This window comes from Mobula hypostoma, chromosome 20 (assembly GCF_963921235.1).
Source record: "Mobula hypostoma chromosome 20, sMobHyp1.1, whole genome shotgun sequence".
Taxonomy (NCBI): domain Eukaryota; kingdom Metazoa; phylum Chordata; class Chondrichthyes; order Myliobatiformes; family Myliobatidae; genus Mobula; species Mobula hypostoma.
The window spans coordinates 32453931-32514878 of record NC_086116.1 but is presented as its reverse complement, the minus strand read 5'-3'; the positions used below and the strand labels follow the sequence as shown (position 1 = coordinate 32514878).

General features: G+C 41.9%; 1 protein-coding gene across 1 annotated transcript; it reads left to right on the top strand.

The window, feature by feature from the left end:
- Positions 1 to 1874: 1874 nt before the first annotated feature.
- mlc1 (modulator of VRAC current 1) lies at positions 1875 to 25649 on the top strand. Its single transcript, XM_063072591.1, has 12 exons — positions 1875 to 1977; positions 2063 to 2253; positions 2726 to 2815; positions 3910 to 3963; positions 4048 to 4149; positions 9442 to 9543; positions 10177 to 10248; positions 13765 to 13881; positions 14625 to 14681; positions 17110 to 17232; positions 18398 to 18565; positions 21111 to 25649. The coding sequence occupies exons 2-12, from the start codon at positions 2074 to 2076 to the stop codon at positions 21183 to 21185; spliced, it is 1140 nt and encodes a 379-aa protein (XP_062928661.1). The 5' UTR covers positions 1875 to 1977; positions 2063 to 2073; the 3' UTR covers positions 21186 to 25649.
- The last annotated feature ends 35299 nt before the right edge of the window (positions 25650 to 60948 follow it).

The window sequence follows — 60948 nt, the reverse complement described above, 5'->3', positions numbered from 1 at the left end:
CGCTGTGGGAGGGATGCGGGATAGGTGGCAGAGGCAGAGATAGAGCATCAGGGGTGGGGGGGGGGTGGTGTTGGCACAGTTGCAGACACACACCAAGCCCTGAGACACCAGGCATGGTCATTTCATTACAAACAGTTGGTTTATTGATCATTACAGAAAGTCTCTCTGGTGCTTCCTGCTCCCTCTCCCTTCCCCTTTTCCCAACCATGATTCCCCTCACCCTGCCCCCATCCCACTCTCAGTCCACAATAGAAACCCATATCAGAATCAGGTTTATCATCATTCACATATGTCAAGAAATTTTTTTTTGTGGCAGCAGTACAGTGCAATACATAAAATTACTACACTACTGTGCAAAAGTCTTAGGCACCCTAGCTATATATATATATATATATATATATATGTGCCTAAGACTTTTGCACAGAACTGTAGAGACAGGAGCAGGAGTTTATTCTTAGGAATTCCAACAGAACATTGGTGGCTTGAACGAGCAGCGCCGTGAGATGAATCATTCGTGAAACACAAAGACCCAGTGAAAAGCGCCAAAAAGCGCCAGTCCTGCCAAAGGGTCTCAGCCCAAAACATCGACTGTTTACTGTTTTCCATAGATGCTGTCTGGCCTGCTGAATTGCTCCAACATTTTGTGTGTGTTGCTAGTTGGGAATATGCTTTAAGTAATCACAGTACGGGGAAAATCCGTGTTAGTCAAAATAAATTTGACTAGGTTAAACAGAAAACACAAGGGCTTAATGATTCTATGTGAGGCAATAATTAATAAATACAGGTACACAGGCCCACGCGGCTCATGCCAATCCATTGCCTTCGTCGTATTTTCGACGGTCAGTCACTGACTCCAACATAACCTTCCTGATGCTTCCCAGTTTAATGAAGTTAACCCTCCTCGGGGAATTCTTATTCTAGGTTTCTCCTTGTTCTTCTTGAGTAATCTAAACGTTCTGAAATTCTAGTCATCATGCCACAAAATGCTTTTGCTGCTACTTGTGTATGGGAGGGAGAGGGGGACTTTAGGGTTCTAACATTTTTCTGTCGTTCATTCTCTGGGTTTTTTTTTCTCTTTTGTGGATGTCTGTGAAGAGTAAATATTTCAGGTTGTATACTGTATGCATTCTCTGTTATTAAACTGAACCATTGAACCAAATCTCCTTCAGTCTAACATCTTGACTTGCTTCAGAGCCCGGACTGATGGATTTAGCAGTTGTTCTTCCTTGGTGTTGCTAAATATATATGATTTGTTTCAAGTATTCCTGTGACTGAGGCCATTTGCAATAAGTGCTTTGAAAAGAAACACATCGGCACTTCTTTTGTCTTGGTAGAAATTCTCAAAGCACTAATTGTTGCACTGGAAGATTATTTAGCACAGGATCTCTTGCTAGGAAATGTAGTGAAAATGCTTCTCTAGCAACTTTCGTGAAAACATTGAGTATAACATTTGCGAAGTGGTTGAAAATATCTGAAGTAATCCATGCTTTTGTCTATCCTTGTGAGCATTAATCACTAAAATGTCCAACAAAGATGTGTCTTGCACGTTCATACATTTTGTAGCCAAACACTCACGGGATAATACAAATGCAATTACGTTTTTAGGCGGCCTGGGCAGATATAAAATGTAAACTCACACATACATTTTCGCTATAACAATTCCATCAATTGTCTGTTTTCATTCAATGTTAAGTAGGTGAATGTATAAAGTTGTGAATAAGTAAAGTAAGTTCAGAGGAGATCCTGTTCTGGGCTTTTCAGCTCATTTAAATTCAGGATGCACTCCACTCTCCTGGCACTAATTCACAGTTTCTGAGCTGGAGCTTTGTCTGCAACTTGAATAGATTATGCCCAAAGCCAAAGTTGATGAGCAAACTTTTCAAAAGAAGCCCACTGCACTGTAAAATCTTCTGGAGCACAAAACACTGGTGCACAACACTCAGATTGCTTTCACTTGCAGTTTTGCTCATCAAAACGGTAGTGAACTTACCTTTGAAACGACCACTTATTTTTCTTCTTATGAACTGTTCCCATGTTTATGGCTAACTTCTTTTTGTTGTAGTGAAAAGGAAAATGACCAAGGAAGATGGTTACAAAGAAGACTTCGTCTATGATAAAATGTCTACAGTGGAACGAAGAAAACAGGAAGATGGAAGTTATACCACTGATTTTCAATCCAGTGATCATCAGAGGGACAGAAAATGTCATACTTGTTTTCATCACAGGGGATGGATCTACACTCTGATAATTGGGGTAAATGTACCCACATAAATCTTTACGTAAAATTAATCTATTCTGAGTAAACACATGAGTATTAACTCAAAGCTATGGTGATATGCAAATCTGACATTACTTATAAAATTTACCGTGAACATACTGGCATGGGAAGTGGAAGTTATAAGGGACCTAGGAAGGTTGCTTTAGTTGAAATATTATTTTAAAAAAGTCTAGATTAAGCAATATTCACAATAAAAAGGTTAATAATTGGTACGTAGGAAAATAACCCTTGATAAGTGGCAAGAAGATTTTGTTTTTGAAAATATTTTGTAATGTAATTTTTGTGCTTTTTTTATTTAGGTGGTATAGGCAATATATTCTAGGATGTTTTCTATTGTATTACTTTTGGCACAATAGTAATCACCAGTGTAGTTTGGAGGTTGTGATATTATCGTTAGTGTAAAGTGCTTCTGCATCAGGTAAAAATTACATTTCAATTGTGTTACAGAGTTGCCTTCTGATGGCTACTGCCTTCTCAGTTTACCTGGGAAATGTATTTCCTGATGAAATGGACTACTTGCGTTGTGCTGCAGGTTCAGTAAGCACCGTTTCAATGTGATTACTCGTAGCTTTCTGTCTTAACTCTGCTTAGTTGAAAATACTTCACAGAGAATGAAATTGTTCTGAAAATATTCAAGCTACATGTAAATTTGAATTTTAACTTTTTGTTCATTCAAGCTGATTGCTTCATGACTATTTAAAAATAATTTACATAAGTCTTTGGTATTAATATTTATTCCATATTTTGTTATTAGTATTGGTTTATTATTGTCACATGACCAAAACCCAGTGAAATTTGAATTTTAATTTCTTGGTCATCCAAACTGATGCCTAAATGACTATATTTGAAATGGTTTATTTGTAGTAAGTGTTTGATATTAATATTTATTGGACTTTTTGGAATTGGAATTTGTTTATTAATGTCATGTGTACTGAGATACAGTAAAAAGATTGTCTTGATCAAATCATTATATAGAGCATTGAGTCAGAAAAAGGTAAAACAATAACAATGCAGAATAAAGTGTAAAAGCAACCGAGAAAGTACAGGTAAACAAGAAAATATCTTTCTACTACGTAAAATGATGACTATTAATCCTGGAATACATTAAAAAAAATCTGAATTCTTTATCTAGCTTTGGCGTCATGGTAAATTAGAAGTTAAAAATTTCCAAGCCAACTTTATTCTTTGCTGTTCCAGAATAAGTCTTCTAACTTAATAAAAAACAAACTCTTTGAGAATTTTCCCACTTCGTGCTCCTCCCATTCTATGAGTTCTCTAGGTGTGACAATCAATATCTGCTAATTTTAAAATGGAGACTGTATGGATCTGTATTAGGAGCATTCCAGACTCATTTCAATTCAACTTTTCCAGATGACAGAGGGTGCGTGAGACAGAAAGAGTGAGAGCACAAAATAAATGTTTTGGTTAATCTGCTTATCCTTACTGAAACCCAGGGCTATTCAAAAAATGGAGGTTAACAATTTGTTTTCAAATATGCTCCTAGTGAAAATAAGCATGAAATATTTCTTTCCATTCAACTTGCTTATATTTTGGGCATTTATTGTACATGTGATAGTAGCTTGATTTCCTTCTCGTAAAACTATTATTTTAATTGCTAATTTCTTTCCTAGTGTATTCCTGCAGCAATTGTCGGGTTTGCTACAGCTAAGAGAAGAGTTAATGCAGTAGGTACATTATTACAAGCTGTATTTTTGACATGTATGCTCAAAGAATAAAATTACAGAATATTAATTCATCATTTTCTTTAGTTACCACACCTCCAGCTTCTCTTTATCTCCACGTTCACTATCACAACAACGTGCATGATTTGGTATGGGTGCAAACTGCTCCTCAATCCTGCTGCATTAAATGTAAGTTATCTTCGAATTTCATAAGCTTTTATTAATGAACAATTATAATTATTATATTTATATAGGCATCATCGTCATCATTATGTGCCTTGTCGTATGACGTGAGTGTTCATGGTCTTCCAAACAATATGATTGTTCTTGACAAATTTTCTACAGAAGTGGTTTGCCATTACTTTCTTCTGGGCAGTGTCTATACAAGATGGGAGACCCCAGCCATTATCAATACTCTTCAGAGATTGTCTGTCTGGTGTCAGTGGTCAATAACCAGGACTTGTGATATGCACCAGCTGCTCATACGACCGTCCACCACCTTCTCCCATGGCTTCACATGACCCTGATTGGTGGGGGGGGGGGGAGCTAAGGGAAGTGCTACACCTTGCCCAAGGGTGACCTGCAGGCTAGCGGAGGGAAGGAGCGCCTTACACCTCCTTTGGTAGAGACTTATCTCCACCCTGCCATCTCTATTTAGGCAACATTATTAGATCAACAATTGAAAGGTATAAACCTCCAAAGATTCATAATCTTTGTTTCTGAGGTTTGGTGATATCTTCCTTTAAATATAAAAATATTATTTTATTCTCTGTCTTATGGACTCACTTTCAAGGACTCTTCATCTCATGTTCTCGATATTTATTGCTTATTTATTTATTATTATTTCTTTCTTTTTGTATTTGCACAGTTTGTTATATTTTGCACACCTGTTGAACACCCATATTGGTGCAGTCTCGCACTGATTCCATTATGGTTATCATTCTATCATGGATTAACTACAAGAAGATGAATCTCAGGGTTGTACCTGTATACACTGACATATGTGTACTTTGATAATAAATTTACTTTGAACTTTTTAATATAATTTATAATATGCAGCAGCTAACAATGGCAAAGGCACTGTTTATTCCCCTACTTAGAGTTACAAAATCATTAGTGAGCTGAATTCTTGAGTTGTTGGAGTTCATATAATGAATCAGGAACCATAGTACTGTTGGTTACGGAGTCCAGGACTTTGATGCAGCAACTATGGAGTGATGATTATATATTTCCAAGGAAACGAAATGATAATTTTGAGGAGGACTTGAAGATGATTTAGTTTCCTTGAATTTTTTGGCCTTTAGTTTAGGTCTGGGGTTCTCAACCTGAAGTTCATAGACCTCTCGGTTAAAGGTAGGGGCATAAAAGAGGTTGGGAACCCCTGGTTTAGGTAGAAATTGTTGAATCAGAACAGAATCAGGTTTAATATCACTGATATATCTCATGAAATTTGTTGTCTTTGCAGTAGCAGTACAAAACAATTCATAATAATAGAGAAAAAACTGAATTACAGTAAGTATATGTGTCTGTCAAATAGTTAAATTAAATAAATAGTGCAAAAACAGAATAAAAAAAACTAGTGAGATAGTGTCCATAGTTTCAATGTCTATTCAGAAATCTGATGACAGAGGGGAAGAAGCTGTTCCTGAATCGCTGAGTGTGTACCTTCAGGATCCTGTACCTCCTTCCTGATGGTAACAATGAGAAGAAGGCATGTCTGGGTGATGGGGGTGCTTAATGATGGATGCCCCCTCTTCCGAGGCATCGCTCCTTGAAGATGTCTTGGATACCTTGGAGGCTAGTACCCATGATGGAGCTGACTAATTTTACAAATTGTGGTTAGGAACTGCAGATCAATTTTCTGAAAGTTGTGCATGTTGTAGCTAGTTTATTAGTGAAGGATTACGAGAATGTTTACAGTGGAAGACTAATGCTAATCAACTGGTCTCCATTGTTCTGAAATTGCCGAGTTTCATATATGATGATGTTGATAAAGGGTTTCTAACCTTTTTTTATGCCATGGACCAATACCATTAAGCAAGGGGTCCGTGGACCCCCTGATGTAGATGTTCTCATTGAAGCTTTAGAGAACAGTCAGTCACGCTCCTGATTTGCGTGCTGTAGATGGCAGTGCATGGAAGATTCATTCTGCATTTGGTTGTGTTTCTGCGTACGGAGTTGGTGGAGGTTCACTATTATAAATCTGGAATATTTTATATTGAGTATCTATGGAGTCATTGGTCAAAGCATGCTAACCCAGTGCTATGCCCTTGTGGGCCATCCACAATCATTCTTATCTTGAGCAGGAAATGGATGTCCTACCTTGCTGGTTCTTCTGTTTTGCTGCATTTTCTGAAGGGTGACCAGGGTTCAGATGCCACAGTATGGAGGCCTTGCCTTGTAGTCCCTATGACATCTGGCAAGATATGCGACAGGACCTGGTGAACTGCAAAACCTATTGATTTTAATGATTTTTTTTAACAACATTCAAAACTGTTTAAAATATTTTGGTTGAAATAACTAAGATTCTGTTTTCTAAAAATTATAACTTACTTAAAATACAAATAATCAGACATTAAGTTAGAGGAAAATAAATTAAAGAAAAATAATTTACATTCCTTTTTGCCTCCTAAACCTTTGCCATCCAACCCCCATTGAAGCTAAAGTTGTGGTCTTCCTCTAGAAGGATATAGGATCCAGAAATCTCAGCAGAACTGCTGCTGGACTGGCTCAGTTAAAGGTCTTGGAGTTCACAGTGATACTATCTGCAGTCCAGTGTGATAGTGTTAATTCTCTGAAAACATGCAACTAGATTCAAAGTAGCGCATGTTCAGTCCTGATCCCCGGTGCGTCCTGAAGGAAATTCCCATGTTCTCCAAGTGATTGCTTGAGCTTGCCCCAGGTGCTGAGATTTCCTCCCACATTTCAAAGGTTAAAAGGTTCACTTATTATCAAAGTATGTGCACAGCACACAACTCTGAGATTTGTCTTCTCCAGATAGCCACGAAACAAAGAAAACCATGGAAGTCGTTCAGAGAGAAGCATCAAACCACCCTCCCCCCACACAAAAGAAGATAAATTGTGCGGAGAGCAACATCAAACCACCCCCATGCAGAAAAACACATTATGGAAACAGCAAGAACATCAAACCCCAAACGTCCCTTGCAAAATATAATAACAAATTGTGCCAAATGGTAACAAGAAAGAATGGTCAAAAACACAGAATATGTAAAAAAAATAACAAACTGGAAGAGTCCATAGTCCAATCCATAAACCACAGCATTTCAGAAACATGCTGGGTTTTTGGTTAACTGGCCTTTAGAAATTGTCCCTAACATGTAGGTAATTTGTAGAATCTGGGGGAGGTTAATGAAAATGTTGGGAGAATAAAATAGGATGGGTGTAAATGTGTAGTTAATAGTTAGCATGAACTTGATGTGTGTCCTAGCACAAGGAACAACTCCATCCCAAAACTGAAGAGTCTGTTTCTGCAAGGTATAACTCACTGATCTGTCACATCATAACTGCTATAATCTGGGAAGGAGGTATGCAATTTCATGTAACATTTAAAAGGGAACTATAAATATTTGAAGGGAAGAAAGAAATATGAGTGAAAAAGCAGGGGAGTGATGTCTACAAAAGAGCTGGCATAATTTCTATAAGAAGTGGCTACCTTCAGTAGTAGTAGTAGGCCTCTGTTGGTCAGGATTGACCATGATGTGGCATCACAGCTGTCTAGTTGTGCAAGCCAGGGCAGTACAATATGGTGAACGAGCTGTTGCCCGTGTAGCAAGCTTTCCCCCTCTCCACGCAGCTCATGAATCCAAAGGAATGGCAGAGACCGATATTGTTTGGTACCGGCAGCATCGCAGGAGTTGCCAGTCAATATTGAACTCATCGTAGGACTGCTCTGGGGATTCCAGCACCAGATTGGTTTCCCCAGGTTTACTCCTGAAGCCCTCCTCATGAGTGGGTATAGATGCAAGACAGCAGAGGTTTGAGATCAGAGTTTTTCTCCTCCTGGATGAGCTGCCAACCATGTCTGATGAGGCCCATCTGACCAAAGCGACTGGTTTTAAGGCGCCAGCAACCCACCTTTGCTCCTTCTCCTGAAATGGCTCCACTGGGCTTAGTAGTTAAGCCACATGTAAAGGCCAGGATCTGGACTTGGTTGTCGGGCTGTTAGAGGCACACACCATTGGGAGCATTCAGTAGGTAGTGGGAGCTTATCCGCACTATCAACCCCAGCTATAACAACCATAAGGAACTTTTGTGCTGTGATTATATCTAATACAGATGTTATTTTATAGATGTTACAATATTTAGATATTAAATATAATATCTTCTAGGTTTTCTTTGCACTGCATCTGATCCGGAGTAACAAATATTTCATTCTTCTTTACACTTGTGTGCAGGAAATTACATTAAACAGTCTTGAATTGTCCACAGTTTTCTAATACCTCAGAAGATAATTCTGCATTTAAGAAATGTATGATTGACTCTCATGCATTTGTAGAAGCAATATAATTTCCATCTTAACTTAGGATCATTTTGATTTAAACTGTTACTAAACTAAAATTTGAATGAGATAAAAAATATATTATTGTGATTATGAGTCAGTGTGACAAAATCTATGGCGAGTTAAGAAGCATCATTATTCTCTACTCCAGAGGATTCTGCTTTTTTCATTCAACCAGCCAAATTTTAAATGCAGCTTCTGGAAATTAGTTGGATGAGGTCCACAAAATGGTGGATGTAGTCAGCAAATGAAAGAGCCGATTGTTCGAAGTTTATTCACCAACCTTTCTCACTGACCAAAATGCAGTTTAGAGTTTCTGTTTAGAGCAATGATTGTTAAGTATGTATTTATAATGACAAACATTCTACCATCACTTTAGAAGAAACTTACCGCAGTCTTTTTCAAATAAAATCAATAAATAGAGAAGGTGAGATGCTGCTATTAAACTCGGAACAGCCAGCACTCAGAGGGAGGACTATTGCACTATTGTTGAGTGTCTGCTTGAATCATTGAGTGCGTGTCTGCAGGTCCTGTAACTCCTCCCTGATGGTAACAATGAGAGGAGGGCATCTCCTGGGTGCTGGGGGTCCTCAATGATGGATGGCCCCTTTTTGAAGCATTGCTCCTTGAAGATGTCCTGGATGTTGGGGAGGCTAGTGCCTATGTTGGAATTGACAGTTCACAACTTCCTGCAGTTTATTCCGATCCTGAGCGGTAGCCACCCACCCCCCGCTGCCACCATACCAGATGGTGATGCAGCCAGTCAGAATGTTCTCCACGGTATATCTGTCGAAATCAGCATGTGCCTTTGGTGACATACTAAATCGCCTCACTCCTAATGAAATATTCTGGGTATTATGCCATAAGATTCACACTGGATTTTAATTAAAAAAGAAAACAGTTTGTTAGTTAACTTTGCTCATCTATTGTTTGCATAATGTACCGTTTACTTCTTTTCACAGATAAACTTTAACCTGGTTTTACTTGTACTTTTGGAAATTCTGATGGCAAGTAAAGTCATCTTGTCAGCAAGGTCCAACACAAAGTGCTGTAAGAGAAAGAAAGCAAGTATTCCAATTATAATGTTTACATTTTCAGAGCAATATGGTTCTTAAATGAAGCATTGATTTTCAATTTAAGAATAACATTGAAATATGTTTATGTACCATTTTTTCCAAATGGATGCAATTAGTTAATATAAACCAAATCTAGAAGTTTATTTTACCATCCAATTCTAACAGTCAAAACAATTCTAACAGGTCATAAACATGAGGAAGTCTGCAGATGCTGGAAATCCAGAGCAACACACACAAAATGCTGGAGGAACTCAGCAGGTCAGGCAGCATCTGTGGAAATGATTAAACATTCAACGTTTTGGGCCAAGACCCTTCTTCAGGACTAAGAAGGAAGAGGGAAGATGCCAGAATAAAAGGGTAGAGGGAGGGGAAGGGGAAGGAGGATGAATCTTGAAGAAGAGACTCAGTACAAAACGTCGACTGTTTATTCATTTCCATAGATGCTGCCTGGCCTGTTGGATTCCTCCAGCATTTTGTGCATGTTGCTAAGGATTAATATGCTGCATTGTATAGAGTAAGAGTGGTGAAATTTCTGAGACTCCATTTTCTTTCTTCCTTGTTTGGGGTGTGCATTCCAATCTTATATGAGTTAATCACTAATAAAATCTACTCTATCTGCAGGTGTTGTCATACAATGAAACAACATTCTTTTGTCACATAAAGTTCCCATCTCGTACTCTGAAGTCCTATTCGGTAAGTAGATAATATTGAAAATCTATAAAGGTTGAAAGTGATGTTTTGCTAATTATTGTTTTTGTGAAAATCTAATAATTTAGTATTTTTCAGTTGGATCTTACCTGCTAGGTATTCAAATACGTTCATACTTAATTTTGTTTTTGCGCTGTATATTAGAGTTACTAATTCATCCCTCTGCTCAGGACAGTGACCGGGTAGTGTGATGTAATGTTTGTTTCTATAGGATGGGGAAAGGACAAAATGGATCATCAATCAGTTACAGATATACTGTACTGTGCAAAAGTCTCAGGGTGCATAAATATAGCTGGGGCGCCTAAGACTTTTGCACAGTACTGTACTTGTCAACGTGGAGCAGACGGTGAGATTATAAATCTGGCGGAAGAAAAGTATGCTGGGAATGGCGAGGATGGGTGCCGCGGGAGTGGTGTGGGACAGGTGTCGGGGGGGGGGGTGGTCACTCGTCTGATAAAGACACTGCCCAGAAGAAGGCAATGGCAAACCATCTCTGTAGAAAAATTTGCCAAGAACGATATGGTCATGGAAAGACCATAAATGTCCACGTCATATGACACGGCACACAGGGTAGCAGACACCAACAGAATCAACAAACTCATTCGTAAGGCCAGTGATGTTGTGGGGATGGAACTGGACTCTCTCACGGTGCTGTCTGAAAAGAGGATGCTGTCTAAGTTGCATGCCATCTTGGACAATGTCTCCCATCCACTACATAATGTACTGGTTGGGCACAGGAGTACATTCAGCCAGAGACTCATTCCACCGAGATGCAACACAGAGGTCATAGGAAGTCATTCCTGCCTGTGGCCATCAAACTTTACAACTCCTCCCTTGGAAGGTCAGACACCCTGAGCCAATAGGCTGGTCCTGGACTTATTTCCTGGCATAATTTACATATTACTATTTAACTATTTATAGTTTCATTACTATTTAATTATTTATGGTGCAACTATAACGAAAACCAATTTCCGCCGGGATCAATAAAGTATGACTATGACTATGGCTGTGACTATAACTATAATGATGCTGATGTTGGGTATTCTCCAAATTAGAAGAATTTCCTGAATCATGTGAGGGTGGAGATTTGAACATGTTGATCAAACAATTGCTGATTTAACATCTACAAAGGTATTGGGTGTCTGAGTAATTGAGGTCTTGTGGGGTTGAGATCAAGATCAGGGATGATGGAAGTTGTCCTTGCATTATACAGAGGTCTAGAAGAATTAAAAGTAATTAAACTGACAGTTTATCAGTGCATTAGAGCAATGTGCTTGCCATGGGACTAATTGTGGAATGGTTACTCAGGAGACAATGCTGTTTAATTTGACCCACAGTGGTCCAGGAGGAGTGTTACATGTCCTAACCCAGTGCCTAACTGATTTGAAAGCTGTATCTGACATGCAAGGATGACATGTGCTGGGTTGAATTTTAAATGGGATAGTGCTTGGAGATAGTTCTAATTGCATTAGTTTCCAATGTGTGAGAGAATATTTGGCCATTGCTGGGGCGGATTTGGAGGTGATTTCAAGAGGCAGAGTTGAGGTGGCAAGGCCTGGGCCCAGGAGCAAAGAAAGGCCGATGTTTGACCAACTTAAACTCCAGGCCGGATTGGAAAGGTCGGGCTTGTCCGAATCAGGGTGGTGGGTCCCACGCCAATTTAAACTCCGGCCAGATTGAAAAGTTTGGGCTTGGGCTGAATCAGGGTGGTGAGTCCCAGGCCAATTTAAACTCCGGGCCAGATTGAAAAGGTCAGGTTGCTGGGGCCAGAGGAGATGGACAGACTGGTGGTTAGCTCTCGGCTCGGTGAGGTTTACTTGTACCTGCGCTTAACTGAGGCTGTGACCTTCAACTAACGGGCTCCTGAATTCGCTGTGACCGGCTTTGTGGCCAAGGACACACTTTCATGTACTTTAGTTCTGAATTATTATTTGCTTACATTTATTGTTTGCACAATTTGGTTTTTCTTTGCACATTGGATGTTTAACAGTCTTCTTTTGTTTTAATAGGTTCTGTTGAGTGGCTGCCCATAAGGAGACAAATCTCAAGGCTGTATAGTAAACATACATTGATAATAAATGTACTTTGAACTTTGAATTTCTAGATCTTAATTTTCCATTTTCTGGAGAATTTTCTAGCAAGAACCTCATTTATTTCAATCTTTCTAGGAACTGCATTCTTGGAATTCAGCTAACATTCCTGGCAAAAGTGAGCTGCTGAGCATCCATTGGTATGGAGCCCAGAACCTCACGGGAATCCACTTTTTGAAATGTCATCCATTTCCTGAGTACAAATCAGTTATATTTGGTTATGAGTAACACTTGTGTCTCTGCAATACTTTTAAGCCTGGGCTTTTAAAAACTGGTAGAAGCTTGAAGGGGGGTGGGTGTTGAAGGAGTGAAGTTACATCACAACCATGGAAAGGAAAGATACATTTGCAATCTAATTATAATGGCTTGGGTAATATAGTTCAAAGTTCAAAGTTCAAAGTAAATTTGTTATTAAAGTACATGCATGTCACCATGTACAACCCTGAGATTCATTGTCTTGTGGGCATACTCAACAAGTCCATGGAATAACAACCATAGCAGAATCAGTGAAAGACTGCACTAACTATGGCGTTCAACCAGAGTGAAAAATACAACAAATTGCGCAAATACAAAAAGAAATGAATAATAATAATAATAATAATAAATCAATAAGTGAAAAATATCGAGCCCTTGAAAGTGAGTCCATCTTTCAAGGTCGGGGCAAGTGAAGTTGAGTGAAGTTATCCCCTTTAGTTCAAGAGAGTCTGATGGTTGAGGGGTCCCGAACCTGGTAGTGTGCAATACTTTGAAGACAGCTTGTCCTGGGTGGTGGTGGGTTGGGGGTTACTGATGATGGATGCTGCTTTCCTACCACAGTGTTTTGTGGGTGATGAGGCTTGGAGCTCTAAGGTGTTAGGACTAAAGCTGTTCGGACTAACATCATGACATAAGACCATAAGATATAGGAGCAGAATTAGGCCATTTGGCCTTTTGAGTCTGTTAGGAACATAGGTACATAGAAAACCTACAGCACAATACAGGCCCTTCGGCCCACAAGGCTGTACTGAATGTCCTTACCTTAGAGTTACCTAGGCTTACCCATAGCCCTCTATTTTTCTAAGCTCCATATACTGATCCAGGAGTCTCTTAAAGGATCCTGTCGTTTCCACTTCCACCGCCGCCGCCGGCAGCCCGTTCCACACACTCACCACTCTCTGCGTAAAAACTAACCCCTGATATCTCCTCTGTTCCACCAATTCATCATGGCTGATCCAATTTTCCTCTCAGCCCCAATCTCCTGCCTTCTTCATGCCCTGACCAATCAAGAATCTATCAACCTCTGCCTTAGATATACTTAAAGACTTGGCCTCCGTAGCTGCCTGTGGCAAAAATTCCACAGGTTTGCATAACATGACTCCCTTTTAAATGGCTGGATTAAACAGTTTATCGACTGTCAATCTTTTCTCTGCAGGTGGTGGAAGTGATTGTGGCAATTTGTGCAGTGTTTGGTGGAATTATTGCTCTAAACATGGGTGCCTTGGTTCCTGGGCCTTACCTCTCGGTGACATTCTTTTGGATTTTGGCAGCAGTAAGTCAAACTGTCGCTTAGTTGTACAGTATGTTAATTTTATGTTATCATCATCAGTAAAACACCAATGCAAAGTCTGGTATTAGGAGGAAAAATGATCTTGTGTACAAAATGTTCTCTCCAATTCGGACAGCTGTTTAGGTGGTAAAAGACTGTGAGCATATCTATTAACTAAATATTGGAAAATTGAAGAGTCCTGCTTGAAGGGTCTTGGCCCGAAACATCGACTGTACTCTTTGCCATAGATGCTGCCTGGCCTGCTGAGTTCCTCCAGCATTTTGTGTGTGACAGCGTGAACTAATACGTGATCAGCTGTGAGTGGCTCAGAGTGTATGTAAAGTGCTCTCATTGGCCGATTGAATGGTTACTCTAATGGTGACTGCTCTTGAGAAGCGGGGTCTGAGAGGTATTGGCTGGACAACTTCCACCAAGGCTGTGCTTCAAGGACCAAGAGACCCACTGGTATACCTTTGCACCGTCCAGTGGCTATGTCTGTTTGCAGGCAACACACACAAAATGCTGGAGGAACTCAGCAAACCATCTGTGTACAGGTTTTCTTAACTTTTTGTTTTCAAAGTTCAGAGTTCAAAGTAAGTTTATTATCAAAGTACATGTATGCCACCAAATACAATCTTGAGTTTCATTGTCTTGTGGGCATACTCAACAAGTCATGAGGTTTCATATTAGAACGTGTTCCAGTGTATTCTTCACTGCACCTTTGATGTGACTGTTTTATTTTCCAGTGTTTTCCTGGAGCTATTGCAAGTCATGTTGCAGCAGAGCATCCTTCCAAGTTCATGGTAAGTTGAAATATGTGATGAATTTCTGTGATACAATTGCTTTATTTTCATCAAAGATTGCCCCGGGGGACACAGTATGTTCACTTTTACAACAAGTTGTGATTTGCTTGTTGGGTTGTTTGTCCGAGCCTGACAGCTAAGTCACCAATGTTTCATCTCCTGCTTAGCCCCCCCTGATCAGGGTCATGTGAAGCCATGAGAGCAGGTGGTGGGTGGTCGTGTGGCGGGGTGGGGAGGCGAGGCAGATGCTACAGTGTGCCCTAGGATGACCTGCGGGATAGCAGTAAGAAGGAGTGCCTTACACCTTCTTTAGTAGGGATGTATCACCACTCAAGTATCATCTGTATATCAGTTCAGTTTCCATTTATTGTCATTTAGAAATGCATGCATTGAAAAATTATACAATGTTCCTCCAGAATGATATCACAAGAAAGCACAAGGCAAACCAAGACTAAAACTGATAAAACCCACATAATTATAACAACGCAAACAACAGGAATTCTGCAGATGCTGGAAATTCAAGCAACATACATCAAAGTTGCTGGTGAACGCAGCAGGCCAGGCAGCATCTCTAGGAAGAAGTACAGTCGACGTTTCGGGCCGAGACCCTTCGTCAGGACTAACTGAAGGAAGAGTTAGTAAGAGATTTAAAAGTGGGAGGGGGAGGGGGAGATCCAAAATGATAGGACAAGACAGGAGGGGGAGGGATGGAGCCAAGAGCTGGACAGGTGATTGGCAAAGGGATATGAGAGGATCATGGGACAGGAGGCCCAGGGAGAAGGAAAAGGTGGGGTGGGGGGAACCCAGAGGATGGGCAAGGGGTATAGTCAAAGGGACAGAGGGAGAAAAAGGAGAGAGAGAGAAAGAATGTGTGTATATAAATAAATAACGGATGGGGTACGAAGGGGAGGTGGGGCATTAGTGGAAGTTAGAGAAGTCAATGTTCATGCCATCAGGTTGGAGGCTACCCAGACAGAATATAAGGTGTTGTTCCTCCAACCTGAGTGTGGCTTCATCTTTCCAGTAGGGGAGGCTGTGGATAGACATATCAGAATGGGAATGGGATGTGGAATTAAAATGTGTGGCCACTGGGAGATCCTGCTTTCTCTGGCGGACAGAGCGTAGCTGTTCAGCAAAATGATCTCCCCGTCTGCGTCCGGTCTCGCCAATCTATAGAAGGCCACATCGAGAGCACCGGACGCAGTATATCACCACAGCCGACTCACAGGTGAAGAGTCGCCTCACCTGGAAGGACTGTCTGGGGCCTCACCTGGAAGGACTTTGGATCTCCCCCTCCCCCTCCCACTTTCAAATCTCTTACTAGCTCTTCCTTCAGTTAGTCCTGACAAAGGGTCTCGGCCCGAAACGTCGACTGTACCTCTTCCTAGAGATGCTGCCTGGCCTGCTGTGTTCACCAGCAACTTTGATGTGTGTTGCTTGAATTTCCAGCATCTGCAGAATTCCTCGTGTTTGCGAAAATCTACAGATGCTGGAAATCTGAGCAACACACACAAAATGCTGGAGGAACTCAGCAGGCCAGGCAGCATCATTTCCTAACACGACAAATGTAACAACTATTTTCACAGTCAGAGGTTCTGACTGTCCTTGTACATATAAATAATGAATCATGATTTCCATGTAGTTATCCACATTGTAAATAGACTATACGTTTTGTATGAGTAAGGCAAATGCAATGTGAGCATTCATTTCAAGAGGACTAGAATATAAAAGCAAGGATGTAATGTGAGGCTTTATAAGGCACTGGTGAGGCCTCACTTGGAGTATTATGAGCAGTTTTGGGCCCCTTTTTCAGAAAGGATGTGCTGACATTGGAGAGGGTGCAAAGGAGATTCATGAAAATGATTCTGGGATTGAAAGGCTTGTCATATGAGGGGCATTTGATGGCTCTGGGCCTGTACTCACTGGAATTTAGAAGAATGAGAGATGACCTCATTGAAACTATTGAACGTTGAAAGGCGTTGACAGAGTGGATGTGGAGAGTATGTTTCCTATGGTGGGGGAATCTAAGACCTGAGGACACAGTCTCAGGACAGAGGGGCATTCTGTTAGAACAGAAATGGGGAGGAATTTCTTTAGCCAGACAGTGGAGAATCTATGGAATTCATTGCTACAGGCGGCTATGGAGGGCAGGACATTGGGTATATTTAAGGCGGAGGTGATAGATTCTTGATTAGTCAGGGCATGAAGGGGTATGGGGAGAAGGCAGGAGGCTGAGGCTGACAGGAAAATGGATCAGCCATGATGCAGACTTGAATGGCCAGATGGCCTAATTCAGCTCCTAAATCCTATGGTCTTATGTAACTCACTTATCACAGTGAATTTGCATTTTGGCAATGATTGCAAACAGAAGAACATCCTACCAATGGACCCTTTTGATCATTATTGCATTTATTTTTTTTGTATTTAGATAGAAGCCTTAATTGCAATAAGCAGTGTTACAAGTCCAATGCTATTCACGGCCTCTGGCTACCTATCCTTCAGTGTTATGAAGTTGATTGACATCTTTGAGCAGAGTTCAACAAGTTTGTTTGTAAGTATGTCAACTGAGGAGGAAAGGCATCTTTTATTATTGTACCTTTAAATTAATTTTAACGCTGAAATGTTAAAGTGCTAGATATTACATAGGTAAATTCAAGGTTGAATGGTGTCCTCAAATTAGCCCCTTCAAAGTGTAAAATAAAGCTGAGAATATTTAAGGTACGTATGTAATAAGCTCCTCCTGTCTATGTAGTATAATTTATTTACATATTTTAAAAATTTTATTGAGATGCAGCACAGAGTAGGCCATTCTGGCCCTTCGAGCCAGACTGCTTAGCAACCCCTGATTTAACCTTAGCCTAATCATGGAACAGGATGTTGTCGCGTGGCCAAGTGGTCAAGGCGTCGGTCTAGTGATCTGAAGGTTGCTAGTTTGAGCCTCAGCTGAGGCAGCGTGTTGTGTCCTTGAGCAAGGCACTTAACCACACATTGCTCTGCGACAACACCGGTGCCAAGCTGTATCGGCTCCAGTGCCCTTCTCTTGGACAACATCTGTGGCATGGAGAGGGGAGACTTGCAGCATGGGCAACTGCCGGTCTTCCATACAACCTTGCCCAGGCCTGCGCCCTGGAAACCTTCCAAGGTGCAAATCTCACGAGACTAACGGATACCTAAAAAAAAATCATGGAACAAATTACAATGACTAATTAACCTACCAACCGGTATGCCTTTGGACTGTGGGAGGAAACTGGAGCACCCTGAGAAACCTACCCGGTCTTGGAGAGAAGATACAAACTCCTTACAGGCACTGGCAGGAATTGAACCTGAGTAGCTGGTATTGTAATGTATTGTCCTATACCTACCATGCCATGTTGAAGAGGAGTTTATTGTTCCATTCGTTTTTGGGATCCTAACTGAGAGATTTGTATCACATGATCACTGGTCGAATTTTGTCTTTAACCACTCTCCAGAGCTGTCATAGCAACATTGTCACTTGAATCTGCCTATTTTTTATCCAAAGAAATATTACTCTTTCTGCAGAGGTATTTCAGTTAAGCATTCCTTGGGTATGGAGGGCTATGGTCCCAGTACAGGTCAATGGTAGTAGGCAGTTTAAATAGTTCAGCAAGGACTAGATAGGCTGAATAGCCTGTTTCTGTGATGTACTTTTCCCTGACTCTATTGTAATGTAAATTTATCCATATTTCTTATTACAGCAGTCTTATGACATCCTGGTATTTGCTCTAATGCTTCTGCTGCTGGTTCAGTCCAGTCTGATGCTCGCCACAATCGTCCACTGTGTGAACTACAACATGCAGGTTAAATATTACGAGTCAATGTGGAATACGTCAGACTTCCCAAAGGAGAGCTGTAAGACAGTTGAGGCAAGTATAAAAATCCACGAATGAATGCCCAATAAATCAAAGCCAGAGGCTTCTACTTGGTAGTTTATGACAGAAATATAAATATAGTATAGAAGAACTACAGATACAGTTTGTATCTAGCACCTCATAACTGAAAAGTTGGAAGGGATTTTGTAAGATTTCTATTCATAATTCCTGATGGTTGTTGTAGCCTGGAGTGGTAGTGGGGATAAGCTCCCACTACCTATTAATGCTCCCAATGGCGTGCGTCTGAAATAGCCTCTGACAACTCCTGGCCTTCACATGTGGCTTAGCTGTTAAGCCTGATGGAACTGTTTCTACTGGCAGGAAAAGGGACAAAGACGCGTACCAGTCGCTTTAGGCAGACAGAACCCATCTGCCAAGGTTTGGAGATCACTTAGGAGAAGGAAAACTCTGATCTCAAACCTCCACTCCTTGTGGCTATACCCACTCATAGGGAGGGCTTTGGGAGTAAACCCCAAGAGGAAATCTGGAGCTGGAGACCCTAAGGCAGTTGAGTTCAATGCTGACTGGCAACTTCTGAGACGCTGCTGGTGCCAAACTGTATCAGTGTCTGCCACTCCTTTGGATTCATCAGCTGTGTGGAGAGGGACAACCTGCTGTATGGGCAACAGCTTGCTCTCCATATCAAACTGGCCCTGGCTTTTGTAACACGTAGACAGCCAGGACGCAACATCCATGGTCAATCCTCACCAATTCATGAAATATATTTTTGTTTCGAATAAGGAATTAATAAAATATTTTATTTTGCATTTACTAATATTACAAACAAAAACAATCCCTTCAAAGTTAATCCAAAAGCAAAATACTGTAAATACTGGAAATCTGAAAATAACAATAGAAATACGAGAAATAACAGAGCAAGAAGCACTTGTGGAGAGTCAATGAGTTAATGTTTTAGTATGAAAGCTTATCATAGCATGGGGCCAAGTTATGCCTGCCTCTTTGTCAGCTATGTAGAATAGTCTATGTTCGAAGTCTTCCCCAGTTATACTCCCCAACTCTTCCTCTGCTACATTGACAACTGCATTGACACTGCTTCATGTACCCATGCTGAGCTCGTCAATTTCATCAATTTCACCTCTAACCTCTACCGTGCCCTTAAGTTCATTTGGATCATCTCTGACACTCCCTTCTCCTTTCCTGATTTTTCTGTCTCCATCTCTAGGGACAAGGTGTCAACCAAAATCTTTTATAAATCTACTGATTCCTATGGTTATCTCGACTATAACTCTTCTCTCCTTACCTCTTGTAAAAATGCTATTCCCTCAGTTTCTTCACCTTTACTGCATCTGTTCCCAAGACGTGGCTTCCATTCCAGGAAATCAGAGATGTCCTCCTCCTTTAAAGAATAGGGATTACCTCCCTCTACTATTGATGCTGCCCTCACCCGCATCTCCTCCATTTCCTAAACATACATGCTCAGCCCATCTTCTCACCATCGTAGCAGTGATAGAGTCCCTCTTGTCCTTACCTACTACCTCATCAACTTCCACATCCAACACATTATCCTCCACAACCTCTGCCATCTCCAAAGGGACCCTACCACTAAACATATCCTTACCTCCCCACTCCCATTTCCGCAGGGATCGCTCCCTCCACGATTCCCTTGTCCATTCGTCCTTGACACTAATATCCCCCCAGGCACCTATCACTGTAAGCGGCCCAAGTGCTACACCTGCCTATATACCTCCTCCATTCAGGGCCACAAACAGTCCTTCCGGGTGAAGCAACAACTCACCTGCAGATCTGCTGGGGTCATCTATTGTGTCTGGTGCTCCTGATGCGGCCTCCTTCACATTGGTGAGACCCGTCATAAATTGGGGGGTTAATTTGTCAAGTACCTCTGCACCATCTGCCACAAGCAGGACTTCCCAGCGGCCAATCATTTTAAATCCAATTCCCATTCCAATGTCTCGATCCATGGCCTCCTCTCGTGCCAAGATGAGGCCACCCTCAGGATGGAGGAGCAACACCTTATATTCTGTCTGGGTACCCTCTAACCTGATGGTATGAACATCGATTTCTCCTTCCAGTGAACAAAACTTCATACCCCCATTCCTTATCCCCCACTCTGACCCTTTACTTCTTCTCAACTGCCTATTTCTCCCCCTGGGTCCCCTTCCCCATCCCTTTCTCCTATGGTTCACTCTCCTCTCCTATCAGATTCTTCCTCTCCAGTCCTTGACCTTTCTCACCCACCTGGATTCACCTATCACCTTCCTGGCAGCCTCCTTCCCCTCCATCCACCTTTTAATTCAGGCATCTCCTCATTCCCTCTCAGCCCTGAAAAAGGGCCTCGGCCGGAAATGTCGTCTGTTTACTCTGTCCTAAAGAAGTTGCCTGACCTGCTGAATTCCTCCAGCATTTTGTGTGTGTGAACTTGAAATGGAGGCTCTATTCCTTCAATTTACTGTATAGATATTGCATCCGCTGTTTTTTTTTCCAGCATTTCCATTTTTATTTTGGGCTGACTTGGTCCCTTTGTTACTCCAACTAATTAAAAATTATACTTGTCACCTAGATACCCAAATCTGCCACAAAGGACTTTGACAAAGACAAAGCGTGGAAAGCAGTTATGGTTCAGATGGTGCAGTAGGAGCAAGGTGTTTCTCGGATGAGCCTTCAAATTATAGTACAGTACCAACAATTGATGTGTGATTTTGTTTCTTTTAACCATTGATTGTTTCTGAGCATGATACCATCCCAATGTGAAAGCTTGAGGGAAACATTGTAAATAATAAAATTTTTGTTCAATTAGTTTAGAATTTCTGTACCAGACTGACATTAACACGCGGATCTGTATCCTAAAAAAATAGTTTCACTTAAGTTAACTGCAAAATTGCATTTTATATCATGTTGCTCTAATTTACACTGTGACTGATTTTAATTCAGATCACGGGTTCCCAACCTGAGGTTTACAGATCCCTCGGTTAATGGTAAAGCTTCATGTCATAAAAAAAGTTGGGAAGCCTGGACTTAAGTTGATTTTGTATTGTGTACCAGAATAATTGGAAATATATATAAGCAATGATGAATACTAATTCTGCTTTTTTTTTGCTGATAAAAGCAACAATAAAACTTAATATTTCAGTACAAATCAAACAATTTAGAATTTCCTGAGAACGTGAGTTATAGGGAAAGTTTAAATTGGTTATAACTTTATTCCCCAGGAAGTAGGAGATTGAGGGGAAATTTGATAGAGGTATATAAAATTGTGAGGGGTATAGATGGGGTAAATGCAAGCAGGCTTTTTCCACTGAGGTTGGGTGGGACTACAAATAGAGGTCATGGGTTAAGGGTGAAAGGTGAATTGTTTAAGGGGAACATGATGGGAATTTCTTCACTCGTAGGGTGATGAGAATGTAGAACGAGCTGCCAGCACAAGTGGTGGATGCAGGGTTGATTTCAACATTTTAGAGAAATTTGGATAGATACATGGATGGGAGGGGTATGGAGCGCTGTGGTCCAAGTGGAGATTGATGGGACTAGGCAGATTTATAGTTCAGCACAGACTCGATGGGCTGAAGGGCCTGTTTCTGTGCTGTAATGCTCCATGACTCTATGATGTTTAGCATTAATTGACATCTGCCCAACTTGCTACATAGTCATCTGTCTTTTTTGCAATTTTACAATCTAGTTCAGTTAAAGAATGAGTCATGGTAATTAGTTAAGAATTAACAGTCCTGAAAATTAATCACAACCTACTGAAAAGTTAACTCTTGAGGACTTGTTTGAGTTCTCAAACCAGCCAAGAATCTCTGTATCAGGTTCTATAAATATAGTCTGATTAGCTTTGCTGTGGTGGAAAATAAACTTAAGATGAGAAAAGGGAAGTGGGAGCATTGTGGGAGATTTCAATCTTATCATAGTTGGGTGAGATGCAGTCAAAAAGCTTATACCGCATTTCATGCATCACACAGCTATCTTTACTCCTTCAGTTGACTCAGCCATAATACTTAGAATAATTTTTTGTACCTTCTTGGGACAAAGGATACAATTTCACCAATGTGTAGCATTTTACTTCCAGTCTAAGCTCTTACGGAGGCTTGTGAGATTGGCAAGTGTCTTGTCACAGATTGCTCATCTAAAGACCCTTTTCACCATCCTTGGGTCTGGTGGTCTCAGCTGTTGGGTACTTTTGGTATTAATAACAAAATACTCAATAACCAATGACTTCTCTGCTGAAACCCTCAGATGTCGTAGGATGGAGCCTCTGGTAAATACTGTATCTTACTATAGCCAACTGGTTACTGTCTCTATTTTATTCAATGTACTGTTGCTGAGATCTTTGCCTTGGTGAAGCTGAGACAGTGTTACTGGGAGTATTGTCTCTTAATCCATGAAGCTCTGCTCCCTAGTGCCAACTTACAGTTATGTCTGACTTTAGCAGCAGGCAACTGAACCTTTCTTAGTCTAATATCTAGGGCCACCTCAGCTCTTGATTGACCCTACGAATGAAGTACATATTGATATGAACCTCCCACCTGCTCTGATGTTCAATGAGATCATGGGTGTTTGTTTATGTCAGCCTCACTTTTCTGCTTTTACCTCAGAATCCTTGATGCCCTTAATCAGTATTTGATCTTTGCTGTGAATAAACTCACTAACTGAGTCTCCAGGGCTCTCTTGAGTAGCGAATTGCAAAATTTCACTACCTCCAGATGAGGAAATTCCTTCTCATCTCAGCTCTGAATGCCAATTCTCTCATTAAGCCCTCAAATCTTGTAAGAATTAAGAATCCTTCAGTGAAATCATCTCACATTTTTCAAATTCAAGTTTAAATGTCATTCAACCAAAGTTCAAAGTACATTTAATATCAAAGTATGTATGCATTATACAACCTTGAGATTCGTCTTCATACAGGCAGCCAGAAAAGAAGAAACCCAAAAGAATCCATTAAAAAAAGACTGATGAACACTCAATACTGCAGTGCAGAGAAGATTCACAAGGATGTTGCCTGGATTGGGGAGCATGCTGCATGCCATATGAGAATAGGTTGAGTGAATTCGGCCTTTTCTCCTTGGAGCGACGAAGGATGACAGGTGACCTGATAGAGGTGTACAAGATAATGAGAGGCATTGATCGTGTAGATAGTCAGAGGCTTTTCTCCAGGGCTGAAATGGTTAGCACGAGAGGGCATTGCTTTAAGGTGCTTGGAAGTAGATACAGAGGAGATGTCAGGAGTAAGTTTTTTATGCAGAGAGTGGTGAGTGTGTGGAATGGGCTGCCGGTGGTGGTGGTGGAGGCAGAAATGATTGGGTCTTTTAAGAGACTCCTGGATGGATACATGGAGCTTAGAAAAATAGAGGGCTGTGGGTAAAGCCTGGGTAGTTCTAAGGTAGGGACATGTTCGGCACAGCTTTGTGGGCCGAAGGGCCTGTATTGTGCTGTAGGTTTTCTATGTTTCTAATATGCAGAGAGAGAGGAAAAAACAGCGCAAACAATAAAATATAGCAAATAGCTTTTAGAATGAAAGTGAGTCCTCAGACTCAAAGCCCGGAGCATCCACAGCGGGCCCACAGCCTCAGCCTCAGTTCAGCCAGTAGCAGAGTAGATGTCACAGAGCCTGCAGACACAGAGCCCAGAGCATCCACAGCAGGCCCACAGCCTCAGCCTCAGCCTCAGTTCAGCCAGTAGCAGAGTAGATGTCGCAGAGCCTGCAGACGCAGAGCCTGCAGACACAGAGCCCAGAGCATCCACAGCAGGCCCACAGCCTCAGCCTCAGTTCAGCCAGTAGCAGAGTAAATGTCGCAGAGCCTGCAGACACAGAGCCCAGAGCATCCACAGCAGGCCCACAGCCTCAGCCTCAGTTCAGCCAGTAGCAGAGTAAATGTCGCAGAGCCTGCAGACACAGAGCCCAGAGCATCCACAACAGGCCCACAGCCTCAGTGAAGTGCATAACAGAGTAAGCCACACATGAATACCCATGAATTCAGCCAGATGGACCAGCATTGCTCCGGCCCAGGGTCAAGGTGGGTAACAGAGTACCAATAGTCAGACACAGCACAAGGCACATATAGCATACATAAGATAACAAGCACATATAGATAGCAAGCACGCCTAAAGCGAATATAGGCACAATCTGTTTAAACATTCCTCACAAGATAAAACGCCATATCCTCGGAATCAATCTGGCCAAGCTTTATTGCATTTCCTCTGTTGCAAGTGTATCCTTCATTGCGTGTGGAGACCTGTCCTGTATGTAATATTCCCGATGCACTGGCATATTTTGTGAAATTTGTTGTTTTTTGACAGCAGTACAATGCATCCATAATAATAGAAAAAATATGTGAATTACAGTGAGTAATTTAATTATTTAATTTAACTATTATATACATATATTTAAAATAGTTAAATTAAATAAGTAGTGCAAAAATCAAAAAAAAAGGTAGTGAGGTAATGTTCATGGGTTCAATGCCAATTCAGAAATCTGACGGCAGTGTGGAAGAAGCTATTCCTGAATCACTGAGTGTGTGCCTTCGGGGTCCTGTACCTCCTCTATTATGGCAGTAAGATAGCCATTCTTCAAATTATCTTGTGGTAAGGTTAATGTATCTTGCATTTCTGATTATGTGCTGAAACTTTGAGTGATCCCACTTCTTGCAGGAAGACCTCCTTCACGATCTTCAGTTGCAGGTGATTAGACTTTAGGGATTTATTGGCTTCCAATTCCATTAATTTCTCTTTTTAGCTAATACTATTTTCTTTCCGTTCCTCATTCACTACAGACCTAATGTTCTGCACTATTTCTGGGCGGCCTCCTGTGTTGTTTTCCATCAAAACAAATTTTTATTTTTTTTACTTTCTTTTATTTCTTTATTGCCTGATGTAATTTCTCCTGTTTCGGTCTGTAAGAAATCCATTTTAACTCTTCCTAATCTTTTCCTTTGAACATATTTATAGAAGCTTTAACTGTCTTTTTAAAAATGTTTTTCACTATATAGCTTTTTAACCTCTAATTAATTTCTTGGCCTTTTTGGAAAATTTAAGGTTTCTCAATTTTCAGTCTTGTTGCTTTTTGCCGGCCACATTGCAAGACTATCTGTAATAAGCTCTTCAGGCCAATGGGTGGGTGGGGTGGGGGAGCCTGAGAACGTTAGGCTCTGAGGTTGTTAGAGCACCTGAACTGGTTAATTGTTGTTTAATAGGAGTCATTAATTGTTCAGCGCTCCTTGCGTTATTCTCGAGTGAAAGTAGTCTCCTAGTCTTTCCTGCTTAAGTTTGTTAGATTTGTTTTTGATAGACTCAGGGTTTCCATCTTACTTGTATTATTTAAGTGGATGCCTGATTGGTTCTAATCACGGGGTCCTAGTTTTGAGAATGTTACTTCTTGCAGTGTTGCTCGGCCAAACTGCCGATGTTCTTTTGGAATTGTTATGAATAAACTCTCGTCACCATGTCTACATCAGAATCTACCGTTCCTCTGCACTTGGGTTCCGATATTGCCCGCACACGTCATTGCAGAAGGGCCCTGCGATTAATGCAAGTTGGGCATCCGCTTCAATAATACAAGCAACATGGAATCCCCAAGCCTATTGTTGGATCTGGTGATTTCCGATTCATAGGTTCTTTTAGGAGTCCAAGAATGAGTTGAAAACTTGTTGCTTAACAATCATTTATTGAAAAATTAAAACAAAGAAACAGGCACAGAGCACAGATGAACAGAAACTAAAGAACAAAGAGAACTTAGACGGCGATTTTTGCAGGAACAGACACTGTTATACTGAGATGAGAACAAATCCTGAAATAAGGGAGGGTTTATTGGGAGACACACAGGTGTAGCATGCTTAACACTTAGCCAAAGGAAAATAAAAGGTGATAAACCATTACGTAACTGTTATATCATTTTACCCAGCTGTAGACCAAATCTAACACCACATACTGTGAAAGATACAGGTTAGAATACAAGTAATATGTTAGCGAAACCACAAATTTAGTCTTGCTAAAAATTAATTATTCATTTAATACCTTATTAAAAGCATAAAGAGCAATCAATTCCAACACTATCAAAATAAACTTAACACACTTAAACAAAAAGTACCAGAACACTGCTTTACAAACAATTAGTTGTTTGAGAAAAACACATGGGACTCTAAATGATTAACGACCCTCTTTAAACAACAATTAACCATATCAGGTTCTCTAAAAACCTCAGAGCTCATGCTCTCTGGCGCCCCACACTGGGTAGAAGAGCTTATTACACTATCATTCGAGCTAATTCTGCCTTTAATATCCCTTGATGCTCGCTGCTGTGCCACCATTCCTGAGAGGTCTCCTCTACCAGAATGAAACAAATGATTTGTTTAGACCAATTTAAGTACAGGTCCACAATCCCTTATCCAAAATTCTGAAATCCGAAAACTGAAGTTTTTTTCGTGGAGTGTGGAGCGTGTCGTAACAAGGCTTGTTTGGCACGCCAACAGCTGACGTCACTCTGGTGTGACGCGGCAGCACTAGCAGAGGCCGCCAGACATCAGTTGTGGCTCAGCGCCCGTGCTGGTTACACGTGCTTTTGCTGTTTGCTGATATTTTGTGTTCACTGTTTTAAAGATGCTAAGGACAGGTTAATTATTTTTGGGTGTGCCAATGCAGCAGACACACACAAGGTGAAGTTGGCAGTGATTGGAAAAAACCAACATCCGAGATGTCTGAAAGGTGTACGCAATTTACTTATGCAAACAAGAAAGCATGGGTAACCTGAGAAATGTTTTCTGACTGGTTCAATAACCACTTTGTACCAGCGGCACGAGTTCATTGCAGGCAAGCTGGACTGGAAGAAAATTGTAAAATTTTATTGTTCAACCATAAGACCATAAGACCATAAGACAAAGGAGCAGAAGTCGGCCATTCAGCCCATCGAGTCTGCTCCACCATTTTATCATGAGCTGGACAACTGCTCCGCACATCCCCCTGCTGAACTTCTTGTGAAAAGTAATTTTTGCAATTTACTTGCCCTCCAATGTGACATCTATATTACAGCCTTGTGACCAAGGAATTTTACGCTCCATGAAGAGCAAGTATAAAGACTATTTTTTGAATTGTATGCTTCCTGCAGTCAACAGAGGAGTAGGAATCCAAGACCTCCTGAAAGAGTTCAATGTTAAGGATCTCATTTACGCAGTTGCTAATGCTTGGAATGGTGTTGATAAATTAATATTGACAAATGCTTGGCACAGACTTTGGCCTGCAATGATGGGGAAATTGCTGAAATGGTGTTAAATACAGATAAGCATGAAGATAATAGTGATGATGATGACATAGTGAACACAGGTGAAAAAATCCCCATAGACGATATGGTGAAAATGTGTGATCAGTTAATTGCTGGCCTTGAACAATGTGCATTTATCAGTGAGCAAGAGATTATGGCAGTTTACTCAGTTAAAGAGAGATTGCTTAGACATAAACCTATGTTAATGAGACAGATGACACTTGAAGAAGTCTTCAAAAATGCCGTCTGTCCTAGTGATGCTTCATAACTTTAGAATCCTGTTTCTGGCCCATCAGGTACCTGTGGAGTTTTTAGCTTTGTTTGCCAGATGTAATGCAACTTAACTAGAGGTACCTGTACATATTTAGCTTAGTTTGAACCTGTATATGTCCTAGAGTATTTACATTCTACATGTATTCCAATAAATCATTCACCATGCGTTTGATTTGGTTCATTTGAAACTGTATATTTTTATGTTTTATTGAATGTTTTTGTTGGAAATAAAACATTCTGGCGTATTTATGGTCTATAATTATCCCACTACTTCATTTATCGGTATATTCATCATCTTCATCAGGTGCCATGCCCAGTTTGAGCTTTGACTGCCATGGCCCACACACTCCTGTTTCAGGTCAAGTGGATCAATTCATTGGCATTCATTTCCATTTCGCTGGCGGCTGCCTCCATCATCATTTGTCTTCTGCTTGCTTTCTTCCCTTCAATCTTTCCCATAATTAGCGTGCGTTCTAACTCCTCTTTCCTAATCACATGTCCAATGAAAGTATGTTGCGTTTTCATGATCTCATACATTATTTCTCTTTTTGTGTTTGCTTTGTTCATGACATCCTTGTTAGATATTCGTTTTGTCCATGATATTCTTTACATCCTTGTCAAAAACCACATCTCTGTTGCTACAATTCGTTTCCTCATGTTACTAGATATTGTCCAACATTCTGAGCCATATAACATAACTGGATAAATGTAACATTTCAGTACTCTGAGGTGGGTTGTCATGCCTAGTTTAGTATTGGTCAGTATACTCTTCATTCTCGTAAAGGTGTGTTTTGCTATCCCTATTCTTCTTCTGATGTCCAAGTCGCACCTGCCATCTGATGTCACCCAGCTTCCTAAGTAGCAAAAGTTCTGTACTTGTTTTATGTCTTCCCCGTTTATTCTCAGCCTGCAGATAGGATTCTCCTTCTTTTTGGATATCACCACACATTCTGTCTTTTTGCAATTGATAAATAGACCCACTTTTGCACTTGCTTCAACAATTATATCAATTAAGTTTTGTAGTTCTTCCTCCGTACTTGCAATTAACACAGTGTCATCTGCATATCTGAAATTATTGATGTTTTCACCGCCAACTTTGATTCCCAAAATGTCTCTTATTTTTTGTAATATTGTTTCACTGTACACATTCAATAAATCAGGGCAGAAAGCATACCCTTGTCTAATGCCTCTCTTTATTTTCGTAAACTGACTCACTTCCCCATCTATTCTTACAGTGGCAGTTTGTTCCCAGTACAGATTTCTGATTAGGCAGAGGTCTTTCAAATCTAGATCTAGAGTTTCCTGTAATATTTCAAATAACTTATTGTGCTTCACTTTATCAAGTGCTTTTGTGTAGTCGATAAAACAAACAAATAAATCTTTTTGCACCTGAATAGCTCGTTTTGATAGTATCCTTAACATCAATATTGCGTTTCTTGTACCTTTGTCTTTCACAAAACCACATTGTTCTTTGCCTACTTCAGCTTGTATCTTACTTTTAGCTCTTGTCATCAAAATTCTTAGAAGTATCTTGGTGATAAGACTCACTAAACTTATGGTCCTATATAATTCACATTCTATTGCTCCAGCTTTCTTAGGAAGAGTGATAAATACTGATTTTTTCATCTCTTCTGGTATTATTCCAGTCTAATAAATGTCATTGATTAAATCAGTAAGATTTTCAATTCCATAATCTTCAAGGGTGATAATTTGTTCTATTACTAATTCATCAGGACCTGCTGCCTTTCCTTTCTTCATCTTATTTATTGCATTACGAACTTTAGATTTTAAAATACTTGGACCTTCAATGTTTTTCTTAATTTCTGTTTTTTCGCCTCGATTGTCTTCAAACAATTCCTGAATATACTCAGTCCATCTGTTCATAATCTCATCTTTTTCCATGATAATGGTACTGTCCTTTGCTTTCAATCATATCAGTATATTACTCTATAAATAAACTGTAATAGTATTTCTACAGACACATTGAAAACTAACCTGCAGAGTTGTGAGATGCCCCGGGGGCATTGCTGTCCAAATACGACATGGCAGCTGGACGTGGAAACGCTCCAAGACAGCGAAACGTTGACTCATTTCCTGCCCTTCTGCTGGTGACTTTGGGCAGGAGCACTGACTGTTCAAATAAAAGAATGTTTGAAAATTATAATGTGGCATCCTCTGTAGAGAAGTTGTGAAATTTTAAAAACCGCAGTTCTTTATAGTGATAAGCTCGTGTTGCGATCCCTATCACTGAAGATGGTTCTTTCCCATCACATTCCTTATCCATTCATGATTCAAATTTATAATTCTTTTTGCACGGATTTTTTTTGTCAATGGTGGGCTGGGGAGGGGTGTGTTGTAGATGGGGGTGTAGAGAATTTTTTTATGCCAATACTTTCCTGCCCATTCTGAAAAACAGACTGGAAGGAGTCAGGAATCAGCCCTGTCTTTTGCAATTATGCTTATGAGATGAGAGCTAAAGTGAAAAATATAAGCATTTTAATGTCCTGGTTTTCATTGGAGCCCCTTGTCTTTCTGTTTCTACAGTTTATAAAGTTGATGATACTTTATTTTACTTCATTGGTTCATCTAAGCTGTTATGCCATTGCTTAATGATCATGTTTCTTCTGTAAACTCTGATATTTTGATGGTATGGGTTATTCAGGGTGCCAATAAAATTATTTGCATCAGCTCTTTCCTTATCTCGAGTCTGTCTTTCTGAAGCTGGAAAGCATGTTTGTAATATTATCCAGTTCCTGATGACAATAAGCACATGTCACTAATGGTATCTGTATTCGTAGTCATAGTCATAGTCATAGTCATACTTTATTGATCCCGGGGGAAATTGGTTTTCGTTACAGTTGCACCATAAATAATTAAATAGTGATAAAACCACAAATAGTTAAATAGTAATATGTAAATTATGCCAGGAAATAAGTCCAGGACCAGCCTATTAGCTCAGGGTGTCTGACCCTCCAAGGGAGGAGTTGTAAAGTTTGATGGCCACAGGCAGGAATGACTTCCTATGACGCTGTGTGTTGCATCTCGGTGGAATGAGTCTCTGGCTGAATGTACTCCTGTGCCCAACCAGTACACTATGTAGTGGATGGGAGACATTGTCCAAGATGGCATGCAACTTAGACAGCATCCTCTTTTCAGACACCACCGTCAGACACCACCGTCTGTATTGTACAATGACATTTCCAATTGCATTTCTCATCCATTGACAACTAAATATAATCATGACCTTGTTCTAGTTGGTTTTAAGCTCTAGACTCTGACAGAGCCCAACCTGTCATCTTCTTCCTTACTGCTCTTTTAACCACCTGTCAATGCTGGCTTGATGAAGCAAGCGTTATTTTTAGATTTTTGTTTTATTTTGGAATTTGCTCGACAATTTTGTTCCAATGCCCAGATAGTATCCTATTGTGAAATAGATGGATTTATTTTTGTTGACAGTAATGAATGCACATTTTTGTTCACATTATCTCCCTGCTGAGCTAGTACTGTACATGTTACTTAATTGAGGCAAAACTTTGAGTTAAGTGCACAGCATCAGAATCTGAATCAGGTTTAATATCACCGGCATATGTCATGAAATTTGTTGTTTTGCAGGAGCAGTACATTTCAATACATAACGATAAAAACTGTCTATCACAGTAAGATGTATATTCAAAGTTCAAAAGTTCAAAGTAAATTTAATTATCAAAGTACATATATGTCACCATATACAACTGTGAGATTCATTTACTTGTGGGCATATTCAACAAACCTATAGAATAATAACCAATAACCAGAATCAATGAAAGACCACCCAACTAGGGCAATCAACCAGAGTGCAGAAGACAACAAACCGTGCAAATGCAAATATAAGAAACAATAATAATAAATAAATATTGAGAAAATTAGATGAAGAGTCCTTGAAAGTGAGGCCATTGGTTGTGTGAACATTTTATCGATGGGGCAAGTGAAGTTCAGTGAATTATCCCCTTTGGTTCAAGAGCCTGATACATAGAAACATAGAAAATAGGTGCAGGAGTAGGCCATTCGGCCCTTCGAGCCTGCACCGCCATTTATTATGATCATGGCTGATCATCCAACTCAGAACCCAGCCTTCCCTCCATACCCCCTGACCCCTGTAGCCACAAGGGCCATATCTAACTTCCTTTTAAACATAGCTAATGAACTGGCCTCAACAGTTTGCTGTGGCAGAGAATTCCACAGATTCACCACTCTCTGTGTGAAGAAGTTTTTCCTAACCTCGGTCCTAAAAGGCTTCCCCTCTATCCTCAAACTGTGACCCCTCGTTCTAGACCTCCCCAACATCGGGAACAATCTTCCTGCATCTAGCCTGTCCAATCCCTTTAGGATCTTATACGTTTCAATCAGATCCCCCCTCAATCTTCTAAATTCCAACGAGTACAAGCCCAGTTCATCCAGTCTTTCTTCATATGAAAGACCTGCCATCCCAGGAATCAATCTGGTGAACCTTCTTTGTACTCCCTCTATGGCAAAGATGTCTTTCCTCAGATTAGGGGACCAAAACTGCACACAATACTCCAGGTGTGGTCTCACCAAGGCCTTGTACAACTGCAGTAGTACCTCCCTGCTCCTGTACTCGAATCCTCTCGCTATAAATGCCAGCATACCGTTCGCCTTTTTCACCGCCTGCTGTACCTGCATGCCCACTTTCAATGACTGGTGTATAATGACACCCAGGTCTCGTTGCACCTCCCCTTTTCCTAATCGGCCACCATTCAGATAATAATCTGTTTTCCTATTTTTGCCACCAAAGTGGATAACTTCACATTTATCCACATTAAATTGCATCTGCCATGAGTTTGCCCACTCACCCAACCTATCCAAGTCACCCTGCATCCTCTTAGCATCCTCCTCACTGCTAACACTGCCACCCAGCTTCGTGTCATCCGCAAACTTGGAGATGCTGCATTTAATTCCCTCATCCAAGTCATTAATATATATTGTAAACAACTGGGGTCCCAGCACTGAGCCTTGCGGTACCCCACTAGTCACCGCCTGCCATTCTGAAAAGGTCCCGTTTATTCCCACTCTTTGCTTCCTGTCTGCTAACCAATTCTCCACCCACACCAATACCTTACCCCCAATACCGTGTGCTTTAAGTTTGCACACTAATCTCCTATGTGGGACCTTGTCAAAAGCCTTTTGAAAATCCAAATATACCACATCCACTGGTTCTCCCCTATCCACTCTACTAGTTACATCCTCAAAAAATTCTATGAGATTCGTCAGACATGATTTTCCTTTCACAAATCCATGCTGACTTTGTCCGATCATTTCACCGCTTTCCAAATGTGCTGTTATCACATCCTTGATAACTGACTCCAGCAGTTTCCCCACCACCGACGTTAGGCTAACCGGCCTATAATTCCCCGGTTTCTCTCTCCCTCCTTTTTTAAAAAGTGGGGTTACATTAGCCACCCTCCAATCCTCAGGAACTAGTCCAGAATCTGATGGTTGAGGGTAGTAACTGTTCCTGTACCTGGTGGTGTGAATACTGAGGGTCTTGTACCTTCTTCCTGATGGCAGCAGTGAGAAGAGAATATGTTCTGGATGGTGGGGGTCACTGATGATGGATGCTGCTTTCCTGTGACAGCTTTTCATGTAGATGTGCTCAATGGCTGGGAGGGCTTTACCCATGATGAACTTTTTGTAGGATTTTCCATTGAAGGACATTGGGGTTTCCATACCAGGCTGTGTTGCAGCCAGTCAATATACTCTCCGCTACACATTTATAGAAGTTTTATGTTATACCAAATCTCTGCAAACTCCAAATGAAGTAGAGGCACTGCTGTGCTTTCTTTGTAATTTCACTTACATGTAATATTTAAGCAAGCAGTGCGTAGAGAAAAAAGTAATGAAGTAGTGTTTATGAGTTCAATGTTCGTTCAGAAATCTGAAGGCAGAGGGGAAGAAGCTATTCCTGAAAGAACTATCCCTGAAGTTGTGTCTTTCCCTTTATTTATTTCATTTTCTGCTATTAGTTGTAGAAATATATATATTTCTGCATTTCTGAACTGCAATTGGTATATGTCTTTTTACGCATATTTCAAACATTGTAATTTATACACAGTCAGAATGCAGACCAAACTCATGTAGAAATAAACACGAGCAATTCAGTGGATGCTGGAAATCCAAAGCACCACACACAAAATTCTGGAGGAACCCAGCAGGTCGGGCAGCATCTGTGGAAATGAATAAAGTGAACATTTTGGGCTGAGATCTGGAACTGAACATGAATGGGAGATTGAAAACCTGGCTGAGTGGTTTTATAAAAATAACCTCTTACTCAATGTCAGCAAGACCAAAGAGATGATTACTGACTTCAGAAGGAGGAAACCAGAGGTCCATGAGCCAGTCCTCATTGAGGATCAGAGGGTTAGTAACCTTAAATTCCTCAGTGTTACTTTTCCAAAGACCTGTCCTGGTGCAATTACGATGAAAACATGGCAACGCCTCTGACTTCTTAGAAGTTTGCGAAGATTTGGCATGACTTCTAAAACTTTGACAAACTTTCAAAGATGTGGAGTGGAGAGTATATTGACTGGCTGCATCACAGCCTGGTATGGAAACACCAATGCCCTTGAAAGGAAAATCCTTCAAAAAGTAGTGGATACGGTCCAGTCCATCAAAGGTAAAGTCCTCCCACTATTGAGAAGGAAAGCAGCATCCACCATCAGGAACCCCCACTGCCCAGGCCATGCTCTCTTTTCACCACTGCCATCAGGAAGAAGGTACAAGAGCCTCAGGGCTCACACCACCAAGTTCTGGAACAGTTATTACTCCTCAAACATATGTTCTTGAAGCAAAGGGGATAACTTCACTCAACTTCACTTGCTCCATCATTGAAATGTTCCCATAACCAATGGATCACTTCAAGGACTCTTAGTCCCATGTTCTCGATATTTACTGCTTGTTTATTTATTATTATTATTTCTCTCTTTTTGTATTTGCACAGTTTGTTGTCTTTTGCACACTGGTTGAATGTTCAAGTCGGTGTGGTCTTTTATTGATTCTATTATGGTTATTATTCTATAGATTTATTGAGTATACCCACAAGAAAATGAACTTTGATAATAAATTTACTTTGAATTGTGAAGGAAGTTTAATTGCTTTGTTAAAAATATTAGTTGCTATTACTGCCAATATAACCATAAAACATGTTAATCAACCAAGGGACTTTCAGAACTTATCTCTTGTGCAGTGAGAGCATGGCTGTGACTGATGGTGTGCTTAAGACTGGGGAAATATGAGGTCAGATTTGGAAGAACAGATTATCCTGGGAGATTTAAAAACCATACAAGGTTGTCAAGATATGTAGGAGAGAGGCCATGCACAGATTTGGGAAGAAGAATAAGAAATTTAAAAGTGAAATTTTGCTTGACCAGCTATTAATACATCTAAACTATTCTCTGCCACAGGAAACAGTTGAAGCCAGTTCATTGGCTATATTTAAGAGGGAGTTAGATATGGCCCTTGTGGCTATGGGGATCAGGGGGTATGGAGGGATGGTTGGGGTGGGGTGCTGAGTTGGATGATCAGCCATGATCATAATAAATGGCGATGCAGGCTCGAAGGGCCGAATGGCCTACTCCTGCACCTATTTTCTATGTTTCTATGTTTCTATGTTAAAGATGGGTTCCGATTTTATATTAAGTACCTAGAATTAAACCAGACTTTAGTAATGTATTTGGGATGTAGTATTTACACAACCCAATACCTTTCTGGATTAATTAATACTTTTCTTTTGCTCCATCTAAAATAGTGTTTTGAAATTGTATCAAGCAATATTTATGAAGATCATTCCCAAGTTTTGGTTAATTTTAGAGAATAATTCCTTTCCTACTACACTCTCAACACAGCAGCTCTAAGTTCTGGTTAAGGAAAAACATATTCAAAATATTAGGCCCTTGTAATTTAATCAAGAATTATCTTTACATGATTGAATTAATTCTTCAATATTCCAGATATTTTCATGAATGGCACCAAGTCTACATTCTATCAATCCCTTCTACCCAGACTAATCCTAACCTGTGATGAGCACTGCTCTCAAAGAGATCCTTAAAGATAAAAAAGTTCTCCCCTCCTTCCCTCTTCTATTCCCCACTCTGGTCTCTTACTTCTTCTCCTCACCTGCCTATTACCTCCGCCTAGTGCCCCTCCTCATTCCCTTTCACCCGTGGTCCACTCTCCTCTCCAGCCCTTCACCTTTCCTACCCCCCGGATTCTCCTATCACCTTCTAGCTACCTGCCTTTCCCTCCACCCAACTTTTATTCTGGTGTCTTACCCCTTCCTTTCCAGTCCTTGTCTTGGCCCAAACTGTCAACTGTTTATTCATTTCCATAGATGCTGCCTGACCTGCTGACTTCCTCTGGCATTTTGTGTGTGTTGCTCCTTCTTCACCAGCACATTACCTTTCCCACCCATCTAGCTTCACCTATCACCTTCTAGCTAACCTCCTTTTCCTTCCCCATCTTTTTATTCTGACATTTCCTCCCTTCCTTTCCAGTCCTGAAGAAGGGTCTGGGCCCAAAAAGTTGACTGTTTATTCATTTCCATAGATGCTGCCTGACCTGCTGAGTTCCTCCAGCATTTTGTGTGTGTTGCTCTGGATTTCCAGCATCTACAGAATCTCTCATGTTTAAACACATCTTTTAGCTTTTGCTCCAGATTCCAGCACCCACAATTTCCTATGTCTCTTGTTTATTAATCCTACCTCATTAGAATTGATGAAATCTATATTAGCCTATCTTTAAAATAATTCCATGACACACTTATGCAGAATGCCTTTGTCTGATTAGTCCAGGGGTCCCAAACCTTTTTTATGCCATGGACCCCTTCCATTAAACCCAAGTTGAACCCTTGGATTAGTGCAATCAATACTCAGATTGAAATCTAACCATCTTTATGAGTAAGTTTTTGTTCCTTACTTAAGATCCAAAGACATCCTACATTCAAAGGTTCAAAGGTTAATTTATTATCAAAGTATACAACTCTGAAATTTTCAATTCTCTGGTAGCCATGAAACCAAGAACAAAAGAAAATAAAGGCAGCATGATCATCAACCCCAAAATCCTACCTCCCCACACAAAAAAAACAAAAAAAAAATGAATCAGGCACAGTGATCCCCAAACCCCTCCTCCCACACAAAATACTTGAACAAATCAGGCACACCGATCCCCAAATTCCTCCTCCTGCACAAAAACCCCAAACAAAACGGATCAGGCACATCCACCCCCAAACCCCTCCCTGCACAAAAAATCTGAGAAGATTGGGGGAAAAACACAGAATATAAAGTTTATAAGATTTATAGTCCGAAGTCCACAACCAAAACACATAAAAAACCTGGGCAACACTCCCGAACATAGCGGCAGGCTCTCTCCTGTCCGGTATAGAGCAACCAATCAAAAGGCAAGCAGCCGGCGCTCACCCTGGGCACTTGCTTTGATTCTTCAATTTCCCCCATGGCTTTAATCAGCAAACATTGGGAGCTTTAATCAGTGAAATAGAGCCAAACATCGGCTTGCACCCCGTCCTGTGGCCTCGGAGACTGCAGAGCGCTAGGTTCCTAAACTGCAGTTTCAGAATCACATTTGAGATGAGAAACAAACGTAAACGACATAAAAAGCAGTAAAAGAGATGGTTTCATGATCTATCCAGAAGATGGCGACCAAAGGAAAGTTGTGTGCAGGCGCCATCTGACCTCACAGTAATCTTAGCCTGAAGAGTGAATAACATTCATGGTGAAGTATGCTTCATTAACTTGCATTAACTTTAATGGAATTGACCAGCTCAAAGAAATTTAGAATCATTGAAAGCTACAGCACGGAAACAGGCCCTTCTGGCCGTATTTGTTCATACTGGCCATGATAGTTTTTGTGATAATCCCAATTCTCTCATTATGCGAAAACCATTTAACCTGTATGAGGTTTGTATACACAGTGATTCTATCTACCTCTACTACCTCATTTCTCTGTTAAACTTGCCTCAGATTATTTTAAATTCTCCCCCACCTTCACCTTAAACCTGTGTCCTCTAGTTCGAAGCGTTCTTACTCTAGAACAGGGGTTCCCAACTTGGGGTCCACATACCTCTCAGTTAATGGTAGGAGTCCATAGCATAAAACAGTTGGGAACCTCAGCTCTAGAAAAAAGACCCTGACTCTATCTATATCTTACATAATTTTATAAACTTTTATAAGGTCATCTCTCAGACTCCTACGTTCAAGCGAGAATAAATTTGGCCTATCGAATCTCTTCTTATAGCTACAGCTTTCCAATCCAGATAGCCCTCTGATAAACCTCTTCTGCCTCTCTCTATTGTTTCCACATCCTTCCTGTAATGTGGAGATCAGTCACCATCATCATTATGTGCCGTGTGGTATGAGGTGGACATTCATGACCTTCCTTCTGTATTGACCATGTCTGACCTTGGCAGTTTTTTCTACAGAAGTGGTTTTCCATTGTCTTCTTCTGGGCAGTGTTTTTACAAGGTGGGTGACCCCAGCCATTATCAATGCTTTTTAGAGATTGTCTGCCTGGTGTCAGTGGTCGCACAACCAGGACTTGTGATGTGCACCAGCTGCTCATACGACCATCCACCACCTACTCCCACAGCTTCACATGACCCTGATTTGTGGGGATAAGCAGGTGCTACACCTTGCCCAAGGGTGACCTGCAGGTTAGCGGAGAGAAGAACCGTCTTACACTTTCTTTGGTAGAGACATATCTCCACCCTGCCACCCAATTATATGGATTAAATGCACTTAATAGTGAAAATATTGCTCAGCGAAATCAGGCAAATAGGAGTCATCAAAAGCCTCTAACTAATTGTTTTTATTTCAAACTGCATTTATAATAAAACTCATTTATTTTCCATTTGTTTTTAAATGTTTTTACTTGCAAATTTCACTGATTTATTTTTGTGAAATAGCTATAAAGTTGTCACGTATTTCTTGGCACTCAGCACAAGTTGTAATTTTGGAGAAATTAATTGAAGATAGTGTCATTTCTCGAACATATACTTCCTTCCCACAGAAGGATAATGAATTTATCTTTACTGATCGTTTATAACCACCAGCAAAATGGGAGAACAGCTTCAAGAAAAATAACATAGCCTATGAGAACTAGAAGTTCAAAAATGGCCCATTATCTGAAAAAAGTCATTCACCTGTTTCAGGCGGAATAAATAAGTGGCTTTCAATAAAGTTTTATCTTTGGATTGTGATAATGTTCTGAGCCCAACTCTGTTAAACCTCTTGCAGCATTGCATTTGTGCTCCAACAGCTTTGCTCCACGTTTTCACCTTAACTGGTATCTCCTTTTACTTTCTCACTTCTCTGCTGGTTTCCTTGGTTAGAGATCTTCCCATCCTTTCTCTTTCAATGGCCCCCAGAGCTGTATCAGGAATTCCAAGCATCCGTTCTTGCCCTTTTTCAGTCATATCTTCACCAACAGCTGAAAATCACAAGGCAATTTCCCTTTAAGAAATGGAGGTCAGCTTTAATCATCCTATCTGGTTTCAAAGGATTCAGTGCACATTTATTATCAAAGGAAGCATGCAGTACACAACCCTGCATTTCGTCTTCCTCACAGACAACCACAAAACAAAGGACAAGCATCAAACCTGTTCAAAGAAAAACATCAACCCCCACAAGCTTAAAAAAAACAAGATGCACAAACCGCAACGAAAAGAAAAAGCCAAAACCCAGAATATAAAACACAAATGGAGACGGATGTGAGAGTACGGAGGAACATCTGGAAAACTTCTGAAATGCCTGCTTCGCTGCAGCTTCTACTGTGTGGTAACCGGAATCTCCGGAGGAGAAGGCCCCGAATCCTCAGCTTTGCTTGTTTCAGCGGCCGGGGCGAGGTCGAAGGCGCTCGGGAGGCTGTATCGGAGGGACTGGTTGGAAGCTCGAAGTTTTCGGACGGACGGACTCAGTGTTGGCTGTGGTCGGCTGCTTCCAAGGCATCGGCAAGTTGTCAGTGCCTGGAGGTTTATGGCAGGGAGTTTCTCCCTTTTGCCGCCGCTATCGGGGACTCGGGAGTCGATCGACTCGGGGACTTTGAGACTTTTTTTTTACTGTGCCCATGGTTTGTTCTTCATCAAATTATGGTATTGCCTTGCACTGCTGTAACTATATGTTATAATTATGTGGTTCTGTCAGTGTTAGTCTTTGGTTTGTCCTGTTTTCTGTGATATCATGCCGGAGAAACATTGTATCATTTCTTAATGCATATATGCATTTCTAAATGACAATAAAAGAGGATTGAGTGTTCTCATAATCTAAAAAAAAATCAAAAGGTATATTTCAGGTCAGCTCAGTGTTCATTTCTTGCAGGCCGTCCCAGTTCAAAAATCCCCAACAGATTGCAACAAAAATAGGAGCGACTAGAAAATAGAACACATCATAAAGATGGGTTAGGGTCCCATCTATATACCGCATGGATTAAACCTTGCTCCAGCAGCATCCTCCGAGAGCGTCAAGGGAGAGAGTGAGATTATTCGCATGCAAGGACCTTCCCTTGGGGACAGTGGGGGGGGGGAGAGAGAGAGAGAGAGATAGTCATGCGTCAGTATCCACTCACTGGGAAGGCTTCGGGGCTAAACCCCAAGGGAAAAATCCAGAGCTGGAGTCCCTAAGTCAGTCCTATGTTGAGTTCAACACTGACTAGTAACTCCTGGAATGCTGCTAGTGCCCAGCTCTATCAGTCCCTGTTGTTCCTTTGGGTTCATCAGTTGTGTGGAGAGAGGGGGCTTGCTACATGGGCAACAGCTCACTCTCCATATTGTTCTGCCCAGCCTTGTGTATCTAGGTAGGTAGGATGCAACATCCATGGTCGACCCTGACTGACGGAGGCCTTACTCGCTCACGAAAGTGACCACCCTTATCTTGCCCCAAATTTAACAACAATGGCTGGTAATTCATACTTAATTACTTATTTCCGTCAGATTTCTGCCACTATCTGTAAGGAGTTTGTACTTGCTCCCTGTGACTGCGTGGATTTCTTCCGGATGCTCTGGTTTCCTCCCACAGCCCAAAGACGTACCGGTTCGTAGGTTAACTGGTCATTGTAAGTTGTCTGTTGATTAGGCTTGAATTAAATTGGGTGATTTCTGTGTGGTGTGACTTGAAGGGCAGGAAGGACATATTCCACACTGTATCACAATAAATAAATAAAATGAAACAAAAATCTTCAGAAACACTTGACTAAAAATCTGTAATTAAAATTGGAATATGGAGACCTGTAGCTGTGAATCTACATCCTACCACAGCGTGGCAGTACAGAGCTATGTACCTTCATTCAGACAAGAAAACTCAATTAATATTCCTTCATTAGAAATAATCAGAAGCATAACTTAAATCTATGACACATTGATCTACATTAAATGGCAAATGACTAATTTATTAATTTATATTTTCAAAAAAATATTAAGGTGTTCATTCGTTATGTGCTGTGTCGTATGACATGGGCAATCTCATGACCATGATTGACCTTGGCAAAGTTTTCTACAGAAGTGGTTTGCCATTGCCTTCTTCTGGGCAGTGTCTTTACAAGATGGTTGACCTCAGCCAATATCAATACTCTTCAGAGACTGTCAGCCTGGCGTCAGTGGTCACATAACCAGGACTCGTGATTTGCACCGGTTGCTCATACGACCTTCCACCACCTGCTCCCATGGCTTCATGTGACCCTGATCGGGGGGGCTAAGCAGGTGCTACACCTTGCCCAAGGGTGACCTGCAGGCTAGCGGAGGGAAGGAGCGCATTACACCTCCTTTGGTAGAGATATATCTCCACCCCGACACCCAAGGTGTACCTGGAAATAAAAACCAGCTGTTACATTTGGCTGGATGCAAGGGGAGTTGATCTCATCAGTGATCTCAGGAACTCTGTCCCAGAGGTTCAGGAATCAGCGTTTATGAGTGCCAACACATATTTCAACAGCCTGTGCAGGTTAGGCAAGGTGAAACACTCACATCTCCGCCATTAATACTCTTCATTTCATGTTCTTGATACTTATTGCTTATTTATTTATTATTATTATTTCCTTTTGTACTTGCGCAATTTGTTGTCTTTTGCACATTGTTAAGGGGGCGGTCTCATTGTGTTTCTTGTATGCCCGCAAGAAAATGAACCTCAAGGCTGAATATGGTGACATATATGTACTTGGATAATAAATTTACTTTGAACTTTGAACTTTGACTGCTAGGACTTGCTTCACATTCTAAAAATTGACAGTCAGTGGCCATAATTCGCAGTTAAAATCCTGTTGCATACATATCCCCCATGAGCAGTTACTTCTGTTCCCTTTAAGTCCACACTCATTAAGCTTGATCAGTCTTCTTTCAGGACAAGCAGGCGCTCAGTGCATCAGGAAGGACAGGAACCGTGCTCTCCAGAGGAATGCACGACTCCAGACGTCTTTGTCTCACAAAAGCTGCAAATCTCAACATCAGCGACTTCATATGGCACATGATCTGGATTGTGCTGGAAAGCTGCTCCCAACCTGTCTCAGTAACAGTCGTATCTCTAATGCAAAGCACAAATAAAACCAGGTTAATGTGTCCTGCCTTATCACTGGTTCTCAGAAGCAGGTTTATTATCACCCGGCATGTGTCATGAAATTTGTTGACTTGGCAGTTCAATGCAATAGATAATATAGAAGAAAAGTAAATAAACGAAACAAAACAATAAATAAATAAATAAGTAGATCACTTACAGTATATGTATAATGAATAGATTAAAAATAGTGCAAAAGCAGATGCAATATATTGGAGTTGCACTGATACGCACCGAGTGAAAGCAACACACTGAGTCGAGCAGTGTCCGGTTGAACTGTTTACTGTTTCAATCCGCGCGCGCTTGAGTGCCCGCTCCCAGCATCCCCTGCTCTTTGCGGGGTGGAGGTGATGTCGGCTTCCGGGCCGAGGTCTGCCCTGCACTCAGAGCCCTCTCGGTTGCTGCTGGCTGCGGACTCGGCTGCGACTGCTGGAGCCCGTTCGCTTGCCGCGTGAGCGAGCCGCCACATGACCCCCCCCCCCAGAACTGGCGCTAGGAGGTGCAGAGTCTGCACACTGTCAGTTCTTTTAGGTGGTCGGCCTCGTCGTCATGGGGGTGGCACTGCAACCGGGCGTTCAGGGTCTAGATGCGCCGGTTTGAGACAGTCAATGGTAAAAGTCTCTTCATGACCGCCGATGTCGAGAACGCAGGTCATCCCATTATGGCGCACAACCTTGTAGGGTCCTTCGTATGGTCGCTGCAGGGGTGGTCTGTGTGTGCCCGGTGAACAAAAACGTACTTGCTCTGTTGTAGGTCCTTGGGCACGAGAGAGGGTGTTGTTCCATGATGGGACGTCGGGACTGGGGCAAGTGTTCCAAGCTGCTCCCGGAGTTTAGTTAGGACCGCTGTAGATTTGTCCTCCTGGCCACGGGGTGCTGGCACAAACTCACCGGGAACTGTGAGCGGGGCATCATAAACAAGTTCGGCCGATGATGCGGCCAGGTCCTCCTTGGGTGCCGTGCGGATACCAAGCAGCACCCAGGGGAGTTCGTCCACCCAGTCTGCCCCTCGGAGGCGTGCCATCGGGGCCGACTTCAAGTGCCTGTGGAAATGTTCCACCAGGCCGTTAAGCAGCGGGTGGTAAGCAGTCATTCGGTGGAGCTGGGTTCCGAGTAGTTGTGCCAGTGCAGACCACAAGGCCGATGTGAACTGCACACCCCTGTCTGACGTGACGTGGGCTGGGAGTCCGGACCGTGCCACCCAGCTGGTAATTAGGGCTCTGGCGCACGTCTCCGTGGCCGTGTCAGCGAGTGGGACAGCTTCTGGCCACCTTGTGAACCTGTCCACGATGGTGAACAGGTATCTCACTCCTCTCAAAACTGGCAGTGGGCCGACGGTGTCCACGTGGACATGTTCGAACCTCCTATGTGTCGGCTGGAAGGGTTACAGTGGGGCCCTCACGTGCCTCTGGATTTTGGAAGTTTGACAGTGCGTGCATGTCCTGGCCCAGTGCCTGACCTCCTTGCGTAGGCTGTGCCACACAAACCTGTCCGCGATCAGCCGGATGGTCGCCTGGATAGAAGGGTTTGCTAAACCGTGCAAGGCATTGAAAATGTGGCGCCTCCAAGCGGTGGGAACAATGGGCCAAGGTTGCCCGGTAGACACATCGCAAAGGAGCTCATTACCTTCGGGCCCAATGGGTACGTCTTGAAGGCAGAGTCCTGAGATTGCAGTTCGGTACGCCGGCATCTCGCGTCTTAGCTAACGCCGCATAATCCACCCCTGGAGAGAGAGAGAGTGCACTGATTGGACGGAGGTATGTGACAGCGCATCTGCCATCACGTTGTTCTTCCCGGAGACGTGCTTGATCGTGGTGGTAAACTCCGAGATGTACGACAGGTGGCGTTGCTGGCAGCCCGACTACGGGTCCGACACTTTGGCAAACGCAAAAGTGAGGGGCTTGTGGTCTGTGAAGAACTTGAACTCCCTCCCCTCCAGGAAGTACCTGAAGTGCCGGATGGCGAGGTACAGGGCCAGCAGCTCCCTGTCGAAAGCGCTGTACTTAAGTTCCGGGGGTCGTAGGTGCCAGCTGAAAAAAGCCAGCGGCTTCCACTGACCTTCGATGAGCTGCTCGAGCACGCCATCTCACAGTTTACTCCCAAAGCCTTCCCCTTGAGCGGGTATAGCTGCAAGTCAGCAGAGGTTTGAGATCAGAGTTTTCCTTCTCCTAGATGACCTGCCAACCGTGGCTGACGAGCCCCATCTGCCCAAAGCGACTGGTTTTAAGGTGCCAGTAACCCACCTTTGCCCTTTCTCCTGTCAGAAGAAACTGTTCCTCTAGGCTTAGTAATGAAGGCCAGGAGCTGGACTAGGTTGTCAAAGGCTATTTGAGACGCACACCATTGGGGGCATTTAATAGGTAGTGCAAGCTTATCCCCCCTTGGCAATGACAACCTCAAGGAGTCACAGTATTTATCAACAAATGGAGTTGAAAGGCAAGTACTGAGATAGCGATTTTCACAGATAGAAAGGTTTCTGTTTTCATGGACATTTTCATGTGTGGTTGACTTTACATGTATTTTCACTGATCACCAACACAATAATCAACAGAGCTTTGTACACTCTATTGTTAGCATCTGATGCATTAAACTGTATGATTCCATTTGTTGGTACATGCCTTTGAGTTCAGTAGATTTTGTCTCGGAGACATTCATGACTCATAATATGATAACAATATTTTTATTGAATACAAGAAATTATGCAAGTTGTAGCATTTTTAACCAAGTTGTAGATATATTCTATTACCAAAGAATTTTAAGTAAGAAATGGTTGTGATACAAAGGATTATATGACATTGTTTCTGCAACAACGTATCTCCCTTAAGGACAGGATTTACTTTATAATTTACCCGATATACTATATTGGGGAGTTACAATATGTTACAGTTGCTGCAAAACCTGAAAGTCCAAACTCGCATCACACTTGTGCTTGTTTACAGGTGAACAGCGCTCCAACTTCAAAACATCACCCAAAGCTTTCAAATTATTCTTAACACTTGCTCTTCCTGTTTATTGTGATCACTTTTGTTCTTATAATTTCCAGAGGTAATTGTTTCCATTACCCTGTGTGTAAATTCCTTGAATTTAATCAACACTCTATTGCTGTTGTCACGTGCAGGTTCCAGAGTTTCCTCTCTGAATCCCTCTGCCTCCACATCTCTTTCCTTCTGTGAGAGACCCCACTAGACTGACTGTTTAAACTATTTTTGTTAATGAACTCAAATGTGCCCTTGTGTAATTTGATGTTAAATTCTGTTTGATAATGTTTTAAATCAGAAGTAACTTGGAATGCTTTGCCATATTAAAGAGGCTGTTCCTTAAGTTTATCATTGCTGGAGGACAAGCTCCCGCTACCTGTTAAATGCTCCCAATGGTGTGCGCCTCAAATAGCCTCTGACAACCAAGTCCAGCTCCTATGGCTTCGCTACTAAGCCCTGCAGAACCATTCCTATTGACAGGAGAAAGGGGCAAAGGTGGGTTGCTGGTGCCATAAAACCAGTGGCTCCAAGAAGATGGGACTCATCAGCTGTGGTTGGAGAAGGAGACTCTGATCTCAAACATCCACTGCCTTGCGGCTAAACCCGCTCATGGGGAAGGCTTCAGGAGTAGACCCCGAGGAAAGCCAAAGGAGTCCCAAAGGCAGTCCTATGTTGAGTTCAACGCTGACTGGCAACTCCTGTGACGTCACTGGTGCCGAAATGTATTGGTCTCTGCTGTTCCTTTGGACTCATTAGCTGTGTGGAGAGGGGGAGCCAGCTACATGGGCAACAGCTTTCTCTCCGTATCGTACTGCCCTGTGGCTTGCATATCACGTAGACAGCCAGGACGCAACCATCTATGGTCGACCCGCAGCAACAGAAGCCAAGAAAGAATTAAAGAGGCTGTGCATAGAACATGTCTGTGTAGACGCAGGATGAAATTGTTACACTACACTGATTGATGATTCTGTTTGTGGTAACCATGGGAAAGAAACATGGTTAGTGAAGGTACAAAAGCTACAAAGCTTGAATTAGTTTATTTTGGATGTGCACCCTACAGATAGATTGATGTGGGTGAGAGAGGTGGCGTTAAGCCTCACTAGGTGTAAGGAATTCCACTGCTTTAAGAAGTACAATGTTATGCCTGACAGGTTGTTGCAATGAATCAACTCGAACAGTGGTTAGTATGAATGTCATGTTGTATTTTGCTATTTGGCTTTAATAATAAATATTACAGTTTCCTCTCAGAATGAAATGACTGGGACTTTTCACAGCAACACACACAAAATGCTGGAGGAACTCAGCAGGCCAGGCAGCGTCTCTGGAAAAGAGTAAACAGCCAGCGTTTCGGGCCGAGACCTTTCATCAGGGACCTCCCAATTTATCTGCATGTTCCTAAAATGACTTAGCTGAATAATTAATTATCATTTGATGGTTTAATATTTTATTATTATTAGTGATACAGTGTGGAGTAGGTCCTTCCAGCTCTTCGAGCCGTGTCACCCCAGCAACCCTCGCCAACACTGAGTTAACCCTTGCCTAATTACAGGCCAGTTTACAATAGCCAATTATCCTACTTGGTCCTTCTTTGGACTGTGGGAGGAAACCCACACACTCCACAGGGAACGTGCATAGGCGCCTTACAGAGGATGCTGGGAATGAACTCCGAACTCCAGTGCCCCGAGTTGTAATAACGTCGCACTAACCTCCACGCCACTGTGGTGCCCACTCAGCAAATTCAATTTCAATTTATTTTTTATTTCAGTCAAAAATGACAGCAAAAGAAACTCCCTACTTTGAGAAGGGATGCAATTGGCCGTTGCTATTTACACAAAGATCAAACGATAATCATTATTGTGGGAAAGCATTTTTACAACCCAATTAGAAGTGATTCTGCAGTTTGTTGTTGATAAACAATGGAAGCATTTAACAAGATCTGAGCATGGAATGAAACGACCCTGATGGTGAGCAATAGGTCACTACATACGGAGACTCGCGCTGGGCCAGTCTCACTGTCCAGAATCCAGACAGGCTTAGCAGACCCAAACGATGGTGGTCCCTTTTGCTGGCTCTCTCTATTCTGAAAGTCTGGTTGTGTGGCGTGGGCAACATCTGGGCCGGGTGGCTTCTGACAGTTTGCAAAATGAGTTGAAGACCTTTGCCGGCTGTGTAATCATTGTTGATCTTAATATTGTAATAAATGATGAAAATATAACAGAATTATTACAATTCTTTGCAAAAAATGTATTACTAACTAAAAACATACAAGATATATACATTTTTAAAAACTTGTTGAGATAGAGTGTGGAACAAGCCTTTCATGCTGCGCTGCCCAGCGACCCCTAATTTGACCCTAGTCCAATCAAGGGACAATTTACAATGATCGATTAGCCTACCGACCGCTACATCTTTGGATCGTAGGAGGAAACTGGTGCACCTGGAAGGAAACCTACGCGGTCATGATGGGAAGGTACAAATGCCTTACAGACAGCGGCAGGAATGACGGTAAATTCCGGGAAGACTGTGCACTGTCGCTGCAACTTCTGGATCCCAGTGTTAGTGTGAATTGATACACATGATCTTCTGAATTAGCTCAAAGTTCAAAGTACACTTATTATCAAACTTTGTATACTATGTACAATCTTGAGATTCCTCTTTTTACAAGCAGCCACAAAAATCAAAGAAGCCCATTAAAAAACACCTAATGTGCAAAAAAAAAGAACAAATCGTGTAAAAAAATAAGAAGTAAAGAAATAAAATTCAGAACTAAAGGACACAAAAGTGAGTCCACAGCCAGGGAGCCACGAAATGCTTGGCACTTCCACATTTTTCTGCACGTATCTGAAGTCTGAGATTGACTTGAGTTTCAAAGGTTGGAATGGCTATGCCTTTGATCAGGACAGTCTGCAAAAAGTTGCACAAAGGAACATTTGAGCCAATGACAAAATCCCAATGCATATTCTATTACCTAACTTTGTCTAGACTCATTTTGCTTCATAAGCCCAGCTAAATTCTGACTAATTTCTACTGTTTTTCTTTCAATCTTTACCGAGAAGGAGGAACATGATGAAGCAACATCCGAATGAGTTAATCAATTTGTAATAGTTTGGTGATTGTTGCTTGGGCTGATGTCGATCCTCGTACAGTACTGTGCAAAAGTCTTAGACACATGTATATAGCTGAGATGCCCAGTACTGCTGTAATTGTATGTATTGCATTGCACTGCTGCCGCAAAAAAAACACAGATTTAATGACATATGTGAGTGATGATAAACGTGATTCTGATATGGGTCTCTATTGTGCAATGAGAGCGGGAAGGGGGCAGGGAGAGGGGAATCATGGTTGGGAAAAGAGGGAAGGGAGCAGAAAGCACCCGAGGGACATGCTGCGATGATCAATAAATCAATTATTTGGAATCAAATGACCCTGTCTGGTGTCTCAGGGCTGGGTGTGCCTGCACTCGCACCACCCACACCACCTCCTTCTCTGCCACCTGTCCCACGCCCTCCCGTGGTGCTCCACCCTCACCATTCCCAACATCCTTTGATCTCTGGGTTTACAAACTGGCTCTCTACTCCACCTTGACAAATACAGTACTGTGCAAAAAGCCTTGGGCACCCGAGCTGTATGTATGTGCCTAAGACATTTGCATGGTACTGTACATATACGTCACCATTGTCCATGGCACATTCTCAGAGGAATTGATGAGAACAAGGAGAGGGCAACAAAATCTGGCATTAGTATAGGAGTGCAATATGGAAGCTTGATATGTAGTTGGTTCGGTTTGTTTCCAGACTCTGTGACTCTGTGATACTTTATACTTTATACTTTATTGTCGCCAAACAGTTGATACTAGAACGTACAATCATCACAGCGATATTTGATTCTGCGATTCCCACTCCCTGGATTACAAATAATAAATATTAAAAATAGTTAAAATTAGTAAATATTAAAGATTTAAATTATAAATCATAAATAGAAAAATAGAAAAATGGAAAGTAAAGTAGTGCAAAAAAAAACCGAGATGCAGGTCCGGATATTTGGAGGGTACGGCCCAGATCCGGGTCAGGATCCGATCAGCAGTCTTATCACAGTTGGAAAGAAGCTGTTCCCAAATCTGGCCGTACAAGTCTTCAAGCTCCTGAGCCTTCTCCCGGAGGGAAGACGGACCAAAAGTGTGTTGGCTGGGTGGGTCGTGTCCTTGATTATCCTGGCAGCACTGCTCCGACAGCGTGCGGTGTAAAGTGAGTCCAAGGACGGAAGATTGGTTTGTGTGATGTGCTGTGCTGTGTTCACGATCTTCTGCAGCTTCTTCCGGTCTTGGACAGGACAACTTCCATACCAGGTTGTGATGCACCCTGGAAAAATACTTTCTATGGTGCATAGAAAACATTGTATCTAATCTTCAAAAATTGGAGATGCATTCGAAGTGTTTGACCTCTGATCAAAATGATTCTCAGTGATCAGAAAAGATTGACATTGTTTTCTACATTCAAAGGGCTAACAAAGGCAATGCTAGTCAAACAACACTAGAGGTAAGACAGACTGTTCCATTTTATAATATTTGGGTTGAAACAAGATAAATGCTTCACTGATTTAGATATCAGAACCAATTCATGTGCCACACCAAAGAGTGACAAAATGATTTAAGGAAAACAGTACCTCTAATCCCAGATTCATCACATGTCTGTGTAGAAATTAGGCCAGATGATTTGTATTTGGTGTGGCTATATGTACATTCTTATCTGTTTGAACCTCCTTTGAAACTTTTCATTTCACATTTTGAACAAGTGCTTGATACATGAACTTGACAGGATTCGGACAAAAGGCAAAACCACAGAATCTGGGTTGGCTTCCTTTGACAGAGCATGCAAATATTTTGCCATTATTCTTTTAAGATTTGGGTTAGCAAAACAGGAAAGCAGGATGTGGTAGCTTTCAGTAGTTCCTGGTATTGGTGATGAAATAAAGTGCTTATTTGGAACTCAACCAGGTAACTTGGTAAGATGATACATAGAAGTATCAAGCAGTGGCTTATCAGGAGCCTCTGCATAGATAGTTATAAAAGAGGGACAAAGTGGGTAAATCAATATTGGTTAGTGTGAAGCTTTGTCATTAACTGTTGGAGTGGAAATCACAAGGTCTGAATACCAGGCTACCCAAGGCTAAATTAGGAATATAGAGAATTAGATGCCAAAGGCTACTTAAAAGAAAATAAATGAAATGAATGGTGCAAGAACTTGACAAATTTGATCGTGTAAAGCCCACTCTCCAGGCTTGATTTCTGAATGCATTCCATTGTGAGTACAGTTGGCCTTCCATATCCGCGGATTCAACCAACCGTGGATTGAAAATATTTGAAAAAAAAATCTCAGAAAGTTCCAAAAAGCAAAACTTGAATTTTCTGCGTGCATGTGAATCCATGTGAATGAAGTGATGTGTAGGTATACAGGTTTCCCCTGCCATCCAAAGGTAGAAGGTTCCTATGAAACGGTTCGTAAGCCGGAAGGTCGCAAAGAGAAGATGCAATTACCATTTGTGAGCGTTCGCAGACCCAAAAAAAACCTACTAGATCATGCCAAGTAACACATAAAACCTAAAATAACAGTAACATATAGTAAAAGCAGCAATGATATGATAAATACACAGCCTATATAAAGTAGAAATACTTTTCCAAATCATTGTCGCACTGTTCTCCGTAGCGAAAATCTCATGCAAGTGCTCTCGGCAGAAACACGGCGCAAGTGCTCTCCAGTAACCTTTAAGCTATGGAGCTGCCAAATCATACCAAGTAACACCTAAAAATACAAAGCCTATATAAAGTAGAAATAATGTATGTACAGTGTAGTATCACTTACCGGAATTGGGAAGACAGCGCAGAGCACACTGATGATGGTGTGTTAGGCTGAGTCGTTGGAGGTTGGGGTGGTGCAGTGGCCCCCACCCTCCGGGCCGCCGACCAATACCGATCCGCGAAGCATGCAGGGGTACAGCGGTAGCCGGGATGCATCCAGCACATCTTTAGGAAAAAAGCCAAAATAAACAAGCTAATTAATTAGGTGCTGCCCGGCACGTAAATGTCAGCCCAGATCAGAGGCGACGCAATTGGCAATCGCCTCTGATCTGGGCCGACAATTATGTGCCCCGGGTGGCACCTAATTAATTAGCTTGTTTATTTCGGCTGTTTTCTTAAAGACGTGTTGGGTGCCTCCTGGCTACCGCTATATTCTTCGCGACCTGGCTACCGCTGCATTCTCCACGAATCGGTATCTGTCTGCTGCCTATGGGTTGGGGTGGTGGGACACTGGGGTGTCATCTCATCGTCAATCAGGGCAGGCAGGTCATCTTCTTCTGTGTCTGCCTGCCTTGATGTCGAAGGTCGAGGTTCGTCGTCTGCTGTGGCTGATGTGGAAGGCTTGCTTGACTGCTAGCCTTGCGCATTTTTCTACCATACAGTTCTTTGTAAGGACTCAAACCATCCTGCAAATACTGTATGCCCTAAACCGACGTACCCTTTCAAAATTAAAGTCGTACTTTATCATTGCAGCGAAGATCTCACGCAGTTGCTTCACATTCAATTCCTAGACGACTTCACTTTCGGTCCGTTCGCTACTGCATTCGGTTTCGATTGTTATCCTTTCCTCTTCCAATTGCATCAGCTCTTCATCTATCAGTTCTTGGTCATGGGATACCAAAACCTCTTCAACATCATCTTCATCAACTTCCACAAGCCAAACTCACTTTGTCTTTACTTCGTTCACTATGATCGAAACGCTTAATTATGTCTAGTTTTACGCTAAGTGTAAGACACTTACGAGCTCTTTCAGGCTTTTCCGATACCTTAGAACTCATGTTGCAAATGGCTGCTCACAGGCACGTGTTTAAGCAATGCCAGCGAGAATGCCATTCCAAATCCGGGGGAGAGCAGCTGCTTGGGGCGCGCGCTGATTTTTTTTCATGCGCTACTTTTTTTGCGCGCTGCCTTTTTTCGTAACAGTGAAAACACCTTCGGCTAGCGAAAACAGGTAACTGATGTAGGTCTTTCATAACAATGAGGTTTCGTAAAGCGAACGTTCGAAAAGCGGGGGACACCTGTACCCTGGTGTAGCCTCCCGCCATTTCACAGATCCTCAGTCTCTCTCCAGCACTCATTGTTTGAGCATTGTTCGCCTTGCGTCTCGTTCGTTCGCTACTTGTGTTGTGAGCGAGAGGAAGGAGTTTACGGCTAGTAAGGGATGGCTGGCTGGCTATGTAAAGTGCTACAGCCTCAAGAACTTAAAGATCACGGGAGAATCGACATCGGCTGATGCCGAGACAGCATCAGCGTTCCCAGAAGAGCTACGATGGTTGCGTCTGTACCGAACATGTACAGACTTTCTTTTCCTTGTCATTATTCTCTAAACAACACAGTATAACAACTACTTACATAGCATTTACATTGTATTAGGTATTATAAGTAATCTAGAGATGATTTAAAGTATACTGGAGGATGTGTGTAGGTTGTATGTAAATACTACGCCATTTTATATAAGGGACTTGAGCATCCATGGATTTTGGTATCCGCGGAGGGTCCTGGAACCAATCCCCCGCGGATACCGAGGGACGACTGTACGATAGGGGTGAATGTTGGAGTAATTGAGGAAGGGTGACTGTCATCAGACTGTCACTACATTTAAAAATGGAGTGTGTGCAGGAACCAGAGGGTCTTCTGTGTAAAATCAGGCTGAATTTGGATCTCCATGCTGCTTTCTCTTATCTCCTCCATTGAGTACGTCTGTGTCAAACTCCGTCGCAGGATAGCAGCATCCATCATCCGGGACCCCCGCCACCCAGGTCAGGCTCTCTTCTCACTGCTGCCATCAGGAAGAAGGTACAGACTCTCACCACCAGGTTCAGGAACGATTCCTTTTTGTATTTGCACAGTTTGTTGTCTTTTGCACTCTGGTTGAATGCCCAAGCAGGGTGGTCTTTCAATGATTCTATGACGTTTATTATTCTATTGTGGATTTATTGAGTATGCCTGTGAGAAAATTAATCTCAGGGTTGTATACTTTGATAATAAATTTATTTTGAACATTGAAGGCTAACCTCCAAGAAAGTAAGCTACTCAATGTGATTACAGATACAACACCACCTTATATTCCATCCGGGTAGCATCCAACCTGATGGCATGAACACTGATTCCTCTAACTTCCATTAATGCCCCTCCTCCCCTTCTTACCCCATCCCTAATTTATTTATTTATTTATTTATCTCACGATCTATCTCTCTATCTGTTTATTTATTTACTTATATATATTTTTCTCTCTCTTTCCCTCTCGCAATAACTCCTTGCCTGTTCTCCATCTTCCTCTGGTGCTCCCCTCCCCCATTCTTTCTTCCTAGGCCTCCTGTCCTATGATACTCTCCCTTCTCCAGCCAATCAAACTGTCCAGCTCTTGACTCCATCCCTCCCCCTCCTGTCTTCTTCTATCATTTCGGGTCTTCCTTCTCCCCCTCCCACTTTCAAATCTCTTACGATCTCTTCTTTCAGTTAGTCCTGACGAAGGGTCTCGACCCGAAAAGTTGACTGTACCTCTTCCTATGGATGCTGCCTGGCCTGCTGCGTTCCACCAGCATTTTTTTTGTGTTACTCAATGTGATGAATTCATTAGGCAGACATGATTGCTGAGAGGTAGCAGACAGATCCTTTAGAGAAGGGGGTTCCCAACCATTTTTATGCCATGGTGCCTTACTTTTAAACAAGGGGTCCATGGGCCCCAGGTTGGGAACCCCTGCTTTAAAGCAATCCAGATGGAGGACCACTGTCAAATGGGAGGCATTGCTACTGCCCATCTGAACTCAGCTGCTGGACTTAATAAATGGTTTTCTTCTTGTTGCTGATGAATTTGCTTGAAATGTGAACCCATTTGGGGTGCTATGGTAGCATAGTGATTAACGCGACACTGTTACAGCTTGGGATATTGGAGTTCAGAGTTCAATTCTGGTGTCCTCTGTAAGCAAGTTTGTACATTCCTTCCTGTGTGCAGGAGGGTTTCCTCCCACAGTCTAAAGACATACTAGTTAGTAGGTGAACTGGCCATTGTAAATTGCCCTGTGATTAGGCTAGGGTCAAATCGGTGTGTTACAGGCAGGCGTGGCTTGAAGAGTCAGAAGGTCCAGGTCCATGCTGCATCTCTAGATAAAGTATTGAGACAACAGCACTTCATTCCTGTCCCTATCAGGGGAATTTAGTGTCTGAGATAGAGCTTATTTGTTTGTTATGTGCTGTGTCGTATGACGTGGGCCATCATGGTCTCATGACCATGATTGTTCTTGCAAATTGTTCTACAGAAGTGCTTTGCCATTGCCTCCTTCTGGGCAGTGTCTTTACAAGATGGGTGATCCCAGCTATTATCAATACTTCAGAGATTATCCGCCTGGCGGCAGTGGTTGCATAGCCGGGACTTGTGATATGCACCAGCTGCTCATACGACCATCCACCACCTGCTCCATGTGACCCTGATCAAGGGGGTCTAAGCAAGTGCTACATCTTGCCCAAGGGTGACCTGCAGACCAGCGGAGGGAATGAGCGCCTTACACTTCCATTGGTAGCGACGTACAGTATCTCCACTCCACCACCCAGTCTGGAGTGATTAAAGGGAGCCATTATCGATATGTAGGATGGAAACTAAAATTGATCAACATAGAAAGCAAATGCTTGGAGAAGATAATGAGGTGTCCTAATCTGGAGATAAGTCCCGCATATAAAGCCAGTTGTTTTACTGCAAATCCTGCCATTTTAATACATTACCACAAATAACGTGTAAGGAAGTGGGTATAGAGAGGTGGAATAAATTTCAATCCTTTCCAGTGAACTGATGATCCTAACTTGAAAGAAGAAACATAAATTCCTGCTCCCTCACACCTTCAAACTCATGTGACTCAATAGAAATTGGGGCAATTTTTTTCTTGAACATCAAATCAAATCAAACAGTTCTTAAGTAATTTAGTCCTGTCACACATTTAGGTATTGCAGGAGCCATGTATCTGTTCTCTATCGACATTGTAACACATTTATTATGTTTATTATAGTAACTCGTCACGTGTCTGCGGGCGTGGTAAAAGCAAAGGGAGTAAGTTACCTATTCTTGCATATTTCATGGCAGTTTGTAGCTTGGGACCAGCGAGGGTCATATCTTTGCTGACTGCTGAGATAACACTCAATAATGCTTATCTTTGCATATGTTTGCTAATTGATAATGAAGGATTGAATATAGGGTTCGACTTTTGCAACAATCATTCGAGCTGTGGGCATGTCACACAAGTACAACAGTCCGTACAGGCACAGGGAAGCAACAATTGTTTTTGGTTTTGATTTTGGATTAGTTTTGCCGCTACAGGTATGATAAACAGTTGCAGGACAGATACAGGAATGACTGCCTACAAAGCTAATCTGTCACCCGAATATTTGTAAATCTTGCTAATTCAGTATCCAGCTCACTAAACATGATCACACCCTGGCCCCAGTTCCTGCCCAATCATTTACTCTCAGAGACCTCATTTTCCCCAGTCCTTTTAAACCTACCAGAGCACTCCATGTTTTCCTTAAGCATACATGGTTCACCTGAAAAATTATTATTCTGGTGTGCAACAGGTTAAAAAGAAAGTGAATTCAAATCATTTCGGGGCATTAATTGGAAATAATATCCCGTAGTCTGGAAAATCTGCCGGTTTGCATCACCAGGGTTACAAGCTTGCTAGATAAGTGGAGTCTTCCTGTATGTTGTTCATTTAACTCTTCAACGAGTACATTCAAAAGTTTCTAACTTTGTAGCAGGATTTCTAGGTTTGAGTTGGAAATCCAAGGTTAGACATGGATATTGTGTCTTAACTGGCTACATGATACACAAGCCAGGATGGTACGAGATGAGAGCAAGCTATTGCTCATGCAGTAGGCTCCCCCAGTCCACACATCTGATGAATCCAAAGGGAACGGCAGAGACTGATACATTTTGGCACCAGCAGTGTCGCAGGAGTTGCCAATCAGCATTGAACTCAACGTGGGACTGCCTTAGGGACTCCAGCTCTGAATTTTTTCCTCGAGGTTTACTCCCAAAGCCTTCCCCATGCATGGGTATAGCTGCAAGGCAGCGAAGATTTGAGATCAGAGTTTTCCTTCTCCTCGATCAGCTTCTAACCACAGTTGAGGTGCTTCATCTGCCAGAAGCAACCTGGGTTCAATTCCCACTGCTACCTGTAAAGAGTTTGTACGTTCTCTCTATGACCGTGCGGGTTTCCTCTGGGTGCTCCGGTTTCCTCCCACAGTCCAAACACATACCGGTTGGTAGGTTAATTGGTCATTGTAAATTGTCCCCTCACTAGGTTTACATCTGAACTGGAGGAGGACAAATATTCTTGCAGGTAGGTTTGCTAGAGAGGCTCCAGTCGATTTAAACTAGATACAAGGGGGGATGGGAACCAGAGTGTAGGAACAGATGTAGGGGAAAAGGAAGAAAAAGAGAATAGTGAAATTGTTTGCACCATTAGTGATAAACAGAGAGTAAGAGGTGGAAAATTTCTTAAATGCATTTATTTTAATGCTGGGAGCATTATAAGGAAGGTGGGTGAGCTTAAAGCATGGATTGATACCTGGAAGTATGATGTGGTAGCTATTAGTAAAACATGGTTACAGGAGGGGTGTGTTTGGCAACTAAATATTCCTGGATTTAATTGCTTCAGATGTGATAGAATCGGAGGGATAAGTGGGGGAGGTGTTGCATTGCTTGTCAGAGAAAATATTACAGCGGTGCTCTGGCAGGATAAATTAAAGGGCACATCTAGGGAGGCTATTTGGGTGGAATTGAGGAATAGGAAAGGTGTAGCAACACTTATGGGGTGTATTATAGACCACCAAATGGGGAGCGAGAATTGGAGGAGCAAATATGTAAGGAGATAGCAGATATTTGTAGTAAGCACAAGGTTGTGATTGTGGGAGATTTTAGTTTTCCACACATAGACTGGGAAGCCCATACTGTAAAAGGGTTGGATGGTTTGGAGTTTGTAAAATGTGTGCAGGATAGTTTTTTGCAGCAATACATAGAGGTACCAACTAGAGAAGGGGCAGTGTTGGATCTCCTGTTAGGGAATGAGATAGGTCAGGTGAAGGAGGTTTGTGTTGGGGAGAATTTCGGGTCCAATGATTACAATGCCATTGGATTCAATGTAATTATGGAGAAGGATAAGTCTGGACCCAGGGTTGAGATTTTTGATTGGAGAAAGGCTAACTTTGAGGAGATGCAAAAGGATTTAGAAGGAGTGGATTGGGACAATTTGTTTTATGGGAAGAATGTAATAGAGAAATGGAGGTCATTTAAAGGTGAAATTTTGGGGGTACAGAATCTTTATGTTCCTGTTAGGTTGGAAGGAAAGGTTAAAAGTTTGAGAGAGCCATAGTTTTCAAAGGATATTGGAAACTTGGTTTGGAAAAAGAGAGATATCTACAATAAATATAGGCAGCATGGAGTAAATGAGGTGCTGGAGGAATATAAAGAATGTAAAAAAGACTCTTAAGAAAGAAATTAGAAAAGTTAAAAGAAGTGTTACGTACCCCGTAGCTGGGTTGCCAAACCAGCAGAAATGGATCACTCAGTTGGAGTCTGGAGTACTAGAACTAAGAAAGTTTTATTAAAGAAACAAGCAACACAGTAATCGAAAGGATAATAAATGCAACAGTTCAACAATGATAACCACACATGTGCACAGAATTAAGATAACAGCATCAATCAAGCTCTATCGTTGTCTAGGGGTAAATGACCAATTTCAAAATGACTCAAAGTTCAGTCCAGTTAGTAGTTCAGTTCGCAGTAATCGTTGCCATGGCGATGGACAAGGTGGGGGAAGAGAGACAGAGAGAACAGGAACAACTGATCATTCAGAACACTGCTTCACTCACAGACTGGCGAGATGGCTCACAAACAGCTTTTGGGCGGGTCCTTGGTGATGTCACCTGAGGTCACCGACTGTGACCCCTCCTCCAGATGCGGTCGATCCTCTGCAGTGAACCTGGCACCCAGGCAAGGGAGGACACACACCGGGTTCCCGCTGATCGTACCTTTCCACCCTTGTCGTTGTCTGGTACTTCTCACCCACTTGTGAGAGGCACACCACTTCCAGGGTCTCGTTACCTCGGGTGGCGAACCTGTCTTAGCGAACCTGTCCCTTTTTATCCCCCTGCTGGGGTATCGCCTGTCCATCACTTCAAACAGTTCAGGGTTCAAAGGGGGAGCCGCTCCAGACAACTCTCTCTCCCACGTCCCTTCATTACACATCTCCAGACGCTGCTCCATTGTTCCTTATCTCTCCTTCCCCTGAGGGCAGGTGGCAGACCAATTGCTGATGCCACTGATGCTAGCCCAGGCCAGCAAACATCTTAATTTTATGTGTATTCTCGTAACAGAAGGTATGAGGTTGCTTTGGCAAGTAAGGTGAAAATAAATCCCAAGGGTTTCTACAGTTATATTAATAGCAAAAGGATAGTGAGGGATAAAATTGGTCCCTTGGAGAATCAGAGTGGACAGCTATGTGTGGAACGAAAAGAAATGGGGGAGATTCTGAACAATTTCTTTTCTTCGGTATTCACTAAGGAGAAGGATATTGAATTGTGTAAGATAAGGGAAACAGGTAGGGAAGTTATGGAAATTATGATGATTAAAGAAGAAGAGGTACTGGTGCTTTTAAGGAATATAAAAGTGGATACGTCTCCGGGTCCTGACAGGATATTCTCTAGGATCTTGAGGGAAGTTAGTGTGGAAATAGCAGGGGTTCTGACAGAAATATTTCAAATGTCATTAGAAACGGGGATGGTGCCAGAGGAGTGGCATACTGCTCATGTGGTTCCATTGTTTAAAAAGGGTTCGAAGAGTAACCCTGGCAATTATCAGCCTGTGAGTTTGACATCAGTGGTATGTAAATTGATGGAAAGTATTCTTAGAGATGGTATGTATAATTATCTGGATAGTCACAGTCTGATTAGGAACAGTCTATATGGATTTGTGCGTGGAAGGTCATGTTTGACAAATCTTATTGAATTTTTTTGAAGAGGTTACTAGGAAAGTTGACGAGGGTAAAGCGGTGGATGTTGTCTATTTGGACTTCAGAAAGGCCTTTGACAAGGTTCCACACGGAAGGTTAGTTAGGAAGGTTCAATCGATAGGTATTAATATTGAAGTAGTAAAATGGATTCAGCAGTGGCTGGATGGGAGATGTCAGAGAGTAGTGGTGGATAACTGTTTGTCAGATTGGAGGCCGGTGACTAGTGGTGTGCCTCAAGGATCTGTACTGGTACCAATGCTGTTTGTCATATACATTAATGATCTGGATGATAGGGTGGTAAATTGAATTAGTAAGTATGCAGATGATACTAAGATAGGTGGTGTTGTGGATAATGAAGTAAGTTTTCAAAGCTTGCAGAGACAGTTAGAAGAGTGGGCTGAAAGATGGCAGATGGAGTTTAATGCTGATAAATGTGAGGTGCTACATTTTGGTAGGACCAATCAAAATAGGACATACATGGTAAATAGCAGGGCATTGAAGAATGCAGTAGAACAGAGGGATCAAGGAATAATGGTGCATAGTTCCCTGAAGGTGGAATCTCATGTGGATAGGGTGGTGAAGACATGTTTTGGCCTTTGTAAATCAGAGTATTGAGTATAGGAGTTGGGATGTAATGTTGAAATTGTACAAGGCATTGGTGAGGTCAAATTTGGAGTATTGTGTACAGTTCTGGTCACCGAATTATAGGAAAGATGTCAACAAAATAGAGAGAGTACAGAGAAGATTTGCTAAAATATTACCTGGGTTTCATCACCTAAGTTACAGAGAAAGGTTGAACAAGTTGGGTCTTTATTCTTTGGAACATACAAGGTTGAGGGGGGGACTTGATAGAGGAATTTAAAATTATGAGAGGGATAGATAGAGTTGATGTGGATAGGCTTTTTCCATTGAGAATGGGGGAGACTCAAACAAGAGGACATGAGTTGAGAGTTAAAGGGCAAAAGTTTAGGGGTAACATGAGGGGGAACTTCTTTACTCAGAGAGTGGTAGCTGTGTGGAATGAGCTTCCAGCAGAAGTGGTTGAGGCAGGTTTGATGTTGTCATTTACAGTTAAATTGGATAGATATATGGACAGGAAAGGAATGGAGGGTTATGGGCTGAGTGCAGGTCGGTGGGACTAGGTGAGAGCAAGAGTTTGGCACGGACTAGAAGGGTCGAGACAGCCTGTTTCTGTGCTGTAATTGTTATGTGGTTATATGGTTAT

Coding starts and splice junctions, on each gene's coding strand:
- mlc1 (XM_063072591.1), top strand. CDS start 2,074: ATGACCAAGGAAGATGGTTACAAAGAAGACTTCGTCTATGATAAAATG. Junction 10,249..13,764: donor GTACTCTGAAGTCCTATTCG/GTAAGTAGATAA, acceptor TTTTCTCTGCAG/GTGGTGGAAGTGATTGTGGC. Junction 14,682..17,109: donor AGCATCCTTCCAAGTTCATG/GTAAGTTGAAAT, acceptor TTTTGTATTTAG/ATAGAAGCCTTAATTGCAAT.